At 45.5% G+C, this 72,089-nt stretch overlaps 1 long non-coding RNA gene across 1 annotated transcript; it reads left to right on the top strand.

Annotated features, from left to right (window-relative positions):
• The first annotated feature begins 43,779 nt into the window (after nt 1-43,779).
• LOC138526792 (uncharacterized) lies at nt 43,780-56,523 on the top strand. Its single transcript, XR_011283734.1, has 3 exons — nt 43,780-43,834; nt 47,848-47,910; nt 55,960-56,523. It is a non-coding gene; the product is annotated as an uncharacterized lncRNA (long non-coding RNA).
• The last annotated feature ends 15,566 nt before the right edge of the window (nt 56,524-72,089 follow it).

Here is a 72,089-nt window from a genome sequence, read left to right as displayed (position 1 = left end):
AACCACCATGGCACTTTGTTGAGGTGCAATATGCATGGCACAGTGCTCATATGTTAGGACACTATATCGATTGGTATTGACAATCACATTACAACAACCTGTATAGCTGCACTGCGCAGACCCCACGGCATAGTGATACTGTTAATAGTCATAACCACTTATCAATGCAAACGGAGTTGAAATAAAGTTTCAACTTTACAATATATTAGCAAAGATATTATGGTCTACAATAAAGGTGATTTCTGACATGATATGCTAATGTGAGTTTATATTCTCGCTTCATTTTTTCTTTGTGTTGTTCGTTTGTCCTTTGATTGCTTTTCATGTACTTGTATTATGATGTACGTGTGGTTTGGAAAATGTATATATTTAGCAACAAGCCCGGGGAAAGATCAAAGCTTGAAACACGTGTTGACTGATTACTAATGTTCTTTGCTTGATTAGTTGAACATTTCACTGACTTCTTGACATATTATGAAAATGTCTAATGTCTTGTTTTACCATGACTGATTAATTGTTACCTCTTATCTTAAATGTCATCAAATATATAAGTAGACTATAGAATGCTCATATTTCTTTAGTGCATGACTTGTGATTTTTAGTGAGACGCCCTCAGCGAGAACTTATGTTATTGTAGCTTATCTCAAATATGGGGTTTGCTAGGGAAGCACACCCAGCTGCCTCAAGTGTGACTCAGAGCTCTCTTATAATTACCCATTAGCAGTGCAGCCCACTGGTTTATTCCCACCATTGCAGGTACCGTTTTGGCCAGGTACTTGAGAGAACGTGATCTACACTACGGGGTATTTGATGGTTAGGTCCATCACCCCACTCAGACTTTAACGTCGTCAGCGGTTCTTCCTTGGGTCTTGAATATACAAGGTGCTCCTTTTCCATCTTTAACAATTTGGCACTTGTCGCCTGGATGCTGATGTTGGTTATTGGGTTGCGGTCTGCTTTCACCCATTATGGGCCACCCTCAGCCGGGCTCGCCTTGCTGCTGCTTAATGTTTGAAGACGTGACTTTGGCAGTGTTTGCAGACCGCACGGTCTATCCTCTTCCTTGGGTCCCGCCACTGTGTCTTCTTTGCTTTTGCGCCTTTCGGTCAGTCCTCGCCTGGACCTCCCTTCAGTGGCTCGCCTGCTCACCGGGTTCACAGGTATCCCTGCTTTCTGGTTCAGAAGGCCAGCAGGGGTCGATAGGAGATTCTGGCGACCAGTGTGAAACCACAAACTTGGCAAGTCGATCTGGAACTTGTTATTCTTTCTCCTCTAGAACCTTTGTCATTACCAGTGCAGGTCCATGCTAGCGAATCGCGTCCATTTTTGCTTTCAGGTTTAAATAGGAAGTTCGGTCCTTGCATAGCGTGAGCCATCTGACTACCAAGTATATTGGTGTTGTAGTGCCTTAATTGTTGGCTTCGTCATTTATTCCTCAACTTGCCGGTTGACAAAGTAAGGTTATTAGAGGTTTAAAAAACCATATAGTATCTACCACATTGCCTATTGAGGAGGAATAGGGGAAGGGTTTTATGTCACAGGTGTTGATGTTACAGGACCCCTTGTGTAGGACTACACCATTTCCCCCATGAGATCCTCCCACCATGCACCGCCCCCATGGGAATTGTTGAGTAGCGGCCGCACCACCCTGGCCTCATGGGGAGAGGGGTCTCTACGTGGAGAAGTAACGCTATCTGTATGATCGTCATATTTGGCATATAGCTGATGGGTGCATAGCCATGTTAGCACTGAGGTTACATTTTGTATATGCTGAGACAGGGAAAGGAGTAAATCAAAATGTCATCCAAGGAGACAACTACATACTCGTCTGGAATGTCCTAGACTACTTCATTTATGAAATTCTGAAAATGTGGCAGGAGTGTTGCACAGTCCAAAGGGCATCACAGATATTCATATAGGCTGTAACAGGTTCTGAAGGTGGTTGCCCACTTATCGCTACCTCGTATCCGTACCAGGTGATATGCCCCTCTGAGATCGAGTATGGTGAATATTGAGGCTGAGTTTATCTCATCCAGTAGAACCATCAGGGACAATGGGTAGCGGTTCTTTATTGTAATAGCATATAACGTTCTGTAGTCTATGCACTTTTGTAACTTGCCCCCCTTTTTGGGCACAAAAAGGGTGGAGAGGCTACTAGCAACTTCAAATGTGTGATAAACCAGTGTGAAGGCTTTCTTATAGATACTTTCTTAAATGTTTGCCCTCGGGGTTCAGACAAAAGGTACATTCAACCACATGGCATGGTGGCCCCAGTTACCAAATCAACCGGGCAATCATAGGCATGATGGGGTGGCAGTTGCTCTGCCTTGATTTGGGCAAACACGACTACATAACTGTCACAGCATTCAGGTACGCTATGTTATAGAGAATAGATACCAATGTAGTACTGGGATTCCAGTGGGAAAGGTGCTGTGGCTGTTTGCATAGGCAAGAAGAAGCACAATAGACAGAAGGAAACACTATGGTTCTCAGAGACCTATAGATCAATGGGTTGTGCAGTTTGAGTCAACTCATCCTTAAGATGATCCCATAATAAGGGGTGTCCATTAGGTCCAGGTGGATATTTTCTGTGTGCATATCTTCGCACACTACTCATAGTTCTGAGATATTCGGGACGATGTGGCCAGATGACAGCTCATGTGCATCCACCACCCATGCTGGTTGGGGTCTCTCTTTTCAGGTGGAAAATAGACTGACGTTCTGTGCTAGGGTTTGATCCATGTACACCCCTGATGCACCAGAATCAATGTATGCAGGTTCCTCCAAAATCAGAATCCTGCTGTGGAAGAGCCATACATTTACCTGCAACACAGGACTCAGTGGTTGGGTTTTATTTTTGTATTTTATTTATTTATAAAGCGCTCCCGGCCCTGGGGCAGCTGGGCGCGTGTCTTATAGCTATTAAAGCTCTTAATGTAGTACAGTTATTCAGGAGTATTCAGTTACATATTACAGGAGGTTGCAACAAGAGTAAACAGTACAAGTATTGAATTCAGATAGAACAAGAGGGTGGACCGCAGCCGCGGTCAAGTTAGTGGAACTATAAGGGATCTAGCAGTCTAGTTCGTGTAACCAACGTGTGGATTTTCTTTTGAAGATATGGAAAGATAGCTCAGATCTAATAGTAGTAGGAAGCGTATTCCAAAGCTTCGCCGCCTGGACAGGAAAGCTGAAGCCCCCGAGTTCTGCAGCTTGTATCTAGGGATGGCCATAGTGTGGGTTTGGGCCGATCTAAGGGGCCTAGAAGAGGTGTGTGGCAGGAGTCTATTAGAGAGGTATGCTGGGGCAAGGTTAGCTCTAGCTTTATGGGTTAAGGCTAGTGTTTTGAGGGCAATTCTGTGTTTGACAGATAGCCAGTTCAGGTTATGTCTGGTGTCAATTATGTGTGACTTCTTAGGTATGTTGAGGGTCGCACTGATAGCGTTCTTCTGTGTTACTTGTAGTTTGTTCATGTTTCCAAGGCTACTCCCTAGAAAGAGTGAGTTACAATAGTCAATTTTGGACATAACTAATGTTCTGGCCAGGGTGGTGCAGTTAGGCGACGTTAGGAAGGGCCTGCAGGCAGTGATTAGCTTACATGTGTAGGCAGATGCTACAACCACTGCGTTGGTTTGTCTGTTGAAGGATAAGGTATCGTCTAGGTATATAACAAGAGTTTTAGTGTTACTAGAGGCCGTAATGGTGTTACCATCAATAATGAAGTATTTGAATGAAGGGTCAAGTTTGTTCATTCTCGAGCAGGAGCCAAGTATTCGTTTCTCAGTTTTCTCATCATTTAGACAGAGTCCATGGTGTGCCATCCAGGCTTGGATTACTGAATAGATGTTATTAAGGACTTTGTTGTCTGCAGAGTGGTTACCAGAAATTGGGATTAGTATCTGGGTGTCATAGGCATAGTTAGTATACGATACACCCATTTGGTCAAGAATATCGAATAAAGGCTTTGTGAAAACTTTATAAAGAGTGGGGGAGATGCAGGATCCTTGAGGGACCCCACAGAGTACAGGAGAGGGTTGAGCAGAGGCTGAAGATGAGAAGACTCTCATAGTTCTATTATCAAGGAAAGACCTAATCCACGAAGTAGCAGAGTCAGTGAAATGTGCGGCTGATTTAAGGTGTTGGCACAGTAGATGATGGTTCACAAGATCAAAGGCAGCAGATAGGTCGAGAAGTAGTAGGAGTGCTAATTTGCCCTTGTCTTTCACAACCTGTATTTGAGTTACTAAGTTGATCAAGGCTGTTTCCGTGCCATGTCTGGGATGGAAACCGGATTGTCTAAGGCACAGGATATTATTGGTTTCTAGATATGCTTGAATTTGTAAGTAGGCGGCGCGATCCAGTATTTTTAACAGGAAAGGCACCGTCATAATAGCTCTGTACTTCGAAGGGTTACTAGGGTCAAGAGAAGGTTTTTTAAGGAGTGCAATGACCCAGGCATCTTTTAGGTTATCGGGTACCGTGCCTGTTTTGAAAGAGGTATTAATAAGGGCTGTCCGGCTTCCTCTTCCCAGTCCCTCCTTAGCTGGAGCACCTCTTTACCTACCCTGGGCATGAGTAGTTCATAAATCCAGGAAACCTCATGGCCCCCGTCTGACACATCATAAATTGTTTCTACGGTCGTGCCAGCTGGTCTCCCAACACTGTATCTGCCCATGTATCTTCCACTATCCACACCAGCCTGGTATAAGTAATATATTGTCCCCGATGCAGCCGTGTATCCTCCACCAGAGTATCAAATTCTACCACCTTCCCATCTTGCCACATATCCCCCAGTGTTGCTATGCCATTTGGTTTCCAGAGTCTCGGGATCACTGTACGTAATTGCACGTCTACTCCCTTAAGGGCCACCAACAGTATTTGCGTGGAACACGTTGCAGGGCACCCTATAGCCAGGCACTCTCCTGTCATATCTGAACTCCAACCTCCAACATCCCCTTGCTCCCTTTTTGCTGAGATCCTGGAAACCAAATCCATTGTTTCAGATAGAACAGAGAGCATTCCGCATTTAATAGCCTGGATTCTGGAGTCGGGTCATCCGACAGCCATCTGGCCAGATATTGTAATTGACTAGCTAAAAAGTATATCTCAAAGTTCGGCAACCTAATGCCCCCTCTATCGTATGTGTTTTGCAGTTTCCAAAGTGCAACCCTATTTCTGGTATTGTGCCATATAAACCCCCCACACAAGCTTTGGAGTTTGACAAAGAACCGCTTGGGTATTATGTAGGATATATTCCTGAAGAAGTGCAACAGCCTAGGCAACACCACCATTTTCAACAAAGCCACTCTCCCCATCATGGTCACGGGGAGCTTGGCCAAGAACCTCATGCATTGTTCAATATTAGTTACCCCCTTCTCTGTGTTGCTCTTATATTCAACCTCGGCCGTGTGGCATACATCAATCCCCAAATATCTAAAGGTCACTGACTCCCACTGTATCTGGAGGACTGGCAGCTCCTCACGTGGTATCCCACTGTACCTGCCCAGGGGAAATATACATGATTTCCTGGGATTCACCGTTATACCAGAAAATGCTGCATACCTATCCATCACTTCCAGAACGAATTGTAGATTCTCCTCAGGCTATTTCAGATACAAAAGCATATCATCCGCATAAATGGATATCAAGTGTGGGCCCCCCCTTCGTAGGGATACCCACTTCCCCATACTGTTGCCTCAGGTATATCGCCAGAGGCTCCAGCGCCAAGATAAACAACATTGGGGACCATGGGCATCTCTGTCTGGTACCCCTACCGAGTTGCCTCCGATCAGAGATGACGGCCCCTGTCTTGACTCATGCCAATGGTGCGCTGTGCAGCAGTTGCACCCACTGCAAATACACTGGCCCCATCCCATACCCTCTTAAGGCTGTCATCAGCCAAGGCCACTTGACAGAATCAAAGGCCTCCACTACATCAAGTGATATTGTTGCGACCTCATGTGGGTCCTCCACCATCTGTTCAATTACATGGTGGAGTCTCCTTAGGTTATCCGATATGCGCCTGTGCGGGACATACCCTGTCTGGTCGGGGTGCATGAGTCCACCAATAACCGAGCGCAGCTTATTCGTGAGCACTGCAGTGAGAATTGTACTATCTTGATTAAGCATGGATACAGATCTATATGACCCACAATCCATGCTTGGCTTGTTGGGTTTAAGGAGCGGAATAATGATTGCTTCCCTTAGGGACTCTGGCAATACTCCTTTCTCCAAGGCTTAATTTAGCATTGCCAGCATCGGGGGGAGAAATTCCGCTCTGTATGTTTTATAAAACTCACTAGGGAGCCCATCTGCCCCGGGGACTTACTGGTTGGTAAAAGTTTGATTACTGCCTCCAACTCCTCTAAGGTAATCAGGGCCTCCAAATTCTCCCTGTCTGATGCTCCTGGTATGGGAAGGCCGATGTCTTCCAATGTTTCAATTATGTCCATCTCCGCCTCACTTCCCGTATCCTCATATAGTCGCTGGTAAAACTCTGCGAAACCCTGGTTCACTTCCAATTGAGTGTCAAGTGTTTGCTCCTGTGCGCCACATATGGCCCTAATCGTCTGCCTGGGAGTCTTGCTTTTGCATAACGAGGCTAACAGCCTGCCTGGCTTATCCCCCCCATCGTGCTGTCTTTCAATGTATTTTTTGTAGTTCAATTTAAACAATCCCTCCCAGTAATCCTCACAATCCCATTGCAGCCGCCTAATAGACTCGGACTCCCCCGGGGTGTGCCCATCTTTCTGCAAACGCTCTTCCATTTTCTTCTCTGCTTCGTCTAACCCCCTAGTGATCTCGCCCTGCAGCACACTGGATTTAGATATTGCCGCCCCTCGCACTACCACCTTAAATGCCTCCCATAATATACCAGCTAACTCTACACTCCCGGTATTTAAGTCAAAATATTCTACTATCTCTTTCTTCAGGTCTTCATTGTATCTTTCAGCGTCTCAGATCTGAGCCTCCATGTCAGAATCCGTGCTCTGGGTGGCCAGTACTGCCGCTCTACGATCAATAGCGAGTGGTCCGAGAGGACTCTGGCTATATATTCTGAGTGCACTAGTTCTCCCACTAGCTCCGACGTGGCAAACACGTAATCCAGCCGTGTATATAGGTCCTGCGGGGACGCGTAGTGCGAGTATTGCCTGTCTCGTGGGTGCTGCGTTCTCCATATAACCGTCAAATGAAATCCCCCCAACAGGGTTTGCAAGTCCCTAGCCGCCGGGGACAAATTCAGATTCTTATTATCTGATCTATCTACTGTGGGATCCAACATGCAATTAAAGTCACCCCCCATGTAACAGCCCCTCCCATGCATGGGCTAATCTTGCTATATAAATTCCTGAAGTCGCCTACCGTGTATATGTTTATAATACTGAGCTCTCTGTTTTCCACAAAGCCCTTTATCAGTATCGCTCTTCCATCTGCCTCTACGGTGGACTGTAACAACTTGAATGGGACATGTGGTGCTATCCATGTGATAACCCCCTGGCATACGCTGAATATGTTGCTCCCATAGTGGTGCCTTTCCATTTCCTGGCCATGGTATCCTGCTTCTCCTTCGTTAGGTGGGTTTCCTGTAACAGAGCGATATCAATTCTCTGTCATTTAAGGTACAGCATGACCTTGTTCCTCTTCAGATAACTATTGAGTCCTCTGACATTCCAGGTAACTATTTTCAGATTCCCCATCTTATCCATATCCTGTCTCGCTCTCCGCCTCCCTTATCCTCACTACGCACGGTAGTACGCATGACTATTAATACTACAACAAACCTCCCAAATCCCCTCCCCTGCGCCCCACTTTGCCCAAACTGTCCAAACCCCACAACTCCCATCCCACCCCCTCTCCCCCAACCCCAATTGGTGCCCAGCTCTATCCCTGGATCTCAGGCTATCCCGCATCTAGCCTTTTCTTGGCACTGCCAGTACACGGGACACAGCGGGGGGATATCACCTCCTCGCTGCAGTAGGCCGCATGTTGATTGTAAGAATATTACTACTACATTAAGCTTCAGACTAAGTAATCAGTATTGCAATGCAGGTTCACTTATCCTGTTCACTTCGCTCCGGCCCTTCTGTGCCAGCTGGGCAGCCCTGAGCATACAGCCAATACGCTGCCTCCTACGGTGTCTCGAAAAAGATTGCCCTTCCCTTGTGTAGGACCTTGAGTTTCGCCGGGTACAACAGCATGTATTTTAAGCCAGCTGCTCTCAGAAGTCGTTTCACTGCCACATAGTTGAAGTGTTGCCTCTGTACCAGCATGGTATAGTCTGGATATGCAGTAACCGTTGCTGATACTCTGCATATGTTCCCGCCCTTACGAAAGAATTCCAGGATCTTTTCCCTGTCTCTGTAGTTCAGTATTTTGCCAATAATTGCTCGTAGAGGGGTGCCCGGGTGGGGCGTCCTGACCTGCGCCCTAAGGGCCCTTTCAACTGGGAAATAATCTTGGAAGGAAGGCCATGAAGACGAAAAATATGTTCCAGGAAAATTCCAGCAAGTTCTGAGGAAGATGGTAGTTTATACAATGGTGTAAAATGAGCTAGATGAGTAAACAAGTGTCAGGATTAGTCAGGCGAGTACAAAGGCAGCGAATATGGCAAGGGAAATGTGCACTAAATCACACAGTGAATAGCTTCGAATTAAACTACGTGCACACAGGAACAACGACTAATGTATACTAGAACCCAGGAGTGCAAATAGAGTGTGACAACAAAACCAATATATGAAAAGGGATGTGGGGTAAGCACCTGACCGCGAGGAAAGTCGGCAAGCGCCTTACCCCCAATTGCTGTTACAGGTACTGACAGCGCTAAACCCACGTGGAGGGCAAGCAATGACAGGATCTGTGAACTAACACTCTTGATGGTATTAAATAAGGGAACTAAAGAACTGTACTCACGAGGACGAGATAAACCTCTTGAATGTCAGCTAGCCCACGAATCCTGTTGATGAAACTGGGACCCAGAAAGGCTAGAACAGCAATGGGAGGAAAACTAAATACCTAAGTTGGAATAGTGATTATAAATTAGTGAGGAAAACATAAGCATTCACACAGGAGCTAGCTACAACCGCACACCACACCTAATAATCAAATGGGAAATAAATGCAGAAGTGCAATGGAAAACATGGAATGGATCCCAATAGAAAGTAAGGATCAGGAGCAGGGAAAAACGAAATAACCAATGCAAACTTCTCCCTACCCCTCCAAGGAAAAGACAGGAAGCTAATCTTAGAGGAAGGCTAAGGCATACGGGTTTACAGCAGCAAAGGACAGAGTCAAAGAAATATAGAACACAGACAAACTGGGCTGCATCTAAAAGGGGAAAGCACTGAGAAATGCTGCCTGCAAACAGAGGAAGACAAAAAGGGAATCAAGGGAGCAGAAATCAATTAGCGCATGAATCCGAGATTCAGGGCGGAGGAACAAGAAAACAGGAACTAGGAACTAGGTACAAAGGCAAGGAACAAGGGACTAGTCACAACAGGAACACTGCAAACGATGACCAGCGCTGGACTGAAGTAAGACTGAGGCTTTTAAAGCTGCTTAACGAGCACACGCCTCAGGTGTGCTGATTGCTGCACCTGCAGCCACAGGTGTTGCCTATCCTCCACCCAACCTTGTCCTGCAAGGGTGGAGGTGGAGCAGTGGGCCAGGCATTCTGGGAAGCATAGTCATTTGGTTAAAGAAGCATGCTGGCTGCCAAAAACCTGGAATGGATCCGGAAGGGAAGTAGCTTGGAAAATAGGGATTTAGCGCTCCCAATTCATCACAGCACTGTAGCATAAGGTTCGGAGGAAAGGTCCAGTAGGGAATAAACCCCAAATCATGCCCCCAAGTGGTGGGAACGGGAGCGAAGGGAGCGAGTCGTGACAACAAGTCAATGGTTACCATGATGGTTGTATATCCTCGGGAAGGTGGTAATTCAACAATGAAGTCAGTGGCAATAACTTCCCAGGGTCTGGTTGGCAACGTAGGTTGTAGAAGCAGACCCGCCGGCCTCTGATTATCGTATTTGTTCTGACTACAAATAGCACAGGTCTTGATGTATTGAACTACACTGGACTTCATCCCTGGCCACCAGAACTGTCTTTGTATAAGACGGAAGGTGTTGGTTACTCCTCGATGGCCGGAGTGAAGAGTGTCATGGCATAGATTCATTACCTTCTGTTGAAGTTCTTTTGTCGGAATGACCACTGAATTGTTCTTGAATAAATATCCTTCCTTGATTGTTAGACGCCAGGGATTTTTCTTCGATATGTCCTTCCAGAGTTCAGATAATTGAGTCTCTACTCTGATTTCTTCCAGGAGATTGATCGCTTGAGCTACAAAGATTGTGGGTGGAAACATTTTAGGATAGATCTTATCCTCCAAGGGAACGTAGTCGGGACGCTGAGAAAGGGCATCGGCAATCAAGTTTTGCAATCCAGGAACATGTGAAATTTGAAATTGATATTGTGCAAAGAAGTAGGCCCATCGAGCTTGTCTACTGTTCCTGCACTCCATGGATTGTAGGACCTGAAGATTTCGATGATCAGTACAGACTTGAACTGGATATTTAGCACCCAGGAGTAGATGTCTCCATTCAGTGAAGGCATGACGAATAGCCAATAACTCCTTCTCCAGAACTGAGTAGTGAGTCTCGCTGGTGGTCAGGGTCCATGAGAGATAAGCAATGGGATGTTCCAACTTATCACCGGATTCTTGTTTTAAAACTGCTCCTATGGCGTAATTGGAGGCATCAGTTTCCACTAGAAAAGGACGATTTATGTCAGGTTGGGCCAGGATGGGGGCCTGAGTGAATTCTTCTTTCAAGCGTTGGAATGCCTTGTCTTGTGGTATAGACCAGTTAAATGGAACATCTTTCTTCAGGAGATTAACAATGGGTTGAACAATCTCGGAAAAGGTGGGAATGAATTTCCGGTAGAAGTTGCCAAGCCCCAGGAAGGATTGTATTTGCTTAACAGACGTTGGGGCGGGCCTAGCCAGTATGGCCTTCACCTTTGAAGGGTCCATAATAATTCCTTCTGAACTAAGGACAAATCCCAGATAGTGAACTGATGTAACATGAAACAAACATTTTTCTGGTTTGGCTAAGAGTTGATTTTCACGGAGACGTTGAAGTACTGCTTTTACATGTTCTTCATGTTTCAAGGAGTCCTTGGAGAAGATCAATATGTCATCCAAGTAGACGATAACATTGAGAAATAACATGTCAGAGAACACCCTATCCATAAAACGCTGGAAGACTGCGGGAGCATTAGTCAGACCAAAGGGCATGACTAGGTATTCAAAGTGACCAAAGGGTGTTCTAAAGGCTGTTTTCCATTCGTCTCCTTCCCGGATAAGGATCAAATGGTAAGCACCTCGGAGATCCAGTTTCGTGAATATCACTGCACCTCTCACAGCTTCAAGGATATCCGAGATCAGGGGTAGTGGGTATCTGTCTTTCAGTGTGTATTGATTTAGGCCCCGATAGTCCAGGCAAGGTCTAAGCTCTTTGGTATCCTTTTTTGGAACGAAGAACAATGAAGCACCAGCTGGTGATTTTGAAGGTCTTATGGTGCCGTTGTCAAGATTAGTGTCTAGGTATTCCCGGAGGGCTCTCTTTTTGGGTTCTGAAAGGATAAACATTCTGCCAAAGGGAATCACTGCTGAGGGTTCAGTATCTATGGCACAGTCTTCGGGTCTATGTGGAGGTAAGGCTTGAACAATGGCAGTAGAGAATACATCAGAATACCCTTGATAGATCACTGGAACTTTTACAATATTGGAAACCATAAGTGGTGTCTCTGGACACCTTGGTAGACTTATAGGAGCTGTGACTGAGGTATCCAGGTTTAAACAATGGTTCATGCAGAACTCCGAGCCCAGGAATAAGGATCCGGCCGTCCAGTTAATATATGGATTGTGCCTTTGTAACCAGGGCATGCCCAGAACCAAGGGGTAATGGGCTGATTTTATAATGTCAAACACAATTCTTTCTTGATGATGATTTATGGAAAGATGCATCTCCCTTGTTTGCAGACTTATGGGTCCTGAGGAAAGAGGTCTTCCGTCAATTGCTTCCACTGGCTGTGAAAAACTTCTTGCTTCATATGGAATGTTATGACTTCTGACCCAATCTTGATCAATGAAGACTCCCATTGCTCCGCAATCCACCAAGGCCAGTATGGGGTAGACCTTGTCCTTGGATGGCGATAAAAAGGCCTGTAATATCACCAATTTGTTTTGTCCAGGAGAGTTCAAGGATGGAATTGATGTGGAGCAAACATCGCTCTCCCGAAACCTTGCTCCATTTAGGACCGGGAGCTGGCGTTTCCCGAGCGTCGGGGAGGAGCCAGAGGACACTCTTTAACTAGATGTTTATCTGAGGCACAATACATGCATAAGCCTGTGTGTATCCTTCTTAACCTTTCCTGCGGGGAAATTGGTCCACGAAAGGCTCCAAGTTGCATGGGTCAGAATCAGTGCTCGGATTCTTGGCAGATTCTGTCCTTGTAGTATTCTCTGGGGAGTTTCTTTGAATTGAGACTTTATTCTTTTTCTTTTCGGCCTTTCTTTCTTGGATTCTGAAGTCTATTTGCATAGACAAGTCCAGGAGGGCTTGGAATGAACTAGGATGTGCCACCCTGGCTAACTCGTCCTTAATCTCTTCATTTAGACCTCTGCGAAACAAGGTAAAACTGGCTTCCAGGGGCCAGTCCGCCTCTTTGGCTAGCTGTTTGAATCTCGTAACATAGGTCAACATGTCTTGGGATCCTTGTTGGAAGTCAAGTAACTTCTCTTGAGCACCGTGGACCAGCTCTGGTTGTTCGAACATGGTCTTGAGTTCCGCGATGAACCCTTCATAATCATCCAGGAGAGCATCCCCTGAATTGAGTAAAGGAGTGGCCCATGTAAGGGCATTACCGGAAAGATGCGATATTATGAAGCCCACCTTAGCCCTAGGGGTTGAGAAATAGTAGGGCTTGAAGGTAAAATGTACCAAACAAGAATCCAGGAATCCACGTAAGGTCTTTGTTGAACCGTCGTATTTATCAACCACTCCTCCCAATAATACGCTGTCCTTGTTCGCGGAGACACGTGACAAGACAAGCTGTCTTAGTGTCGCATTCTCGGCTTTTAAATTCTGCATCTCTGTGGAAAGTTCTTGCATTCCGCGCATCAGGTCCTGAATAGCATTCTCCATGGTAGAATCCGTATTGATCGTTTGGCGTCTCAAACTGTCATAAATCTCCCCCCGTCTCACCTGTGATCGGGATCTCCCTTGTTCGGCCGCAGGATTCTTCCTGTGGATGGTTCGGGTTTTGAATAGGCTTTCCCGAGCCTCGTCAGGTTGCAGGACGTGTTCAGAGTTCCGGGAAGTTTGTGGTTCCAGGGTATCCAGGATAGCGATGAACGAGTAAGTAGGGGGGAAATACAGGAACAGGATGAAAGGCAAGGAAGTAAGAGGATCAAAGGAAACCAATGTAGAGAGTAAACACACGTCGGGTCACTACCGAAGATAGCGTTGAGATACGCGGACCCGCAGGGGCGTGACCAATTTATAGTACGTGCCACGACGTGAAAGCTAGTGCGTAGCATGGAGCTTGGTACGGCCATGTTGGGAGGGACAAGGAGTACAAGCCCTTCGTGACAATGACCATGTGGTCCAGAAGGGGCAATTTCGCCGGGTCATGACACCGGTGTGATTGATCAGAGCACGCTCATGGTGCTGCTCTAAGGCCTCACCACCCCATCTATCCATTTTTGGTGGAAGAATCGGGACTCATGAGGGGGGCAACTACCCATTTGTAAACAAAACAAAACCTGTCATATGCTGACGGGTAGTCCCTATCGGCACTTCATTGGGTTAATAGACCCCTACGATATTTAATGTTGATAGGTAAATCAATATAAATTACAACCTCAATTGTTTTTTATCATCATATATCTTTTATAAAAGTTCATAACATCTTCAACCTGAAAATTTCAATCATACAATTATAACCAGCAGGTTTTATAACAAGATTTTCACCAACACTATTTCGAAAAGATAACCAGTGTTCACATACATTTCTTAATACATTTATCAACCTCACAACACAAATTAATGTAGAATAGAGTCTGTTATTAGAATAAACTAAAGACATGCACTTCATATGGGATATTGTAACATTCATCCATGGCCTGCAGTGTGGTAATTCACCAATAATTCCTATACAGAATGTTCATTGCAGCTGATTACATATCCTATATTTATGTCCCAATCGGATCCAAGTCTGTGGGCAGTGTCCATGTTGTAATGTAGCATAGTGCCAACGCGTTTCAGAAAAAATCCTTCTTCAGGGCGATTACTGCTGTGCTTATATTTCCATTCTAACTCTTGCTGTGTAACTGTAAACAAGGAAATGTAAAAGTAAGTCGAACTATACTGTCACTACTCTCAAAAGAAAAAGCACATCCCACTAACTGGGGAACATAAGTAAGAAGAACTAACCTTCTGTCAATCTCGGAGTAAGGGCCACCTCGGTCAGACCCGGGCTATAATGGGATGTAAAAAACGTCCACTCTAGGCTGTAGACAGGACCTCGCCTAGTCACCACTGCCAACACCAGCAAATATGGTTACCATGTAGCCAACTGTAAAAGAGGAGTTGAAGGAGGTTTCTAAGTGTCATCATAACACTAAGCATATACGTCCAAATAGAGTACTGCTAGCTTCAATTACTCGCGTTAAGTGCTCCATAACGTGTGATGCACATCATTCCCCAAAGACATATTATAAAGGTAGCACCTCTATGTAAATCTCCCCACTAATGGCACCATCCTTCAGTTAATTCACCAGACAATGAGTTCTAACTCGCTAATTAACAGCTACAGCCCTCAATATACAGGCTATCATACCAAATACAGTGCGGCTTAGTAGTCAAAAATTAATTCACTGTGAATCTCCTGCATGCCATCTGCTACGGTGATTAAGCAGGTAAATGCAGACTCATGATTGAAGGGCACCAGCGTTGTAAGTATATTGTCAGCATGACCGGCGTGCAGCATGCGTGTTGCATCGCCAGAGCGCCATGTTGGCAGGGGCTAGTATGAGTGTAGTCATGACGACGTAAACACTCCAGCATATATGGCTCTAAACTACCGTCTCCCGTCTGTAAGTGTGTGTAGCCAGCAATTTGCCACTAACCTATCCCCTCAAAAGAAGGTCATAGTATGTATATATTCCTAGCTAATACTACCCTCTGGCAGACCGCCAAAGTATACACAGATCGGGCGGGGGAGGGACCAGACGCCAACAATGTGTAGATGCCTGTGTCCCTCCACACCGTCCGAAATTCACTGTCGCTTCAACGTGCAGATGGATGCAACAGCTCCACTGCTCAACGATAGCGAATATATATGTAGTGATACTCCTCAAACCCGATGTGGCGGTGTCGCTCATGAGAGGTCTGTCTAAAGCCTCTCCAAAACTAATGTAGAGTGTCCCTCTCGATCCTGAGGGGTGACATCAAAATCAAAAACAACATGCTCTAATTACCACTATGTACAGAGTAAAGGGGTGCACCAGTATCCAGATATCTTTAACCCAAACACTTGGAAATTGTCATTCAAGTACAGTCATGTTTTACACATAAGCCAATACATGCATATCCATTGTGACATAAAGATGATTCAAACTGTAGGTAACTGTATGTATAGTATCACACAAAGCACATAAAGTCTGTTTCACAGTTCATTCCCCTTGAGTGCATAGAATCCAGATAATGAATCCACCACACTTCTCTTTGTTGTCATTTTCTGGTGATGTCCCCTCCTCTATTTCCAAGGGTGACCTGTTCTAAAATCACACACTTAAGCTGTGCTATGGTGTGTCTTGCTTCAAGGAAATGTGATGTCACTGGGGATTTGAGGTTATGTGTCCGTATATTGGACTTGTGCTCTGTCCTGCAGAGCTTTGCTTTTCTTGTTGCGATTCCTATGTAATAGAGTCCACATGGACATTTCAGTGCGTAAACTACATTCTTGGAGTCACATGTGCACAAGTGTTTTAAGTCAATAGTTTTACCTGTGTGCGGGTGTGTAATTGTGTTCCCTTTGATAATATTGCCACAATGTTGACAATTGTGGCATGGGACAGTACCTTTGTATTGTTTATTCATAGACCCACTCGTGGGAATCTCGGCTTTGATCAGACTCTTGCGTAGTGATTTACTATTGCGGTAAGCAAACATAGGGAGTTCACTGAATAGATGTTGTAGAGTGGGGTCCATTTGTAACATGGGGCAGTTCTTTTTGATTATGCCTTTGATCTTGCCACTTCGAAGTGAGAGGGTAGTTACATAGACTAATGATTGTCCAACTTTAGGAGGTTTCAGAAGCCTCCACTTTCCCTGCAATTTCAGAAATCAAGGTTTGATTGTAACCACGTTCTTGGAACTTCTTGCACAATGTCTGTGATTGTTGTCTATACTCTTCTGGTTCTGAGATGTTGCGTCTGTATCATAAAAATTGGCTAAGTAATACACTTTCTATTGTCCTTTTCGGATGGAAGCTGGTTGCCATCAACAGGCTATTACGATCAGTAGTTTTTGTGTAGATCTTGTTGGCCAGTTTGTTGTTTTTCACATAGATTTTTACATCCAGAAAGTTTATTCTGGACCTGCTTGTGGTGTTTGTAAACTTGATTCTTGGGTGCATACCATTCATTGTCTCAAACAATTCTTGTAGATCGTCCTGAGGCCCTGACCAGATTCTAAACACATCATCAATGTATCGCACAAATACCGGTAAATGTTGTGTCCATCTTGGCGAGGATAAAATATGCTCATGCTCTAGATAGAACATGTAAATATTGGCATAGGTGGAGGCCATTGCCGCGCCCATACTGGTACCTGATAAGTGTAGATAGTACTTATCGCCAAATTGGAAAAGGTTATTCATTAGAACCAGTTTCAGAATGGTGAGTATGAACAGTCTGTCCCCCTGGCAAACTAATTTACAATAGTTGTGCTGTGCCATAAGGTTATAATTAAGCAATTACCCGTTGGAAAAATCTTGCTGATAAATATCCACCACTAATTATACGTAATATATCATTTGAATGAAGTCAATGCCCTGTATTGTAAAGAGGGGGGAAAATAAAATAAAAAAACCTAGTCAAAACTCATATTCAGTGAGTATTAATATTACTATAGTGTCTCCAAACTCATAGTAGGGTGCAACCACAAATGTTACCTGCACTTAATAATTAATGAGACCATTCCGGTGTATCTGGTCATTCTGTTGTGCAGCCTGCCATTAGTTGGCTTTGCCTAATAAAGAGAACCATTCAATATGTATGAGAAGTGGAATACACCTGCCCATGAATACGCATGTATCATAAAATAAAAAAAAGTTAACTTACATATTCGTCCTTTCATCATCATCCGTCCATATTCATAGATAGTTAAGACGCAGTCAACCCGCGTTCCGTGTTAAATGGAACACGGAGATAATAGAGAAACGCACCTTGCGAGTGGTACTTAATCACGTGACACAGATTAGTCATGTGACAACTGGATAAAAGTAAATAAAAGCACGTCGGCATTAACCGAGTGTTTTATAACGATTTGCGTATAATATAGAGCACGTGCTTGCAACCAAATTGACGAAGATGATAATTAATTGAAAACACAAGAACATTAGAGAAGCGCACCTTGCGTGTTATATTCAGTCACGTGACACAAATTAGTCACATGACAACTACTAAATGTAAACAAATACACGTCAGCTTGAAACGAGTATTTCAAAACTGTTTGCGTGCAAATAAGGTGCACGCGCTTGCAACCAAAATGACGCAAATAGTAGTTAACCATACCGACAATCACGTCCTAAATGGGTATAATATGTCAAACCATTAACTTTAGAGCAGTGAGTAAAATACCATGTATCTCTAATGTTCTACATCAGTTCACTTAATAACATATATACTTGGATTATAATAAGATTCTCTCCAATTATTACAAATTCATACGGGCAGGTATTTTGACCAGTGCATTGGATTGTCAAATCCAATTATATATTAGAGTGACTATTGACATTGTCCAAGTCATACCACATGTGCTAAATAGGAGTACATGAAGGCGACAACAAAGGTAAAATGTTTTGGTTTATGAAAACTATTGTGTTTGTCTCACGGTACAGCATCAGTGCCCCACCGGTCCACTAGGCTCCAGCTATGATACACATGAGTATCAATACATAAGGCTAAGGTTCACACATTCGCCCGCCCATCTACAAGAAAACATGTAATTCCGTGTGACTATTAAGTCCTAAAGTAGTACAGCGCAACCTACAAATAGTACGGGCCTCCAATTGTCGTAATAATACCAGACGGTCCCCACCTCTAGGGTGGCTTCTTGCTTGTATTAGACCAATGAATCTGATGTCACTAACATTGTCCATTTGGTGATGTTCTTGCCAATGTATTGAAAGCGGTAATTTTGAATCGAATTTGGTTAAACTAGCAAAATGTTCTCTAATACGTATTTGTAATTCCCTTATGGTAGAACCAAAATACACTTTACCACAGATGCAAAGAATCGCATACACTATGAATTTGGTTTTACAGTTCATAAAATCACGTATTTGAATTGATAAACCATTATGACATGAGAAAGTGTCAGATTGTATGACAAACTTGCAGAAGTTACATGTACCACATTTGAAGAAACCATTTGGCTTAGGGGGTAACCATGATACGAAGTTTACAGCATTAGTTTGAGAGGTTAAATAAGAGGGACACAAATGTTCTTTAAGTGTACGATGACGCTTGAAAATGACCTTAGGTTTGTCCGCTATATATGGCAATATATCAGAATCAAGTTGGAGTAAATGCCAATGTTAAGCTAACAGCCGATATAACATATTAGAATTTTGCACATACTTAGTAATGATTCTTACATCTAAAAACCCAGTAGAATGAATATTCTCATGTGGTGACAACATGATGCCATTTTGAATGCTACAATTCGAATAACTTCTTTTTTTTAACCTTTCCTGAATTAGTCCTACCTCATTATCAAAGTCAGACATATCACTACAATTGCGACGAGCCCGATAGAACTCTCCAAAAGGAATATTTTCTATGACTGACCTTTTGTGACAACTAGTAGCATGCAAAGTTGAATTCACTGCCGTAGGTTTTCTAAATGTTTGTGTGTGTATTTGACTATTTGAAATACTGATAGCAAGATCCAAAAATTCTATTCTGTCTGTACTCACATGCCCCACAAATTCAACGCCAAAATTATTATTGTTAAGATATTCTGTGAATTGGTGAAACCGGTCTATAGAGCCATTCCAAATAAGTAATACATCGTCAATATATCTCTTCCATATAACAATGTGATCACTAAACTGATGTGAGTTATAAATGTAATGACACTCAAAGTTCCCCATGAAAAGGTTTGCTAATGAGGGGGCATACTTAGCTCCCATGGCTACCCCTCTAGTTTGCACATAGACACTGTTTCATGACGATGTTAATGAGCTGACAGTCCATCCGATTGTGGAACAATTACTGTTTTTTCTTGTAATTTATATTGATTTACCTATCAACATTAAATATCGTAGGGGTCTATTACCCCACTGGAGTGCCTATAGGGACTACCCGTCAGCATATGACAGGTTCTGTTTTTTTTGGTATTTTGTTTTGTCTCTGGTGGTCTTGAGACATATTCAGTCACTGTGCACCTGAAGCATACCTACCTGTCACTGTTTTGAATACCCGAATTATTATTTTTTAGTTACTTGAAAGTGTATTAGACTTATCGCTTGGAACTTAGTAGTGCCCCTCCCCTCTCCCTTAGTCAACTACCCATTTGTATTCACACCCTCTTCCACCTCATCTTCCACCCCCTCTAAAATGTCTGCGTTGGTAACCTCACCATGGCCACTCCTCCAATTATCATGTTCATTGCTCTTCATTGAGAAGTACATTGTCATTTTGCTTAAATCCTGCTTTGGTGTAGCTATAGGATTTGGTCCGACTGCTTGGGCAACAGAAGGCGGTGGACTTAATTGTCTTAGTTCATTAGCTTTTTTTTAAAAAGATGTTTTTATTGGCATTTATGAGTTTTGAACATTACCAATCCCCTTCCCAACATGCCCCTCCCTCCCGCGGTCCTGCCTCCCTCCCCTCCCCTCCCCTCCCAGAGATCACTGCAATGCACAGCCTTCAAAGTTTCATGATCAGGGTATGTTGAGTCGTAGTTTTTAATACGTCCAAGTCCAATGATTGGATGAAATCATCCGTAAGTGTAAACACTCAAACCGCTGGCCAACTTACTGATGGTCTAGTAGAAGATCTTAGCAGCTCCGCTGTCCCTCACTACACAGAAATTATATCTGATGTGACTCAGGGTCGTTAGTATTGGAAACCGACATAGGTAATGCAATGAGTGTTGAAAGAAGAAGTGAACAACCTGTGAACTGTCAAAATCCAATTCCGCCCAAACCACTATATTCAATGTTTGCAGTGGCTAGTTCACAAACAGAGATGGCTAAGACTGGAAAAAAAGTAACCTTTGCTTTGGAGAAAAAATCCAAAAATATTAAAAATACAAAATTTAATACTGTATCACAGACTAAAAGATTTGTGAAATCGTTATCATGCCCAGTAGCTAAGAAAATGTCACAAGCAATCACTAAGAAATATCAAGCCCAAGCCCATCTAGCCCACCAAAAGAAACTCATCACATTGACATCTGGGGCAAATCAATCCCTTCTTACAAACCACTTGATGATTTAATTGAAGCAGTCTCAACTCCCAATTCATGCGATGACTCATTCCAAATGGATAAAGTCACACCAAAGGATGTGTCCAAACTTCAAGCTTCTCAAAAGCTGGAAGCTAAAACAAATTCTGATAGCTATCGAAGGGATATTCGTTGTGCAGTCGATGAATACATGGCACTGCAACCAACACAAGCTTTACCTTTAAAATATGTGTCTGAGCATAAAGCACAAATTACTAAAGATAGTACTCCATCATGGAGAGTGAAATCATGAGTTCCTGTAACAGAATAGTCTCCACAGCAGTTTGCATGGATAATAAGTTAGTAAACTCCAACAACTTACAAAAACCAGGAAATTTGTCGACATATGCAGTCCCTGGTTTATCACACTCTGAAATTAAACATTTAATAACTACCACTATTTCAGAAGTATTACAAATTATACCAGTGGAAGCATGAAAATTAACTAAATTACCGACTATACCTGATAGGGGAGCTAGTAAAAGCATCTTGAAAATGAAACGACCGGCCCTTTTTTGTTTAATAATAAAATGCTGTCCTCGACATGCCACTCAATATATTTTGAATTGAAAATCGGTGCTGGAGATTCTTTCAGAAATCCCTGCTTTGGATGATATAAAATCAATTTGCATTGAGCAAGTGGAGTTTCTTTCAGAAGGGAACAGAACTGAGGTAAGGCTATGGATATATTCCAGAGTAATCCAGAACATGATTTGGGCAGAGAAATCTCAATTGTTTGATTTAGGTTTCATGCTCTTGGAAGATTTGCATGACCCACAGCAGCTAAAGGAACACCTGGCTTTTCCATTTTTCAATAACACTGATCTGAGTGTGGGCAAAAATCAAATAAAAAGCACAGCCTGTGTCTGCACTCAGCTAAGTAATTCTCACTAGAGGTTACTTCAGAAAGAACAGCATTAATCAGCTGGAACTCGCAAGGTTTTAGGCATCTTTTGAACAAACCAACAGAGCTATGTGTGCATGATATAATCATGCTGCAAGAAACATGGCTCATAGATACGCCTGTGTGGAATGGCTATGACCTCCAGGTAGTTCCTGCAAATAAGGCAGCCCAGGGTAGGCCCATGTCAGGGTTGTTGATTGCCGTTAAACAGAGATCTTCCTTAAAAATTGAGTTTTGGGCCTCCCCAAATCCGTATATACAAGGCACAACATAACTTAAAATCTTTTGCTTTGATCAACTTGTATTGGAATCCTGAGGCCATGTCTGATGATCAATTTCTGGAAGATCTTACTGGTTTAATGGACATGATTTTACTCGATCTTTGTATTTGTTATACCATTATACCAGGTGATTTTAATCTACATCGTTTTCCTCAAAAACAAACTCATTGCAGCAGTCGATTGATGAAATGGTTAAGCTTGGTTAAATCAAGAAATCTTTTGGTCGTCAATGGTTCTTTTCCCTCTGATACCCACCGAGACCGACCTGGAAGAGAGGGAACAGTGCCGGTACAATAGACTATATCTATGTGGACGGTAAAATTATGTTACAATTTACGTCTTTCCAAGTGTATCATACAAATTTGAGTGATCACAATATGTTGTGTATGGAATGGTCAGTCCCTTAATTGGCAGACAAAGCTCGATTTGACTACATACGAGGTAATATAACTGTAAACACGGCCTGCAATAGACTATTCTGGAATGATATCTCGCTCAAGGCGTTTAGCGATTACTATGCGTTGCAACTTGGTCAAGCTAACGTAAATCATGATAAGGAAGAAGTAATTTATTCCGATGCTATGCAGTTGTTTCAACCTGCCTCAAGAACACCAAAGCAAATTCAAAAGCCCCAATTCAAGCGTGGAGAGTGGGTACCCTTGTCTGCCTCCGGGCTTCTATAGTGTGCAGGTTGTCCTGTAAGGCTTTGGTTGTCTGCCCCTAGGGAGGATCGCGGGCCGGGGGCACTATGTCGTGGCCTTGGCTTGATCAGGGCTTCAGTGTTTTACGGAGCTGGTGCTTCCTTTGGTTTCCTTTTCTTTGTTGTTATTAGGCTCTTACTCTTCAGGGCTGCCCCGCTGTGCTTAGTATAGTTAGCCTCACCAGCTTAGCTGTGATGGCCGGTTCTCGTTGGTCCCTGGCTCAGGGCGTCTGCTCCCGGGGGGTTGCTTTCTTTGTTCGCACTGCAGTGATCCGCTCCTGTCCCCTGTGAGGAGGGTAGAACGGTGGCGTGCATCGGCGCGCCTCAGGGATGGCTGTCGATAAGTTCGGCAGCCCATCCTCGGGCCCCGGCGCCTTCCAGGGTTTTTCGACCGAGGATGTTGGGGGGGCTTTGCTGTAGCCGTTTGTCACTGGCGGCCTTGTTTTTTAATTTTGACTGTGGGCTTGCCCCCTTCCCAAGGCCGGGTGTGCTTTGCCTCCCTTGGGGTTGCAGAACCCCTCCTCACATTTGTCCCTGGTGCGTTGGAGCCAGGGGTTGCCTCATGGCCAGTGTGTGGGGGTTACGCTATTTTGTGTCCAGAGTACAGCCGAGTGGGCCTTCATCGTGGGCCCTAGCACCGTTGACTGTGCGCCGGTTCCCTTTTTTGGTAGTGCCCGTGGCGCTTTCTCACAGGTCTGCCGGTTTATATGGATCTCCGCTCTCCAAAATGCTATCTCCAAATGCTTCTATGTGGAGGGGCAGGGGCGGCGGTGTGCCAGAGTCAGAGTTGCCAGCTACCCTCCTTACTTGGAATTCCTAGAGCAGTTTGTGCTGGCGGGCAAAGCCGACCATCTGCGCAGGTGTTATGTGTCGTGGGGGCTGTGCGTTATCAGACCGTTTCTTCTCCTCTTGGGTCCGGGAAGCGCGGCCGTCGGCGGGGGCCCTTGCCCTATCTCCCGCACCGTTGGAATATCCACAAGTGGCTGGGCCCCGCCTGGGTCTTGCTGTTTTACGTGTGGAGGGTCAGATCCCCCCTTTTTCAACCTGAGCCCAGGGCTGGGCCGCCCCAGCCCTCACTTTGGCGCATCTTGTCGCGTTCTTCACTCCGCGCGCTCCGCCATTCCAGGCTTCAATTTGCTCCATTAGGGTTCGTCTGAGGAAGTGGACCCCTTTCAATTAGTTCTCCCAGCTCTTGCCGCTTTTCACCCAAGGGTTTCACGCTGCTTATTGCACCTTATTGGGATCACCGGGAAGGAGCGCGCTCCCTACGGTGATGTGGTCACTGTGGCCATCTTGGAATCCCAGTTAATTCGCTTTCAAGGGTTGCAGGGGTAGCAATGGAGAAAGTAAGGACAGAGAGGCCTCCTGTTTGACTTCAGCTGGTTGCTCCAACACCACCAGCATTTGCCAGAGCAAGGTCTGCGATGGTTCCCAGTGTACTACCCATCGGTGAGTCTGTCATTTGTAAGCATGCTTGCGTAATTGCACTATTTACCACTTGAGCATCGTGGACCAGTGCCTTTGTTTTCATTATCTTATTCTTTACAGATGGCCCACCTTGCCAGCAACATACAGTGTTATTTTTAGATGCCATTACTTCACAGGTAGCACTCACTGTGGTTGCCATCACGGTCATGGTCACAGGTTGGATCTGGGCTAGCAGCGTTGGGTCATCAGTCGCGGATTCCAGCACTTTGGTGGTGGACTTCAGGGATCGACTACTACTCAGGCTGTAGCCTTCATCCATAATGGCTCCTGCTCATGCACCCTCCTGCAGGCTGACTGCAGAGTGACCGTGCTCACTGTCATACTCTGCGCTGGCGCTTTGTGCCTGGCTCAGCAGTTATACAGTTTTTCCTGCTTCATGTTAAAGGGTCAGTAATCAAAAGAGGCAAAAAGCAGGGAGCACCAACCACAAACGCTAAGACGCAGCAGAGTGACTGTACTCACTGTCGTAATATTATTAGTTATGGATAGTAGTGCGCCCAAATAATCCAGTGAAGGCAAGTTGCAAAGTATTTCTTTTTTCCTTTTCCCTCGTTTTAGGCTCTCATCCTGACAGGGAGGCAGTGTTGTGGAGGAAACAAGCCCCCAACAATTCTTCTTTAGAGCACATTTCTCTGAAGCCGAAACAGCTGACAGGAACACCGGCTTCTTAAGTCACAGGGCCCCTACGAGCCTCACTGACCCTGGAGGTAGACCTCGGAAACAGCTCCCAGCCATACCAAATAGTCTTTGTCGAGGTAAGTGGAATTTTGCTGCTTACATCAAAACAGAAAGATGTATAATATATATAAAAGGCGCTCAGAGCGAGAGCGCAGAATTAGCCTGCCATCCCGTGCCAAGCCACGCCCCCCTCTCCCACTGAGGTATATCTCTCACCAGTGTCTGTTTTTACCTTTATGATTGTAATTCCGCATTCAACTGATTGATCATCCTAGCAACGTCATCCATGGTACCCCTACATCTGGTGGGCAAATGACGCGTGGGCTCTGCATTCTGTAACGCCTTACTTGATATCTTGAGGGGTCAGCACGGGTCTCCCAGGAGATGCAGAGGCATGATGGATGGTAGTTCCTGAGCTCCCTAGTGGGACTAGGTGACAGCGCTGGAGCATAACGCTGCTCCCACACAGCCTCCCAAAAGAGTAGAATTCTGTGTGTTGCAACCTTCTTGTGACGTAGTCAGAGCCCATCCCCAGAAGTAGCCTGCCTTGCCTGCATGAATGGGAGAGAGATGAGAACCGTGAGCATGTCATCTAGACCCTCCCCTTTTTCCCATGGACTGCTAGCGGGCGTGACCTTCATAGGTTTTGTTCCAAAATGCTGGTCAGCTGGTGATCATGGGCAATTTAGTTTCTTCCCCTTGCTCGAATTGCAGCGTCCATGCCATAACAAGCGTGGAACCCCATTGACCCCTATTTAGGTGTGAGCTCCTAATGTGGATACTGTAAGGCTTTCTGTTACCGCCACCCTGAAGTGTGTGCCTGTTACTTATGTAAGTAGTGTACTGCACACCACTTCCCCTGTGCCAGATGTGACTTTGTTTTTGCGTCTGGTGAGATCTAACTCTCCTTTTGTATCCAACATTGACACAACCTTAGCTAGGGCACAATGCAGAGCTTGTTCGAAGTGCAAGCAAGTTCGGATTGGAGGAGGGGTGCAAAATCCATCACCGACAACTTCCCTCTTGTCGAAGGTGCGGTTAACACAGAGTGACTGGTTTGGTGCAGCAGAACCAGGAGCTGGTCTGGTCCTCCAGCGCCTGTGAGGAACAATAAGAGGAGCTAAAGGAGTGGATGGTTCCATTCAGGGTATGCTCTCCCAGCTTTAGGACATTCCAGTGCATGGTGGCAGGTCCTGATCCACAGCAAAGGTTCACCCCAATGTGCCCTGGGAGTGGATAGGGAGCATATTGTAGAGGAGGAGCCAAGTGCCTCTACCGGAAGTTCCGCCCCCATTCTTCCAATATGTTGGAACCTGGAAATTGCAACATGCACAATGCCAATAATTGGCCCTATATCGCAAAGAATCCTCAAAACAAGGTATCCAGTGAGAAGGTCCTATATGATGTACCCGCTGAGAAATTACAGTCTTTTAAACGAGGTTCCGGAAGAAGCCTACGGGTTCAATATCTTTCTTCTGCCTTGGATGGTTCTTTTTTCACCACATGCTGAGAACTTTTGAATGTGCAAATTTCCCAAAGGAGGTTCAGTGAGTTCTTCTTGGTTACTTCAGAGTGAATGTTTGTTGTCTTGAAAGGATCTGAAGAAGGGGTGGGAGACCTCTTTTTTAAAGGGAAATGTCCCCAGGTGATTGGGCTAAGATGAGCCTGCCTATGTGAACCAACACCTGCTCTTGAATCGAGGAAGTGGGAAGGACAGGAAGAAGTGAGAGTGACAAATAGCAACCAAATAGTGGAAGTCTCCTTCCTGTGACCAGAGCACTCCTGCCTATCATAATCCTGCCCATTTTCCTTCTCACTAAGAACACAGGCCTTTAGAGATGCAGCACCCTGGTGTGAAGCTACTCTGTTTGAATGGGTGTGCTCCTTTGATGCGCAGGCCCAAAACAGCTGTCTGCTGTGCGTCTGTCTCTGGCAGAGGGTGTTGCCTGCCCTCAAAGAGATCAAAGAGGAGGCCTGGCCTTCCAGGTTCCAGTCCTACCATGTGTCTGTGTGCACCCGGCCGACCAGACTACACATCACCTTCCAAAGCAGAGCAGATTCACAGGAGCAGATGCATGTGCAATATCAATTGGGATGTGGCAGCCAGGATCCTAAAAAGTGCCATTCACTATGCCTAAACTCAGGCATAGCTTTACTTGAGTGAGCACCCAGTCACCATCATGGGTTATCCTGTGACCTTTGAACCTGCTCTGTGCCATGAGTAGAGCAGATGCCGTGGATCAGGTTACTGATGAGGCAGGGCACAAGCACACTATGCTGGTTATCTGGTTAGTAAATGAACCTTTTGGAGATCTATTACCTTCATCATTCTATTGATAAAGGTAATACCTGCTCCCTTCTTCTTCCCTTCACTTTGGCCTTCCTCCATGGGCTCTCCCCCTGCTCCTTCTTCTGATGCCAGAAGCCTTGGACGCATCTTCGACTCCTCTCTCTCCTTCCTCCCTCACACTCAGGGCCTTGCCTATAAGTGCCACTTTCAGCTTTTCCTTCTCAAAGGAATTATTCCTTTTCTTACTTCCCCCCAGAAGCTCAATTTTACCCGAACCCTGGTTCTCTCTAGGCTTGACTATTGCAATAGCTTCATCCTGAATGTGCCTTGTTCCACTCTGCTACCCATCCAGCTAATTCAGAATTGGACAGCAAGACTTATCCTTGGTTGCTGCACAGATTAAATTCAAATCCCTCTGCTTCACCCACAAGGCTGTCTGGGGAGTGGAACCACAATATCTTTAACTCTCTCTTACTAAATACTCTCCCTCTAGACCTCTACGTTTCTCTGCTACCAGCTCTTTGTGTGTAAAGCGTTTTGCTAAACATAGATCAGGAGGTCGATCACTTTCATCAGCTGGCTTCCTTCTATGAAACAGCCTCCTCCTCCCTCTGTTTCTTGAGCAGGACTTTCTTAAATTCCAGAAGCTCCTCATAACAGTTGCTGTGATTGGTGTCCTGGTACCTTATGCATTCTTGGGACCTCTGACCTCCCACACCCAAGCACACCAGCTTCTGTCTACACTCAGCACTTGCCTCGGCACACCCTCCTCCCTGGAGGCTTGCCCTTTCACCCAACACAGCTCCAGGCCATGTAGCACTTACCATACCTTGCACTTCATCTGCGGCTCACCCACAAGCACAGACACTCCATCACCTATCCCCACTGCCCTCTTCCTTGCTACACTTGCATGTTCTGAATACTCATAAGGCATAGTATGTTCGTCCTTTTCTTTTTTCCTCCACTTTATTTAATATTTTTGTGTTGTTTAATGTGTTTCATTCCCATATTGCCTCCCTTTTCCCTGTGGGTGTTTTGAAACATAATTTACTTGCTGTATAATCGCCTAACAAGTGAACAATAAATAAATACATTGAAAAATCCAGGACTTTGCACCCTTTCCAGATGGCAATTCCTCAGAATGGAGAAGGTAGGGGATAATCAAAGAGTGGACTGATACAGCTGATACAGTAAGAGAGCAAAAACTGACTTCAATCAGAGATTCGGACATTCCAACATTAGAGACTTGTGACGTTATGCAGGTTGAGATTTTTATTCTGGTTCAAATAGGACATTGCTGTGCAAGGAAAATGAGGCAAAAGTCAACATCTATAGTGGCATTTATGTGGCCACCTTATGCTTCTGCAACGTCTTTGACTCCTTCTCCCTCACTATCCTTCCCTCAGGTCCGACCAGCACAGCTGTGCACACCTTGGATGCACTAATCTCAGCTGATCGCTCTCTCGCTCTAACCCTCTCACTACCCCTCCCTCTTGGTCTGATCATTCTCTCCTCTAATCTGGAGCTCCAGGGCTCCCAGGCTAAGCCTCTGCCAGCACTGCCAGTCTCCTTCTCCATCATTCAACTGCAGAAGGTGTGTCAGTAACTGCCTTTGCCGCCTCTTTAGTCCCTCCCACCCCTGCTGTTGACTCTGACTCTGCCCTTGTTAACCTTCACCTCTCCGTCTCCAGCACATGACATACTTGCCCCTGCCATGATGATCCATATGAAGCCTGCCTCCAAGTGCAACAGTTGGTATGATTCCGACCTCGTCTTGCTGAAAAGCAAGTGCAGAGTTGCAGAATGGAAGTGGCTGGCCTCTCGCACATCCTCTGACAAACTGGTCTGCCGCCTGCTCCAAAGGCATTAAAGACTCTCCATTCGGTCCAAGAAGTGGCCCCAAATCCAAGTGTGCATCCCTGGCACCACCAACAACATGGCTGAACTTTTCAAAATCTGTAAGGAACTCGCCAATCCTATGGCAGTTTCTACTTCTCCTATTCTTTCCTGGCCCTCTGCATGGCCTTGGTCTCCTACTTCACAACCAAAATTCAGGACATCCTGTCCTCACTCTCCTCTCCCCCCTCTCCTCCACTTGCACTCAGGCCTCCCTTGGCTCATCTCTCTCCATCCCTCCTACTTTCCTCCTTCTCACCCATAGCACTGGATGAAGTCACGAAGACTCTCTGCTCTATAAATGTCTCCTCCAAACAGGTGCTTCCTTGCTCCTCTAGAACTATCAAGGACAATATGTATACCCTTGCTCCCTCTTTGGTTGAGATCTGCAACCACTATTTCACCACTGGCTCCTTCCCACAACCTCTCAAGCACTCCCTTATGCACGCCCTCTTAAAAAAGTAATCTGTGGACCCTTCCTGTCTGGCTAACTATCACCCTATTTCCACTACCCCATTCTTGGACAAGCTACTGGAGGAGTTGGCCATCTCCCAACTTACCCACCACACTGAAGCTGTTGGCTGTCTCCATGACCACCAGTCTGACTTCAGAGCAGCTAGAGGCACAGAAACTGCTCTCCTGAACACCTGTGATGACTTGCTCTCTAATCTCCACTCCTGCTCTCCTTCTGTTCTCATCCTCCTTGATCTGTCCTCTGCCTTCGACACTGCCAATCATGCCACCCTCTTAAATTGTCTCTGCGATACTCTGGGCATCGCGAACTGGGCACTGGCTTGGTTGACCTCTTTCCTTTCAAATCGGCCCTACCAGTTACAAATGGGCCCTTTTCTCTCCTCTACCTCACTCTCTACCTGCAGCATCCCTCAGGGCTCTATCCTCTCGCTGTGGCTTTTCACCATTTACCTTGCCCCTCTTGCCCACTTGATCTCCACGTACTCTCCTCATTTCCAATGTTATGCAGATGACACACAGCTTTCTTTTAAACTGCCCTCTTCTATCTCCTCTACTTCCTCTCTCATTCCCGATTATCTGACTGCTATCCAGGCATGGTGTGCTGCTAATTATATCGGCCTTAATGCCAGTAAACCCGAGATCTTTCTCATTGGAACTCCTGCCTTCCCCCCTAATCTCTGGCCACACTCCTTGTGCCCCCACCCTCTTGTGAGGCAAAAAACCTGGGAGTCATCTTTGACTCCTTTCTCTCCTTCTCACCTCATATCGCGGACCTTGACAAGAAGGCCCACTTTCAGGTCTACCTCCTGAGAGGCATTCTCCCTTTCCACATCTTGCCGCTGAAACTCAATGTCTCCAGAGATCTGGTTCTCTATAGGTGTCATGATGCCTACCTCCAAGGAGCCAGGTCCGACCCAGCAACCCCAGAGGCAGGCATCATTTCCCCCAGGGGAGTGCCAGCGGGCCCAAGCTGGGGCCCTTTGGACGCAGGCCTGGCGCCTTAGGCGCCAGGCTCATGTTGGACCTCTGTCCTGGCGCCTTAGGCGCCAGGCTCATAAAGCTAGACATGTGTTCAAGTGTTTTAATGCGCACTTACCTGATGCAGACCATGCTGCCACATCCAGGCCCTCTTGAGGCCTGAATGGAACTACTTTACCTGTGGGACTACTTTCCACCCGGGTGTGGTCGGGGAAGGATACATACCTGATCGGAGGAAGGATACACACTTGGAACTTCTTCCAAAGCTATTTAAACCACACCCGATCAGCAACTCACGCTTCGCGTTGTTCTGCTCCTCGTAGCTGGACGCTCACCGTGTCAGCTCCTGCATCTGGACTTCAGCCACGCCTGTCAGCATCCTGGGTCACCTGCAAAGGGAGACAAGAGACCTTACCAGCTAAATCTGCACCACGGAGACATCACACCGACGATCCTGAAAAGGAAGACATCATTTTTAAAAGCATTTTGTTACGATCGCTGCATCGCTGCAGCGCTGCATTTCACTCACCTTTCCTGGGTGCCTCCATCTTCAGCAGCGATCATCCGGATACACAGCCACTTCCCAGAGCCTAGAGAAAAAGACAAGAATAAGAGGTGAGAGAAGGAAGGGAATAAGACTTACCTGTTGGGTCATTCCCATTTCATTTCAGGTCTTGCCGCTTCCAGGCATTTTCCGGACCCCAGCCCCTATGGGGAAAAAAGACAAAGACATTGAATGAGCGTATGCAAAGACAGTTCCCGAGCGCTCATCCAGAACTAACCTGCCATTTACTGGAACTGCACGTTTCACTTCGGGTCGGCGCCATATCTCCGGCATTCCGAACCCCGGCCCCTAAGGGGAAAAAAGACATAAGCATTAGCGCTTGCTGCAAAAAGACAATGAACATTATTATTAAGCTTGGACTTTTGAACTTGCAACAGAACTTTTACAGAGCCTTACCTGAATAGTCAAGCTTACCTGAACTCCCATCAATCCTCAATCCAGTGAAGTAACTGGGTTTCAACGCACCCCTGCATCAGAAGCAGGATGGAGAGCTCATCCTTCCTGACCCTAAGGTGAGACTTCACGGGGAATCGTGGAAGGGTATCGTGGAGGGTTGGAAGAGAGTGGGAGGCTTGAGCATAACTCAGTCAGTAGGTAATACTCCCTTTTCACGGACAGGGGAATATTCCTGCGAGCTGGAGAAGCCAGAGTAGAGGGCCCTTCCTGTCCATCTTCAGAGTCCTGCGCTTCACCATTGAAGAAGCATCAGCACTCGAAGCCAGACCTGCGCCTCCGTGGGAATCAGGTGAGCGTTACAGAACACGAAGCCTACCCACAATTTCCCACCCGGGCGCTATGGAGACTTCCGAGACTGACCAGCTGGCCCAGCTTTTTGGGGAATTATGGGCAGAGGTGCACTCAGCCCGCCAGGAGACTAACGCTCTCAAAAGAGAACTGATCTTATCCAAGGAAAGAACAGATGACCTAGCCAAAAGGTTATTACAGGCCCAGGCAGGGCACACTCCTTTACCTAATTCCGGAGACATTTCCACATCAATGGGTTTGAGTAACCCGGTACAAGTTAATCTACCTGGAGACATGCCTTTGGCCCCGCCTGAACGTTTTGCAGGGGATCCCAAGAAATATGCCGTCTTTATGAACCAATGTCGTTTACACTTTCTATGCAGACCCGGAGCCTTCCCTAACGACCAGACCAAGGTAGCCTTTATACTATTTTACCTCAGTGGCAGTGCTGCCGATAGGTCTATTCCATTGGTAAATCAGGATGATCCCATTCTCCAGAATTTTCAGGGCTTCCAGGCCAGCATGGAAAGATTGTTCGCTCGACACTCTCAAGGACAGGCCCTTGATAACGAACTGCTATCCTTACGACAAGGTAATCAGGATCTTCTGTCCTACATAGCCACCTTTAACAGACTGGTTGTGGAAACTGGATGGCCAGAAAGCAAAAGGATCACATTGTTTCATCGAGGCCTGCGCGGAGAGCTTAAGGATGTTCTAGCTCAGATAGTAAACCCACCCCAGGTCTGCGCAGACTACATTGACTTGGTGGTTCAACTTGATCACAGACTTCAAAATAGAAAAGCAGATCGGTTCAAGTATGAAAACCGAGCACCGATCAAAACCCATGCTAACTCCAAGAGTCCCGACGTATCTGAACCTATGCAAATCGGTGGTGTTAAAGGACCATTAACGCAGAAAGAATGAGAGAGAAGGCGGCAAATGCAACTTTGTCTGTATTGCGGGACTTCCGGTCACTTTCTTCGAAATTGTCCAGTTAAACCACTTAAGAAGGTGGTTGGAGCTACTGATAACGAATTAGTGACACCTGATTCGGGAAACGACCTAGCCCGGCAAGCGTAGGGGTCCGCTTGCCGAGCTTGAAAACTAACTCTTTGACCTCACATTTTGTCATGCCAATGGTGCTCGTGGACCCAAAACAGCCTCAGCAGCTGCATGCTATAAAAGCATACATCGACAGTGGAGCTATTGGAAATTACATAGACCGTGAATTGGCTTCCAGGATTAAGCTTCCTCTCCGCCCGAAAGTAACCCAAGATGTCATTACTACAGTAGATGGAACCGAAATAACCTCAGGGCCTGTAACGCATTCCACTGTTGAAGTGACACTGGTGGGTCAGGATGGACATCGGGAAGCAATCGTGTTTGATGTGATCAAGGCCCCACAATTTCAAGTAATTCTTGGAATTCCTTGGTTAGAAACACATAATCCCAGAATTGACTGGCGAGCAAAGAAGATAAGTTTTCCTGATTGTGAACCAACTTGTTATCCAAGAAATCCAGCTATGGGTCTAGCCTCAGCAACTTCCACCCCTGTACAGCTACCGTCAGAATACCAAGAATTCCAAGACATTTTTCAGAAAGAACAGGCTAACACGTTACCTCCCCATCGGTCTTATGATTGCCAAATCGATCTGGTACCCAATGCTCAACTACCTTGTAGTAGGATTTATGCTCTTACGGAACCTGAGAACCTGCATTTGCGTCAGTATTTAGATCAGTACCTAGCCAATGGTTTTATTCACCCGTCCAAGTCTCCTATCTCTTCAGCTCTGTTCTTCGTGCCGAAAAAAGAAGGCAACCTTAGAACGTGTATAGACTATCGCGCCCTAAATCAAATAACGATTAAGAATCGTTATCCTCTGCCCTTGATCCCTGAGCTTATCGACCAGGTGAAAGACGCTTGTGTGTACACCAAGTTAGATCTCCGAGGAGCTTATCACCTGGTGCGCATAAAAGAAGGCGACGAATGGAAGACTGCATTCCGCACCAAATTAGGGCTCTTCGAATATCAGGTGATGCCCTTCGGTTTGTGCAATGCACCTGCCGCCTTTCAGTACTTTATGAATGATGTTCTTCGGGAACTTATCGATGTCTGTGTCATTGTTTACATTGACGACATCCTGGTGTACTCTTCTTCAGAATCTGATCACAGAAAACATGTTAGGGCAGTTCTTGAGAAACTGCGCCAGCACAGACTATTTGCAAAACTCGAAAAATGCGTTTTTCATACCACAGAAGTTGAGTTTCTCGGATTCATCCTGACACCTCAAGGAGTCCGAATGGACTCGCGAAAGGTGGACGCCATCCTCAAATGGCCATCTCCAAACTCGGTGAAGGGAGTTCAGAGCATGCTCGGCTTTGCCAATTTCTATCGAAGATTCATCCCAGAATTTTCCCGAACAGTCCAACCCATCACCGCTCTCCTAAAGAAAAACAAACGCTTCGAATGGACTCTTGAGGCCGAACAAGCCTTCCAGGACCTGAAAACCAAATTCACCTCTGCACCTGTATTGAAGCACCCGCACCCAGATCTCCCGTACATAGTGGAAACCGATGCATCCAGTTCGGCCATGGGAGCTGTCCTGTCGCAAAGAGACCCAAAAACTAACCAACTACACCCAGTGGCCTTTTGGTCCAGAAAATTTTCTCCTTCTGAAATCAACTACGCAATTACCGATAAAGAGTTACTGGCCATCAAATCTGCTTTCAAGGCTTGGCGTCACTACCTTCTCAGGGCAAGACACACCATCACCGTAATTACGGACCACAGAAACTTACAGTATTTAAAGACAGCCAAAGCTCAATCTTCACGACAACTCCGATGGGCTCTATTATTTGCGGAATTTGATTTTGTAATTACCTATCGCACTGGCTGCAAGAATGGAAAAGCGGACGCCTTATCCCGGATTGGCATGGAAGAACCTAATTCGAGCTTAGAACCTGTGCCCATCATAGCTGAGCAAAGAATCTTAGGCTTAACTTCATTGCAAACTATTGAGGATATCCAAACGCAAGTAAAACAACTTCAAGACTCTTCAACCTTACTGGAATGGAGTCAAAAGGGTCCTCATTACACGGTTAAGGATGACTTACCCTACTTCCAGAAGCGGTTGTTTCTGCCAAGTAAAGAATTGCAAGAACTTGTTATTGCCCATCATCATGAATCTTTAATGGAAGGACACCCTGGTATCGCTAAAACGGAGGAAAAAATCAAACGCCACTTCTGGTGGCCTTCTTGGAGAAAAGACATAAAGTCTTTTGTACTGTCTTGTGGAATTTGCGCCCAAAACAAGGCTCAAAAGAAAAGGCCAGCCGGCCTACTTCAACCCTTGGAGATTCCACCGGCACCATGGCACACCCTGTCAATGGACTTTATAACAGATCTGCCTCCTTGTGCTGGTTACAACACAATCCTTGTAATTGTGGACCTATTCTCCAAAATGGCCCACTTTATCCCTTTAAAGGGTTTGCCTTCAGCTTCCACCTTGGCCAAGGAATTCCTGGAGAATATAGTTCGCATACATGGTTTCCCTTCCATATTAGTCTCGGATCGTGGAAGTCAATTTATCTCACATTTTTGGAAGAAGTGTTGCCAACTAGCACAAATAGATGTGCGGTTATCCACCAGCCACCACCCCCAGACCGACGGACAAACTGAGAGAACCAATCATACTCTCGAGCAATATCTTCAGTGCATGTTACACCAATCCGAGTTAAATTGGAAAGACATCCTTTGGATCGCAGAATATGCATACAACAATTCAGTGCATTCTGGAACCGGACAGACCCCCTTTTATACTTTGTATGGTCACCATCCTTGGACCTCTGACCTAGATCCACCTCTGACCCTGGAAATGCCCGCAGTAAATCATCTGCATTCCACAATAACCAGAGCCTTCAAAGAAGCTGCAACTCATTTACAGCAAGCCAAGAAAAAGTATAAAGAAAACGCTGATTTGCACCGAAGTAAAACTCCTCCTTACCAAGTAGGAGACCAGGTATGGCTAGCAACTAAACATTTACCCCTCAAGGGCCCGCGAACCTTCAATCCCAGATTCATAGGACCTTATCCCATCAAAGCTATAATCAACCCAGTGGCCTTTAAACTGGATCTACCGTCCAACATGCGTATTCATCCAGTTTTTCATGCATCACTTTTGAAGCCAGTACAACCAGGAACCCGATTGTCCAAGCCTCCAGATCCAGTTAAAATTGAAGGGGAATTAGAATTCGAAGTTAAAGACATTTTAGACTCCAAGGTGGTAAAGTCGAAACTCTTCTATCTTGTTGACTGGAAGGGATATGGACCTCAGGAGAGATCGTGGGAGCCTAGTAACCATGTCCACGCACCTCGATTAGTACAAAGGTTACACCGGAGATTTCCGAACAAGCCCAAACCCCCGGAGGGAAGAACCTTGGGAGGGACCTTGAGGGGGGGTACTGTCATGATGCCTACCTCCAAGGAGCCAGGTCCGACCCAGCAACCCCAGAGGCAGGCATCATTTCCCCCAGGGGAGTGCCAGCGGGCCCAAGCGGGGGCCCTTTGGACGCAGTCCTGGCGCCTTAGGCGCCAGGTTCATGTTGGACCTCTGTCCTGGTGCCTTAGGCGCCAGGCTCATAAAGCTAGACATGTGTTCAAGTGTTTTAATGTGCACTTACCTGATGCAGACCATGCTGCCACATCCAGGCCCTCTTGAGGCCTGAATGGAACTACTTTACCTGTGGGACTACTTTCCACCCGGGTGTGGTCGGGGAAGGATACATACCTGATCGGAGGAAGGATACACACTTGGAACTTCTTCCAAAGCTATTTAAACCACACCCGATCAGCAACTCACGCTTCGCGTTGTTCTGCTCCTCGCAGCTGGACGCTCACCGTGTCAGCTCCTGCATCTGGACTTCAGGCACGCCTGTCAGCATCCTGGGTCACCTGCAAAGGGAGACAAGAGACCTTACCAGCTAAATCTGCACCACGGAAACATCACACCGACGATCCTGAAAAGGAAGACATCATTTTTAAAAGCATTTTGTTACGATCGCTGCAGCGCTGCATTTCACTCACCTTTCCTGGGTGCCTCCATCTTCAGCAGCGATCATCCGGATACCCAGCCACTTCCCAGAGCCTAGAGAAAAAGACAAGAATAAGAGGTGTGAGAAGGAAGGGAATAAGACTTACCTGTTGGGTCATTCCCATTTCATTTCGGGTCTTGCCGCTTCCAGGCATTTTCCGGACCCCGGCCCCTATGGGGAAAAAAGACAAAGACATTGAATGAGCGTATGCAAAGACAGTTCCCGAGCGCTCATCCAGAACTAACCTGCCATTTACTGGAACTGGAACTGCACGTTTCACTTCGGGTCGGCGCCATATCTCCGGCATTCCGAACCCCGGCCCCTAAGGGGAAAAAAGACATAAGCATTAGCGCTTGCTGCAAAAAGACAATGAACATTATTATTAAGCTTGGACTTTTGAACTTGCAACAGAACTTTTACAGAGCCTTACCTGAATAGTCAAGCTTACCTGAACTCCCATCAATCCTCAATCCAGTGAAGTAACTGGGTTTCAACGCACCCCTGCATCCGAAGCAGGATGGAGAGCTCATCCTTCCTGACCCTAAGGTGAGACTTCACGGGGAATCGTGGAAGGGTATCGTGGAGGGTTGGAAGAGAGTGGGAGGCTTGAGCATAACTCAGTCAGTAGGTAATACTCCCTTTTCACGCACAGGGGAATATTCCTGCGAGCCGGAGAAGCCAGAGTAGAGGGCCCTTCCTGTCCATCTTCAGAGTCCTGGGCTTCACCATTGAAGAAGCATCAGCACTCGAAGCCAGACCTGCGCCTCCGTGGGAATCAGGTGAGCGTTACAATAGGATGGAGAATTGCAACAGCCTCTTCCTCAATCTGCTGCTTTCCTCCCTCCGCCCTTTTCAACTAATCAAGAATAGGACTGCAAGACTTATCGTTGGCCTCAAGCCCAGAGACTGCATCTCTCCACCCCAAAAACCTCTCCACTAGCTCCCGATAGCTGCAAGGATCAAATCCAAGACCCTCTCTATCACCCACAAGGCTTTCTGGGGCCTGGTTCCGTGCTATATCCAACTTCCCTTCCCTAAATACCTTTGAGCTAGAGTCCTTCGGTCCTCTAGCTCTGATTCTCTGCAGGTCAAACGGTTCCCCAAGCAGAGAGTGCTGGGTAGATCTCTTTCCTCGGCAAGAGCCTCCCTCTGAAATAGCCTCCCTGGCCCCTCTCAGACTTGAGCTGGATCTCTTTAAGTTCCTGAAACTCCTTAAGACTTTCATCTTCTTCGCCTCCTTCCCTCTCCCCCTCCCCTGCAAATGCCCCCTGCTGCTAGAACTGGCTGACTGGTGCCTTCTGAGTCTTACAGGGCCCAGGTCCTCCTTCTACCAGTCTTTGCTATTCCATCAGCATCACTTCCCATGGGAAAATGTCCCTGACTAGCCTACCGAGTCTGGTCCACCCCCATTCCTCGCATGGTTACCTTTACCCCTGTCTCCATGCGCAGTTGCCTTCCATGGGCTCCCCTAGCACTTACCCTGCCTCAGCCCTGGGCCCCCCTCTGCACTCTTTTTACTGTACTTTCATGATTTGAATGTCACAACGTCTAGTAGGACTGCTTTTTGCTGTTTATCCTCACCTTTTCCCCCTCCCCTTTTGTCTTGTGGTTCCTGACTCCACTGTAATATTCAAGTAGCCCATAATCTCCTGTCTGCATGACAGATTAAAAATAGCATAACAGACCACACCAACATGCATCTTTGACCGTTTGAAAATGGAACCATTCTCAATAGCAGATATATAGTATTGCATGATCCTGACTGGATTCCATTCGACTGGGGTCTCCTTTGGAACAGCCTCCCTGCATCCTTGAAACTTGAGGAGAACCATCTCCGGTTCCGGAAGCACCTCAAGACCTTCCTCTTCGGCTCTGCCTTTGCCCCTCTTCTCCCCTGCTGATCTGTTCTTTCTCTGGCACTGTGCACCTGGCCACCCTCTGCCTTTCGTGCCGAGGTACCTGCTCACCCTGACACCCCCCTGCACTGCCTCCAGACCACCACTTGCACTGGGCTCTGTATCTGTACCCATACAGTCCCCCACCCACTTTTCTTCTGCACTCTCAGAAATACCCTATCTGGCTAACATAGTACTTGCCACTTGCTGGCTGCACTACCACTAAATAGCTTTTATTTAATTTACTTGTTAATATTTATTCTCTTCTCTCATCTGTTCCGCAATTTCCACATCTACCCCCTTCCATGCACTTTCCCCCTTTTCCCTTTCCCATGCACTTGCGTGTTTTTATTGTCGCTCGGCCTAGTAAGATCGTCGTTTTTGTTCTCCTCTGTTCCCTTCCCTTTGCTTGTCCGCGCTCCGAAACACTTGTGTATGAGCGCGATATAAATGAAATATAATTTCATTTCATTTCACATGTCAGAGGAAGTGGACCTTTTAACTGTATAGATCATGGATCTGAAATCTTCGGCTTTCCAGATGTTTTGGACTACAATTTCCATCAGTCATTTGTCAGCATTGTCAGTGGTTATACCCCTTGTGCAGTACAGGGAGTCAGCGCAACATGCATTTGAGCACACAAAAACCTCCAGCACAGAATGAAATTAGCATTTAGAAGCAACACAGTAATGTTCAACACTCTTCAACCTACCTTCTGTAGGACACTCGGGCTATCTGCTGCTACCATGGTTGTTAACACTGGTGAGGAACCCTGGTAAACCACAGGAGACAGCCTACAATGGGACACACCACATAAGGAGCAGGACATGCATAGAACGCACATTTGGCCTACTCAAGGGAAAGTTCAGGTGCCTCCACCAGACAAGTGGGGCACTAGTATACAGTCCTGAAAAAGTGGGTACAATTGTTGTCATTTGCGCTATGCTGCACAACATGTGCAGATGCTGGAATATATATTCGTAGCTCCAGATAAGGACATTGAATGCCCTGACTCAGATGATGAAGAGGATGTAGATGACAACAGGGCACCTAACAACAGACGTGAGGAATTAAGGGATGATCCTATTGTCATGCAGGACATCATTAACAACTATTTCTGAAAGCACATATAGACACCTATCACTGTACATGTAACTGCCACATGTACCACTGCGATTAAATGAGCACTAGATCTAATGGCTGTAGTACAACGTGGTGTATTGTACAACTGTATGCCTCATCCCCCAACACCATGACCCTCCCCACACCCTTATCCTCAACACAATGAACCTCCCCACACCCTCATACCCAACACCATGACCATATCCACACCCTCCTCCCCAACACCATGACCCTCCACACACCCATGTAATCGCCAGTCTGTTCCATTAATGTGTCCACTACTTTCTCCTTTTGTCACTCCTTGTAGGTGTGGTTGCATGAATTTTGCGGCATTGTGAGCGCTTTGGTGGTGTGCTTGCCACTGATCCCTCAGTTTGGGTGCCGGCACAGAACTGGCAGGTTCATTGCCCCTGAGGTGCTGCATTGTGAGGGTCATGACCCTGGATATTGTCTTATGTGTAGCAGACATGTGCTCAGCCAACTCCTGTACCCTTTGGCTCATTAGGGTGTTGCTTACAGTGGTGTCTGCTGTATGCCAACACATAGAGTTCAGGTCAGTGACCACTCACAAGGAGGCATCCGACACTGCATCCCACATTGACTGGGAGTGTCCCTGTTGCCCTTGGGCTATCTGCTGTATTGCCTCTTGGTGCTGCTTCAGCTGGGTGAGCCTCTCCCAGATAACATTGAGGGTGTGTTCCTGCACTGGCCTGGGAGATGAATAGAAGCACCTACACTTGATGCCAGATGCCTAGCCTGCTTGCTCCTCATCATTCTGAGTTTGAGAATCTGTGTTCTCGGAGGGTGCCAATGGAGGGCATGGTGAGTTGACAAGCGGGAGGGTGTGGCAGCATGGGTGATATGCTGGGAAGGGGGGATGAATCCAGGACATTTGCCTCACAGGGGAAGCTACAGAGGTTGAGGCAGTGGTGGCAGATGCAGGTGCTGTTGTGCCAGTGGGTGCAGTGGCCTGGTCCCTTGTCTGTTGTCGGCACTTGGGTGTTGATGGCACATCTGTGGCATTTGTGCCTGTGCCCCCAGAGGTGGCAACGGCAGTGACCTTGGACAGGGGTGTTTTGGGGTCTTGTGGGCACTTCCCTTCCTGGGTGTCACATGTGCTGTTCCCTTTTTGTCACTTCGTGGGACAGGTGTGCCATAGGTGCTGTTGCCTTCAATGGGGTCCTGGCTGTTTTTTGTGTCTGGTGGGAGCATGACATAGTGCATCAATATCCTTGATGGAATTGTGTAGGGTGTGTTCTCATGTAGTGTTCTATCTACTATGGAGTCACATGGTGCTGCGGCTCCATGTGGGCCTTCTTCACATGGCAGATAAAAATGATGGTTTATTGGCTTAGGGGTTGTATGTGCATATGAACAGTCTGGAATGTGTGCCGTGCTTGGACTGTGGTGTCATGTGCTTCACACTTGTGCAAGGTAGCATGTGCCCATGTAGGGCTGTCCCAATGTTGCTTGTGTATCCTGGTGTACTGTCAGCTGAGGGGTGCCCTGCTAGCTTTGAGGGTGTGAGCGTGAATATTAAGTGGGACACAATCTTCATGGAGGCCTTGCAGCTACTGGTCAGTTGCACTTGTTGTCAGTTTGAGCCACCCATCTAAAGATGTTGATTTAGTGCCAGACATTACGTATGTGTCAGCGGGTTGGCTGATGCGCCTGTACATGGATGCTTGGAATGCTGATTAGGGATTGTCCATGATACCTGATGTTCCATGGTAGTTGTAAATGTCCTACATCATGGCCTTCTCCTACTATATCGTGAATATTTAAGGGTGCTCACAGCTTCCATGCCTCCCGATGTACTGTCATGAGGTGTCACATTGCTTGCTTGTGCATTGTCTGGGTTACTCTCAGCTGGGTGCATGGAAGTATGTGTATGTCAACATGCTATTAGCGTTGTTGTGCAATGGGCCCATTATTCACTCAGGTATTCACCAGGGTCTTCCTTGCTGCTGGCCCCCACCTCTTTCGTTCCCACACCCTCCAGGCCTGCCATGTGGTGGGTGCTGGTCACTGCCTCCTCCCAGCATGTCAGCTGCAGCGGGGCAACAGTTCCTCCACCACTGGCTGCTGTCTCCTGCCGGTGGTTGGAAATGAGGGTGCAGACTCTTTGATGATATTTCATCTCTTGCGCATGTCCTCACTGTCCCGTGTGACATGTCCTACGGCCACCACCTTGTGCCGGATTTTCAGCCCAGATGACGTCCTCCTGCTACTGTGATGTTTTGTGATTTTGGGACCCATGCAGCTCCTCTGCATGGACCACCTCAGGCTCTGCAAGCACATTGAACTCTTGCTCAGTGAATTTTTGCTTGCATAGCCACATTTCAGGCACCTTTCCCTTGCCTTGATTTTTGTGTCTTGTCTGGTTGGATGGCACTTACTTAATGGTGATTTAGAGTGGATTGGCCTTTTAAAGAAGGCGGCTGAAGAATTTCACTTTCGTGTCATGGCGACTTCCTATTTGGCGGTAATTCTGTCAATTTATGGCAGTAACACTAATTCTGCCGAAAATGGGCGCATGGATGTACTGTTTGTCAGCAAAGGGTGGTGCATGCACCACCATCCCTCCCTGCCACCCGCCATTCCCTCCTTCCCTCCCTCCCTCCCTCCCTCCCTCCCTCCCTCCCTCCCTCCCTTCCTTCCTTCCTTCCTTCCTTCCTTCCTTCCTTCCTTCCTTCCTTCCTTCCTTCCTTCCTTCCTTCCTTCCTTCCTTCCTTCCTTCCTTCCTTCCTTCCTTCCTTCCTTCCTTCCTTCCTTCCTTCCTTCCTTCCTTCCTTCCTTCCTTCCTTCCTTCTTTTCTTTTTTCTCTTCTTCTATGCTTTTTTCTTTCTTCAATGCAGAATAGAATATAAAAAGGTCGATTGAAGGGAAGTGAATGTCGCCAGGTACTTTGGGCCATGTGCTAGGTCTGCACCTCTTCCATCTTTCTTCTAGTGGTGGTGTGATCGCAGGTGTTTGAGTAGCTTAAATACCCTCTGCCAAAATGAATCTTGCAACAAAGAGCAATAAAACATACATGTTCCTGATCTGATGCAAAATGTGCACGATTTACTGCCAACAAAAACAAACCACCACCAGAAATAATGTATGATATTTGGCTCCAAATCTTCGGTTTTGTCTCTGCAAAACTATATTGATGTCAAGAAATACAGTGTGATTAACTGCTTAATAAAAAAGTATCTCTTTTTAGGATATTGACTTCATTTTTTATGTACGATCTTAAAAAAGTGTGCTTTTAATATGATCGCTTGTCTCGTTTTAAGTAAAGTTTACGGGAACATTTCTGGTAATTCTGAGGCTGTTTCTTTAATGCAATCCTCTGAATTGATGGCTATTGCTGAAGTGCCAATTAGCTTTCAGGCTGTTTTCTCCATATCCATTGAATTGGCATATAACCTTCAACTTACTTTCAAATCAATGATTCACATGCACTTAAAGGACCTCCAGGACAAACAAGCCAAAGCTGCGAACCCAAGAATAGCAAAACGTACTTTAAAAAACCCACTTAAGGCACAGATGTAACTGATTTCCCACCTTCTGAATGTCAAGAGTAATATTTGCATTCCGGGTAGAAAAGGCAAACCTTTGTCACACAGAAGGTCACCTTCAATGGTGTTCACTGGGGAGATTCCTTGGCAAACATTAGTGGTGGTCAAACATTTAACACGTTTCCCCTTAATGGTTTATACAGTGAAAGAGCATTGACTGATTACAAATGGAGGGACTGGGCGGACATATAGATTAGAGAGCTTTCTGCTCCTTGCGCTGCTGTTTACAGAGGTCAAATATATTGCTTTAAGGACATGTTTTCCATTCGCCTGAAAAGCTCCTTTCTTATCTGTGAGGGAAAACTTCCCTATAAAAGAGCCACTACTTTGGGCACTTTTGCAGAGATCCTCCAGCCTCCTGAAAGGTAAGTAGCCTTTCTAAGAGCTGCCCTCTGTATGCATGCATTTTGCATGTATTCTGCTCACCACTTTTGCATCGTGTTTTAGTATTGATCTAAGCAAGACTTCAACTCAGAACAAGTTCAATTGTTTGCATTTTAGAGATTTTAAAGGTGAATTGGTGGGTATTTCGGCTTGCATTGCGAATACTGTTATTTGTGTATGAATCTGCACTAATCAATACTTCCTGTAGGAGGAGCAGAAAGATCAGATGCTATTGGTTGAACAGTACTCGTCATAGATTTGCAGAAGCAACATGCTGTCCACTGGTATTGGCAGCAGCCCCTAAATAATGTGAAGAGAACACGGGGCATGTCTTTTTCTGGGTCTTTCTTTTGATGAATTTAATTTGGCTGATGTCAAACATCACTCAGTGTTGGCCTGCATTTTACTCTGTGGGCAATAGATGTGCTCACTTGTAACGACTGTGGCAATAGCACGCCTGGCAGCTACCAATCTCCTCCTCCTGAACCCAGATGAAGATGGGGTTGCAATTTGGATCTCTTTCTGATGCTAGCCTTCAGTTTGTACTCTCTAATGGGAGAACTGGAAATCTACAGGCTACGTCCTAATGAGGAGTAATCAGCTGGGTCTCCTCTCCTTGTCATTTCTATCTCGGCTCCTTTGCCAAATCTTCCAATTTCTGTCTCTGTCAGCTAATATTTCTACAGCTTCTGCCCTTACTCAGTCACATCAGGACTACCGCATCTCTTTTATTTATAGTATTTATTTATTTCATTTATTAAGCGCCCTGACCCAGAGTTATCACAGCGCTTGTACAGGCAGTGAAACACAGTGAAAAGCAGTACATAACAGTATAAATCATAGAGGTAAAAGCCAGTTTGGCATATTTGTTATATAGCCAGGTTTTTAGAGGTTTTAAACGTTTTTTGAATAACAGGAGTAAATGTGTGTTTCTGGTGTGATCTGGGAGAGTGTTCCAGTGGGTGGAATTCTGGGGGTGAGTAGTGAGCGACTTGATGAAGAATGGAGACATTGAGCCACTGGTTTTGCAGCAATGCAGGGGTGAGGTAAGAGCGGGCGTTCAGGTGGAGACATCAATGGGCAAGGACAAGTGTTTTAAAGTTCAATTTGTGCTTTTATTGGAAGCCAGCGTACTTCCTAATCTTGCTGCTGAGATGTGATCAGTGGGTTTGAGGTCTAGGGCTGCCCTTGGTGCCTTGTTTTGTAGGAGTTCTTGGAAGAGGTGCCGGTGAACGGCACATTGCAATAATCAAGCTTATTCCCAATGATAGCCTGTGCAAGGGTGAGGCAGTTTGTGGGTGAGATGAATTCTCTACTCAGGGATATGAGCTTGGCGGTGTAAGCTGTGGCGGAGGCCAGTGCATTGATGTGGCGGGACATGCTAAGTCCTAGTTCTTTTTCCTAGTTCTTTTAAGCATCTGCAAATTCTTCAGAATTCTGCTGCTCTCATGTTGTTTGCTACTCGTCTTGCTGTTCTCCATTTTCAGCCAGCCTTCATTGGCTTCCAGTTCTGTCATTGTCCATTAGTCTCTCTGCTCTGATGTGGTCTCAGGTGCTTCACAATCAATCCTTTATAGCATTGCACTCTTTGTCAACTGATTTTCCACAAATGTTTGATGTGACAATCCGGAAGGCAAAGCCGTAAACTGCATACATTTTGAACAAAAACGGTCCTGTGACAAATGATGGATTTACTTTATTTATAAGCTGGAAACAGGTATATTCTATGTTTTAAAAAACCTAATTGAAATTAACTGTCGTGTAAATTATCATTTAAGTACAGAGTGGTTCACTTAAACCTACCCTGCATCGCTCAAACCTAGCTGTCTCATTTTAGCCCATCTTCTAGAACAAGGCAGAGAGACTTTGGTAACCTCCTAAATCTCCTAAATCTAAACTAACCACTACCCAACAGCAATGTCCTTTCATGCCTGATCACTTTCCCCCACTATCTAACAAGTTACTAGTATCCGGCGGGGCGTGGCTTTGTCCTCCAAACCAATGGGGAGGCTCGGAACAGGGGTTTTTCCATACAGTAATCCCGCCGCCCTGAGCCTCCTTGTGGCTGGAGGCCTACATCTCCCCTGCCGGTGAACAAAGTAAGTGCTGTGCCTCCCTTCCATCGGCCACCCTCTTCCTCCTCAGATTTCCCTCCCTCCCCCTCCCGCCCCACACACCTTCTTCATTCTAGTCCTGATCGGAATCGCATGCGCCGGGTAAACTTCTGTCCCTGGCACATCTGCTCCCGATCTGCGACATGCTGCCATGGAAAGGGAGAAGGGACTACATGTAGTCCCTTCTCCTGTTGCATGGCGAATTCTTTTTTATTTACTTGTTTTTCAATGTTTCTAATGCCCGCCATGGAACGGGAGAATGGACTACATTTAGTTCTTTCTCCCGTTCCTTTGCAGCCATCCTCTTTGGTCACTTTTTTTAAATTAATTTTTTTGGTTGCAAAACACTGGAGCGTCCTGCAAGCGAAAAAAAAATAATATATAGGTACCACGGTCTAACGGGCACAGGTACTAAGAGCAAAATAGCAATAAGCCCCTCGATGGGTGTGGGGGGTGGCCCATTACCGCATCAGTTAATTCCCAAGGGTGCGAAGCCAGGGGCTGTAACTATGCTTCCCAGGGCTTATTGCTTAATTAAAGGTCAACGTTTTGTGTCCAATAATTTGAAAATTAACGATGTTTGGCCTGAATAACAAAGAGAAATCCCATTGAAAAAAACAATATGAATCAGCACCTGTGTGTTATCTGGATTTTTCATTCAACATTTTGAGAATTAACCCACAAGCCTGCAAAACTGCAGGTTTGGCGCTTTTATCAGAATTATTCGTGAAGTTCAATTCGTTTTTTATTCGTCAGAAACCATTTGTTATCCATGTTTTAGAAGTGCTGTTGTGCTGGTGTGGCTGCATCTCTTCTGTTCACTGGTCATCTCTAGTGCTTCACCAGAAACGCGCAAGCATTCATGTAGTGAAGAACTATTTTGCTCTAGGATTCCATTTTCTCAACCTATTCAAACACAAACAGCACTGCCCAGACATGAGCACTCCAGAGCTGTTTGGGGGCATCTCACTGTCTGAGGATTTAGAGACAGTTATGACACCAAGTCTGCTTTGCAACGTTTTCTTTTCTCAAATGTATTGTAGCAACGTAACAACTATCTCTCTCTCGTTTTATTGTAGTTAATTTGGGACATTGTACCTCAATGTGAGAGTAGCAGGTGCCTTGTAGTACTGAGAGGTCATTACATTATAAGAAAAAAAAGTAACTTCTTATTTGTTACTGTCATAGTTGGTCAAATCAGGGCCAGAAGTGGATTAGCACCCTAAAAAAACAATAATTTAAAGTGACAATTAATTAAAGTGTTAGGCAAAGACTATAGCTCAATAAAACTGCTAACTACCAAGTTGCCCAAACGAACCAACGTGGGAATGACAAAATATCAGTGTGAAAAGTTCAGGCCTGTAACTATGGACCTTGGGACATTATCTGGCACAGTAATGCCCTCCTCCCCCAAGTGTCACATTACTTAAATATGTGTCTTCCCTTAACACTGTTAGGACATCAATGATTTTGCCCACACATCACGAGTGCAGTCAAAGGTTTGCTAGAACCCATCAAAGCTTCTGATTCCAGATACTTCTATATAGTGACCTCCACTAGTTCATGGCCCGCTCACCTGTGGACATCCCTCTCCTTTTGCTTGAGGAGGGTTAGGAACAGGAGGCAGAGCTGTCTAAGCACAGGGACTTAGTGCCCCATGGTGATGTCAGATTCTGGAAGCTGCAGTTGTAGTTTGCATTCCTTGTTGTGCCATCTTTCCTTACTGCCATGTAATCAGTTGATTAGAAATTATGATGACAAAATAAATATTTGACGTGCCTTGCATGTGGAGTGGAAGTAGGCCTTTGCATGTTGTCCTGCTATAAACACATAATTTTCATTTGCCTGAAAATCCTCTTTTTTTTAACCTTTGAATGAAGACAGCTTTGTTTGTGCGAACCCACTGGAGAAAATCTGCAGACATCTCTTCACCACCTGGAACAGTAAGTTACATTTCAAACTGTCTCATTGTGATCAAAATGTGTTTAGACAAAAAGACATTCAATGTGCAATAAGTGTAAGACATACAATATTAGGTCAGGAATGCAAGGAGATGGAGATAATAAAGCAAGCCCTCCCCCTTAGATGGATGTATATTGGCTATCATTAATTTTAAATGGTCTTTTTTTAATAACCTGATAAGCTAACTCATTTTTATATCAAATGATAGGATGTTACTTACATTTTTGGATTAGTTATTGCTAATTGTTAACAGGTTAATTGTAAGAAAGCAATACACAATAACAAAACACGGATCTGTAGCGACCTTTAGAGAGAACATAGGTAGAAAGTAACACGCCTGAATATGAGGCATGCAGTGCCCAATAAAGCAACTCGAGTACTATGGGGAGAAGTCAGGAGTTGTGTCTGATATCAGAGAAAACAGACAATAATAGCCAGCCAAGCAAACAATATTATCCGTAAATCATACGTGTTGTTTTTGTAGGGAATGTACGCTAGCATGTATTCAGCAAAGGCTATATGCAATTTAATTATACTTGATTTCTACCTATTGAATGGCAAGAAGGCCACCACCTTTGGCCAATGAAAGAACCAAAGGCACATTTTTCAATGTACTTGTTCTTAAAATGTCTCTGTAAGAAACATGAAAGAGGTAATTCTGTGAATTGATATGCACTCTGGGGTTCTATGTTCTCACCAAATTGCCACATCAGTGACAAACTCCACCAACAGGAATTCTAGCAACATAATAGTTGAACATGGATGACTGGTGATGGGAACAGGACTCACTTTGTGGAATCCTGATGGCAGCAAAGAGTTTGTGCTTTTCAAAGTGGTTGATGTTTTGGGGCAACAAAGCAACCAATACATGTGTGACTTCGGAAAGGCTTATTGCACTCGCAAAAGGTGTGTTTCTAGGTAGTTTCTCTCAATGCAAACACTGATGTGTCAACCATCGGCCAAATGTTTGAGCCACTCTACTGAGGAAGATCAATCCCAAATAACCAGTTTTATTGGAAGGTGCACATGCAGAAGTGTCTGCAATCGCTTTTTAGCTGACAGTGCTAGAGGAGAAATATCCATTTGCATATCAGTCTGGCACCGCATATACAAGGGAAGTCCAGCAGGGAAAGGCTACACAATTCTCCTCTGAAGAAGAGTACCAACAGTAACCCCAGACATGTGTTTCTACTGTTTCGGGAGTCAGCCCATAATAAGGGAATGATGGCAGAAACTTTGGGTAGGTTTGGCCAGGAATATGAGATAACCTTAATGAAACATAAGATCCTAGGAGAGAAACAATCAGGCTTTAGGTGTGCACACAGCACAGAATCCACCCTATTGGGCCTGAAAAAGAACATCCTTAAATCATTTGAGGCAGGCGATCCGGCTCTGCTGGTATCACTAGATTTATCTGCAGCGTTCGACCTGGTGGTTCGCAATACTCACAAACCGTCTATAGCTGGCCACATCTTACTCTGCTCCAACAACCTCATGGATAAAATCATTCTTGCCGGGTTTTAAGGCCAAAGTCTTTTATTTTGTATGCAAATTATGCTGACGATGCGCAATGCCTGATCCCAATTACTTACAATGCCTCCTATGACCGGTTTCAATCCTGTATGCGCACAAACGGACTAGCTCTCAATGACTCCAAGACCGAACTGATGGTCATGAGCGGCACCGGGCAGCTCCAGAAGCGGGGCACAGAATATCAGAGCTTAACATTGCAGATTGTATCATTCCTAATAAACGTAAAATCAAAACACTAGCGGCACGATTCATAGAATTCTTTGCACGGTTCAAAGTGACTTTGCACTGCCGAAAAGTTTCTTTGCACTGCCGACACAAACCCTGATTCATGAAACTGTGCAAAATGTATTTCTGCAGGGCAAAGTCAGTGAAAAGTTCATTTTCTACTCTAAAAATGACTTTGCACTGCAAAAATACACTTTGCACAGTTCCATGAATCAGGGTTTGTGTCGGCAATGCAAAGTAAATTTGAACCGTGCAAATAATTCCATGAATCGGGCCTTCAGAGTCACCTTCGACTAGATTTATCTGCAGCGTTCGACCTGGTGTTTCATGCCATACTCACACACCATCTACAGCAGGCCACGTCTTACTCTGCTCCAGCAACCACATGGATACAATCATTCTTGTCAGGACTTAAGGGCAAAGACTTTTATAAAGACGTAAAGGCAGATGAATTCCTAGAAACGTGTGGAGTACCACAGCGCTCATGTACATCACCCACATTATTCAACATATTCATGTTACCGTTGTTTGAACAACTGGATCGGGAAGGCATTTTGTACGCAAATTATGATGACGATGCGCAATGCCTGATCCCACTTACTTACAATGCCTCCTATGCCCGGTTTCAATCCTGGATGCGTACACATGGACTAGCTCTCAATGACTCCAAGACCGAACTGATGGTCATGAGCAGCACCGGGCAGCTCCAGAAGCTGGGCCCAGAATATCAGAGCTTTAACATTGCAGGCTGTATCATTCCTAATAAACCTAAAATCAAAACACTAGGGGCGTGATTCGTGGATTTCTTTGCACAGTTCAAAGTGACTTTGCACGGCTGAAAAGTGACTTTGCACTGCCAAAACAAACCCAGATTCATGAAACTGTGCAAAGTGTATTTTTGCTGGGCAAAGTCAGTGCGAAGCTCATTTTGTACTTCAAAAATGACTTTGCAATGCAAAAATACACTTTGCACCATTCCATGAATCAGGTTTTGTGTCGGCAATGCAAAGTCACTTTTCAGCAGTGCAAAGTCACTTTGGACCGTGCAAAATATTCCATGAATGGGACCCTCCGAGTCACCTTTGGCAACGAACTTAACATGCTTGCCCAGTTTAGCTTTTATGAGTACCACCAATTGTGCCACCATTGCGAGAGACATGATTGGAGCCAAACATGATTATTGCGCCAGTCTTCTGATGAGCAGAACAACGCTGTTGGCATTGTAGAAGGTCTTTGCAGATCGGATTGTGTGTCTGTGGCACGTGTGACTTTGCATTGGCTTCCTATCAGCAGCAGACCTTGTTTAGAGTGCTTTGTATCCTACACAAATGCAAATATGGTGTTTGCCCCAAGTACCTGTCTAACTGTATGAATTGGTTCCCCGGCCGCAGAGTGAGATCCAATAACACCTGTCTCTTGGACAAATGTATCACAAGGGTCCATTTCTTTTGGTGCCTCCAAAATGTGGAATGCTTTACCGCCTGATTTAAGAGCTTGCACCTCTTTCCCGGCTTTCAAACAAGGATTAAAAACGGTTCTGTCTGCATGCGTCTTACAGTTCCATGGGCTGTCCCCTTGATACTTGATGTTCTGCGTCTTACAGTTCCATTGGCTGTCCCCTTGATACTTGATGTTCTGCGTCTTACAGTTCCATGGGCTGTCTCCTTGATACTTGATGTTCTGCGTCTTACAGTTCCATGGGCTGTCCCCTTGATACTGGATGTTCTTCTCGCTATTTTTATTTGTTGATGTATGTTCTGTTCGGAGGATTCAAGCTTACGGGCTCCTTTTGTCTTTGCGCTTTATACATAAATAAATAAATAAACAAATAAATAAATAAACCACTAATATAACGATTGGCAGAGCCTTAGTCCCAGCAGCACTTCCTAAGCACCTCCACTGGCTTTGATGCTTCATGGGAACTGTGGCCGTGCTTCAGTAGCTAGATGCCCTCTTCCCTGCCTCTGATCCAGGAACTTAAAGATCCAGCGGCCTCTACTGCAGCGCCTGAGCGTTCAGTATCTCCCCCTAAGCATCTCAGTGGCACTGCAGGCTCCGGGGTTCATGGTTGAGAAAAGCTCCTTGAAATCCTGGGGTACACCAGCTTCTGCCGAATGGTGCAAGTAGAGACCACGACCTTGTGGGTCTATTCCCTCGCATCTGCCAGAATGCTTTTCTGTCACTGGCTCCTTGTGCGACATGATTTTGCCCCGCGTGCACTAAAGGGTAGGCGTTTTCTTATGACATACATTGTGTTAAGTGAGGGGTGTCCGTGTATACAAATATATGGCCGCAAGTGCCGTGGAACAGTCTATTTAGGAATGTTAACAGTCTTTTCCCATGTGTTTGCATTCTCTGCTTCACTCAGGGCCAATGATTCAGGTCCCAGCAGTTAGTCATTTGCCGCCTCTGAATTCAAAGCATAGTTACAACCCACTCTGTTCCACCAGTTAGAATTAAAAAGTAAATAGCACTCACTCGCCCTTCATTCCATGTGAAGTTCAATTTTCAGTTGATGTAGTCTGTCTCCCCTGGAGCTTACGCTATAGGCCAAACAATGCCTATTTCCCCCGAAATAATCCATAAGGAAACAAATCAATGCAGCGTAAAATAATGTAGCATTGTAGACAGAGGGAGTGGTCATTATCGTAGGATAATGACACTCCCCAAGTGATGGTCCAAGGCGAAGTCAAGGGCCATAAGTTGGTGGAGGAGCCATTATCCCAAGTGATAAGGACGCTTACCGAGTTCTATATGGCTATTAGCAAATACTGGTAATAGTATTGTCGGTTACTGAGTTGTGCTTGTAAAATACGAAACGTTTAATAGTGAGTAAAAGAAAAACTCAAAGTTAAGTATTTAATTGCGCTTTTGACATGTTCGACCTTTCCCTTTGTCTGTGGTAAATTGGGAGTGACAATGGAAAAAAGATCCTCATAGAGAGGGAGTGTTTTAATAAACTAAATGTTACCTAGAAGTTGCATTGTTGTTTCCCTGTCTGTTTTTGATGTCAGAATAATCAGAATTCAGTCAATACCAGTAGTTACTGACTGCACTCCGAACATTCTGATTGGCGGAGAGAAGGTCAACAAGCGCTTGCATGTATTTAAATATGTTTCAAATAATGGAAGCAAACATTTTAAACACTGCTGTTAAGAAGACCTGGCTTGAGTGCCTCTACAGCGCAAGAATGAATGGGATAGCCTGGTTAGTCTGGATTTTAGGGGACACAGCATACAGGTATAATTGCATTGAGTGAACCTTGACCCACCAGAAAACTGGAGCTTATCCACCAAAGGACAAGTGCTTTGTAATTGATGCAGCAAAGCTTAAACTGGTGCAGTCGTTTTGCTATGCAAGTCTCTGCTGCCAAGTCCCAAGGTATGTGTGGTGTACTACCAATACTATAGCCTTACAGACTAAGTGAGGGGGTCATTATTACAGGATAATGACATCCACCAAGTTATGGCCTGAAGCAAAGCAGAGTGGCATTCGTTGGGGAAGGGTCGATGTCTCAAGCGATAATGATCCCTTCCAAGGTCTATAAGGCTATTTATATAAGGTGTTAGAAGCAATACATGTTTTAGAGGTTGAAAGTGAATCAAAAAATATTACTTTAAGTATGAGTAAATAGAAAAACCGAGTAAAATAAATTCAGTGTTATTTTGTTGTATTTAAATAACATTCTTGTCTTCAATATGTTAAGCATTTTAATTGCAACTTCTTCGAACTGGAACGCGTTTAACATGAGCATGCACTGGGTGTCAGGTATAAGTATGCAGTTTCTCTGTAACAAAGTGAAAACATTTTCCAATGTTTTAGCTTTCTCTTTCGTGTGTTAAATATCATGTGACAGCAACAACAAAAAGCAGGTCCTCTCAGAAAGGAAGTTCCATGTCTGAAAATATTTTGCCTGAAAATAGCATTTTTGTTTCCCCTCTCTGCTTCTGAAGACACAATATTCACAATGCAGTTGATACCAGTAGTTATTGACTGCATTGTAAACATTCTGATTGGCTGAGAGCAGATCAATAATGATCTCTGTGTGCTAATAAGTATATAATATACACATAGCCTAGTGTTTCTGCATTGGTCGTAAGTAAACGTAGGTCTCATACAATTATATGAACATTTGAGACCAGCCTTGCACAATAGTGTGGCTGTTACTCTTGCAGTGCAACAAGCCAAGGGGCTAACACATGGTCAGAGTATTCCTTGTACCGTTACAAAGAGTCCTCTGGATTAATTAGAGTAGATCATGATCTTTGGGGTGCACGAGCAACCTATCTATGGGGACAGAGACCCTCACATGAACCCCTTACAAGGCTCCTTCATTCGTACTCATCCCTTTGTCAAATTTAGGAATCCTTCTGGAACTGCACTTTCAGCCACCTCACATCACGCTGTCAGTCATTAGACTACGACCCTTAATCATTTTGCAAACATTGTAACTATCTCACTTCTGTTCAGCTCCTCAGATTTTCTGTGGCACATAATCATTCTGTCACCAATGGTCATTCCTTTCACAGTGATCCCACAAATTCTGGCTCGAAGCAAGGGAGGGGTCATTATCGTAGGATAATGACCTGTCCACAAGATGACGCCTGAGGCAAAGCCGAGGACTGTAAGTTGTGTTTTTGTGTCATTACCGCAAGCGATAGTGACCACTTCCGAGGTCTAGAAGGTTATTGGCATATATTAGTAATAGCAATATTGCTTGAAGAGATGCGGTTGAAAAGTAGAAAACATTTAATAGTGAGAAAAACTAAATACCTAAACCGTGTTAGCAAATTCAATGTGCTTTTATGTTGTAATATTTAAAAAAATGGGTGTCTTTATAAGAGAAGCATTTTAATTGCAAACTTGGTTGAAAAGGAAATGTTTTCAATGCAGCGTACATTAAAAGAAACAAGTTCTCCATAAGAAAGTGGATGTTTTTTTTTTTACATGTTTTAGCTTTCTCTTAGGTGTGGTAATCTGAGTGTTGCAGTGAGAAAAAAGATCAACCTTGAGAGGGAGTATTTTATTAAACAAAATCCTACCTAAAAGTTGCTTTTCTGTTTCCCTGCCTGCTTTTGAATTCAGAATAGTTAGAACAGAGTCAATACCAGCAATTATAGACTGCGCTCTGAACATTCTGATTGGCTAAAATGAGGTCAATAACAATTTCCATGTGCTAATAAGTACCTCTTAGAGCAAGATACACTGTCAGCTGGTTACCAGCAAAACACCCTATACTAACTAGCGGTAGGTGAACATGCCTCCCATGGGAATGCAGAAGGGGATGTCACAGTGGGGGACAATCCATCATCCAATTTCATGCTACAAAATGTTCGAAGCATGGAAGCCTCCCCCTCATTTTTGAGTGGGCAGAAGCTGCCCAGCCTTAGAAACATTTAATGCAATCAGGAGGCCATAATATTCAGTATGTGCCAATGGTTTGTAATTCTGAGCCTCCTGCTCGGGTAGAGTGACGTATTTCCACCAAGTGGTGGAGCAAGTGACAGTGGCAAAATCCACCTCTTCTACATTTTGACCATCCCTACTCCTGACCCCCTCGTATTAGAGGTAGTAACCCAGTCATACATCTGCCTTGCCCAGGTTACACACCTAAAATATCCCTACAAGCAGCTTTCCAGAGGATTTTGCTCAATATAACGTTTAAGCCACAAGCAATGAAAAGTAAAACATTCAATTGTGAGTTTGCTCAATGCATGGCGGTGTCACCTGCTGAATTGTAATTTTGATTTTGCGGGGTGCTGCCACAGAAGGACATTCAACCAAAAGCCAGCAGTGTTGTTTTTTCTTCTTCTAAATGGTAATTTATTTGCAGGTGCACAATATGTTGGCCCAATAATGGCTCCTCCTTGATCATTTTCGGTCATAGAAAGTTTGATAACATTTAGTGGTAACCTCTACACGGGAAACGCATAGACTACTGACTTATATTGTATTTTGCGTCATATAGAAAGAATGTCCCAATTCAAGGCAAAAACACTAATCAGAACTGGAAGTTGACACAATAGCAGACAGCGGCTTACACAAATTGTCAGTGGCCATAGAGATCTCATTTGCTGTAGTTAAGAGCCACACATGGTCAAAATTCACAGAAACACACATCCATGATGCCTTTTTGGTAGCATGTGTACATGCATGGTGCAGCTGGTTTCTCTTGGTCCTGAAGCCACATCATGTCCATACATTTGACCACAAGGTCACATGACATGCTATCAACATTACTGAAGGTTTTTTTGTCTTGTGTCTTCTTTTAGGTACATTCAGATCTGTTTGACGTTGAAGACCCTCGCTGGAGAATGAAGATATTGTATTTGGCGTGCCTCCTGGCTCTGTGCGCAGTGTCCGCCTATGGCCAGTGCACCAACTACACCTATCAGAAGGTCCCCTGTATTTCGGAATGTCGACCGGACAGTTCTGGCACAAAATACCAGTGCATGATAAGTGGTGGTGCTACCGACTACTGCTCTCCAGGCCCGGGGGTGACTATTGAAAACGTACCCTGCGTGTCACCATGCAGCAAGAATGTTAACGTGCTTAGCGAGTGGTATACATGTAAGATAGCTAGTGGACAAACACAGTATTGCAGCCTTTGCACCTCTCGCCCAGGACCCTAAGCCAGCAGTACCATACGTGTGGTTTATGATAAGTCATGATGAGTCTTCATGATGCAGATAATGCTCATTTCTTTTCCTGTGTAACTTTACATAATGTGGAACTAAATGACTCAAGTTGTCCATGTCCTGTTCATTTTTCATGAAGAATCCATGCCATTTGAAGGAAATCATGTTGAAAATAAAACTATACATTTTGATCGATAATATAGCTGTGTGGATCCGTGCTTTTCTTGAAATAGCTTTGAATGAATGACTGTGCGAGTGAACATGTAGATTTATAACTCATATCACTTTAGTTCCCCTAAAATTCACCCGCAGTACTTACATGAGTCACTATTCTTAGGGATTTGTCTTTATTCAAGATCCCCCAAGTGTTAGGTTATTAGTAAACTTGATCTACCATCAATAGGGCATGAATTCCATTGGTTTTATGTGGGTGTCGAGTCATCTTACCATGAGTCTTTTTCACAACTGTGGTCATCAAGGTTGGCACCACATTACCCTGGGAACACTCAGGCGGTGGCAGGGGCAGGAGGTTATCGATCCCTGGTGCTCAACAAGGACACTCGAAAAATAAACACATGTGAAAACAAGAGACAATTGTAAAAGAGGGGTCGGGGGATGCCTCTCATGCAGCATTAAAACACAGTATATCTAGCAACCAAAACAAGGCTCACAGAGTTGTTCCCCTTTGTAAAATGAAAGTGGATGCACACAGGGACCACACATGCCACAGGCAGGGAGCTCCGCGCACCTGGAAGTGCCAAGTTTGTTGGGGGCAGGGGTGAAGAGATGATGGTTATGGTGGTGGAAGGGGGAGTGGGGTTCAACAACATGTTCTCTTGGTTTGCCACCATGTGGGAAAGGGAGATATATGCTTAGCCAAAAGCCTGAATCTCAGAGAAGATAGACTGTAGTTTGGCGACGCATGGTAAGATGACCCCGAAGCATTGGGTGCAACGGTCTGAATCTATGCATTAGGACGTCAGAAACAGACCTGAAATATTTAGAAGGGTACAAAAGTGTTCATCCTGCAATTCAGGGAATAGTTTTCTTTCCAGGGCTTATTTCACATAAAAATGGTGTTGTATATGCGTTGTTTACACTGCGTGTTATATTTAGGCACTTTGGTCCATTGGTCCTTTGAAGGAACACATTATGAACACGGTTTTAAAGAATAAAAAAATAGTCCATAGGCACTCCTCTGCAAGAACGAACATGGCTAAATCACCTGTTCTTTGGGAAGGTACCCACTCGAGAGTCTGCAACCAGTCTTTAGCTCACTGTACCTTTCACAGAAGAGAAATATCCATTTGCATATCAGTCTTTTTTCCCACCCATATGGGCAGGCCAGCACTGAAATGCTATGGCAATTCTCTTCTGAACAAGAGTACCAACAGCAACTCCAGATACGTGTTTCAGCCTTGGTGGGCCTCATCAGTGAGGTGGAGCTGTGACTCTCTGAGCACAGTGAGCAAGGGGCCACATCTGGATGGTTCCATGTGTTAATATCCCCGCAAAAATATCGCCATACAAAAATAGCGCCATATTTTTGCAGCAATATTATGCCATGGAACCTGCAGGGGACACCTCTGCAACCCCCATATTTTTTAAAAGGGAGCCGGGGACACCCCGCAACTCGCAGTCCCATAAACCCCATAAATTATCTCCACCAATAATATTGCCTATGGCCTTACCCCAAGACCATATGGCGATATTATTGGTGGGGATAATATTACCCGATACCCGTCTAGATGACCCTAGGAAAATGAGGGTAACTAAACCCAAGTCCCTTAAACCATTTTTTTAAAATGGTTTTAAAGAGGGATAGAATAGAAAGAGGACAGGTGAATTATATATGCCCAAGAATGTATATATATATATATATATATATATATAATGTAGCTGAAGACATATTGTCAGCAATTGTAACAAGTGGCCGCAAACTGGATGACCTGTTACTGCATTGAGAAAGAGGAGCTTGGAAAGAAAGTGCAAGGACCCAGACAGGAGAGGACAGCATGTTTGCCACAGAACTTGCATTGACACCATCAATCGGTTAGCGATTTCATCCCGAAAGTTCTTTCAGGTACTATTTTCAGTGGCCATCATTGAAGACCATTCTTGATCACTCCCCTGGTAGTGTACATTTTTGGGCAGATTTTTTCGATGTGGATCACACATCAGAGAATTAAGGGGAAATTAGTTGGGTACATAAAGGAGTGCAGAGCAAGGGGCCAACATATACATTCATACATTTCAAACATGGTTGGGTCATAGATGTCAGAAGTATGCCATAGGCCAGGAGGGATCTATGTGATTACTGCGCCGCCCATAACTGCGACAGCTGAAAATGCTGACGGCAGTTATGGTGCGGGGCAGCGATCATATCGATCACTGTGCACACTTACCCTGGCCTGAAGTAGCCCTCCCAACCCCCCACCACACGTACCTTTATGGCGGCCCACTTCTGCGTGTGCCGACCAAAATCTGCAATCCCCGTGGCCTCAGCTCCTCCCACTAACGTCGGTTAGAGCTGACCCTGCAGGGTGCTTTTCTTTTTTTTTTTTTTCTTACGTGTCGCCCGATTTCCAAAATGGTAAGTGGAGGACACCCCCACAACCCCTGACTCCCATTACTAAGCCCAAGTAGAGTGCCTCCAAAGTCACAGTGACTGCGGGGTGCATAAATGAGGACAACATTTTTGTACAATACCACCAGGAGATACTTGGGTAAACAAAGTTCAGGAAGGACCTGAAACCGTAGTATGGAAATAGATGAGGCACTGTGGCCAGAACTCAGAACATAAACCAAGACAAAAAACAGGAATTCATCTATACCGTTTAAACTTTAAGTTGCAAAATGGCCAGAGTCAAGGAGGACAGTGGCAAAACTTCATTAACCTTCACAGACAAAATTGCTGTTGCCAAGTGTGACAAATGAAAAAAACTGTTGTAGACAAGTAGGCAAGCAAACAAGAGAGGTGGTCATCAGCTGAAGCCTAGTGGATCTCTGATGAGTGAAGAGGTGAGATTTGAGGTCCTATGATGCAACTTTTGCTGACTTTTGTTCAGGAATTAAAAGAAGGATTAAGGGTAGAGGGTGTACTTCGTTTTCTAATGTTGGCCTGCACTCGAAGTGAGGTTAGGGAGGTGAACATTTTGATGCTTTGTGTGATGCATCCAGGAAGTTCCCTTTCCGGCCTTCTCTAACCTTAGGTCTGACCTCAATTCACAGGATTGAGAACAGTGTCCATGAAGGATAGTCAACTATTGCTTGAGGGGCATACCTACATAAGGCCACTGCTTGTCTGTGCCTAAGGGCCATGGAGCCACCCACTCTGCCCAACCACACTGACTACTACGAGTGCATCTCCAGCACCCAACACAGTCTGCAATCTGCCCTGTAAGTACTCTTTCGCTCCCTCATGGAGCCAGATGTTTCTGACAAATGACAAGCTCCCCCTACGAATGACCGCAATCTTCTAAGACATAGCCTTATATATCACAGTAATCCAACGCACTGTAAGAGGATTCAATTCAACACTACAGCTAAGTCAATGCCTAGTCTGGGATACTGAATGGAAACCCTTATTGATATATCTTTATGTCCAGTTCATGCGTTCTGGATGACTACCCCTATATAACACCCCTCTCTTGGAATCCCCCTGACCCCACTGAGCCAAGAAGTAGTTCTGTTTTGCAAGTTAAAAGGTTTATTTGATAATTTAAACAATAGATATATATATCACACTTTATAATAATTTAATAATTGAATATGACACTTAATATGAGCAGTAATCAATAATGGATAGTCTGGCACTGGCACACTTGTGAATAGGAACAGAAGAATAAGGTGGTAGAGAATGCTTTATATAAGTTCAGATGGATGCAATGTTGAATGAAAATGCAGTACAGAAAATACTCAATATGATTTCACCAAAACAATGTAATCACTTTTCTCTGGCAATCCACTCCCCCCTTTATGCAATGCAAGGAAATGGAAGGAAAGCACACAGTTCTCAGAAATGCAATCAAATGTAATTCAGTTCACCCCAGCAAGCTTAGACTACAGAAGTTTGAAACACAGGCCCAAAATGATATGTGATAGCAATATATTGGAAAATGTGCTAAAATGATTTTAATTCCCTCTGGAGGTTCAGGGTGAGTGGTATCTAGTTAATATTAGTCCAGGCTCACTCTAGCAATGATTCAGGGATGGTTCTTAAGAGGCAAACAAATTTTAGCAAGGAAAGCAAGGAAGCTGCCGTTTTCACACGTGGAGAAATGTGCAAATCGCGGCTAATTCGCGAGTGCGTTTTTCACGATTGCGGCAAAAGTGTATGGAATAGGAATGCGGTTCTAGGTTCGTTGAAAAGCCAGGATTCCCAGCTTTCAGAGGAAAGTTACTGCAAGTTCCCAGCCCAAACGGTTACCGAGTTATGAACGATTAAATAAAGGTAGTTTTTCGGATTTGAAATGTTAAAAGTTCAAAGTGGCAAGTGACAGCTAGCAACTAGAAAATGACAGGTGACAGCTTTGCAAATGACAGGTGACAGTTAGGAGACAGTTCTGGTTAGATTAAAATAGATTGAATTATATTATTTTAACTAAGAGATTGGTTCTGCACAGTTCTGCTAGGTACTCACAATATATTTTTGAAATAAATGGGCCTCGCCACGGATCTGGTCAGGTTTTCTTCACTCGCCACGGACGGTCTCTGCGCACAGCGTCGGGGTCAGCTCTACTCTGCTGGTCTGGTCTGGGTCTCTGGTTCTGATCAGGTCTGTGGGTCCGGATACAGCGGTCTCCGGTTCAGCTGGTATCTCTCTGGATATAACACTGCTCTCTGGCAAATGGCAAGAGTTCTTGCAAAGAATTCAAACAGCTCGCCTGGCTGTGATAATGATAATGATTTGAGGCCTGCTAAAGAGGGATTTAGCTTGTAGTTGACCTCTCTGCTACAAATTCTGAAGTAAAGTCTTGGTCTCTGAAGGTGGATAGATTGAAGTCTCTATGTTGGCTCTCTGGAGGTTGATGGAGGTAAAGTATGGATTTTCCCGGCAGAGCGTCCTGCAGCAGATGGAATTGAATGTCCCTATCTGTCCTGACTGTCTGCTTTTATGTGTTTTGAAAATGGGTGGAAAGGCTCGCTTCCTAGGCCCTACCCCTCTCCACTTGTCATTGGCCACTTCACCCTCTTCCCCTTGATTGGGGGAATGAAATGAAGTGTCATCATGATGAGGTCTGTTTATGGTACAGAGAACCCACCCCTGTCAAATTACACACAATCTATATTTTGACCCAAAAGACATATTTGCACAGGTACACATTTGTTTAAAATTACATGCACCCATCACATATCACAGGAGGTATACCCTGTCCAAATCTGCTCTTCCTGGGAGCTTGCATTCAGAAATGGCAACATTTGCACTTTTTAACTGGTTTCGTAATATCGGACATTACCCCAAATGTATACACATGTGCGCAAGGAGTATGGACATTACTTGATGAAGTGTCAGATTTTTAACATGCATACAGTTTAAGTAATACCCTCTTAACTGCTAGCTTGCCCCCAGATCATGCCACCGGTTCTAAAAACCTCTTAAAATGTGGGCAGAAAAATCACAAGAATTATGGTATCATTTAAATAATTATGACAAGTCCGTACTATGAGTTATTCATCTTTTTCTAAAACCATATTCTGGCTACAGGAGTGTGTCTTTTCAGGGCACATGGTACAGAAACCAGTCTTTCCACTTTCTTCAAGCTCAGCCTCTGTCTCCAGTTTCTCCCCCTCCCAGTTTCTGCCAAGAGGAAGCCATTTTTATTACCCCTGCAATAAACCATCTGCCTGGGCCCTGGAAGGCCCATTGTTCAAGAGGAAGCCATTTATGGCCACTTCAATAAACCCTCTGCCTGGGTCCTATGTTTAGTCTCTAGCAGTCCCTTGGTAATTCAATCAGAGAAGTGTCATATCCCTTTTGGGTGGGAACAGCAAAAGGCAGCTCGGCCTGGGAACACAGCTGTTGTGCAAGTCTCAACTCCTGTCGGGGGTAGCTGGTGGGCAGAATTCAGTTCCTTAAGCCAGGCCCCAGCTAATGTCACTTTTAGTTACCCAGTTTTCTGCATTCAAATAAAACTAACCATATTACATATGCGGCTAGAATGCTGATTCTAAGTTTAAAACTATGACATTTAAACAATTGCAACCTATGTGACACTCAAAAGTAGGTCACTCATTTCTTTTAAACATTTAGATTTTTAGTGTCTTTCAGTCCAAATTTACTTAAACTGCTGAAATCCACAGCTCAGCCAGTCTTGTTATAAACCTTCAAGTCACTTCAGAATATAACTTTACATTGGATCCACCTCTCAGTAAGTCTTTCTTTGGCCTGCTTTGGGTTCATTTATTCAGTTTTACACAAAAAAAAGTCTGGTGTTGTTTTAAAACGCCGGCTTTCTGATAGTGGTGAGTACTGGTAATGCAACCATTTTTGGGATTTTTCTTGGATTAAATGCATTCCAAACAGGAATGGTTCTTACATGGTAGTAAATCCTTGCTTAACATTGTTTTGATGGGGCTCCTTACAGTAAAATGGTTATGTGGAACCCCACAAAAGGGTTGAATCTTTGAAGTGGTCCAATGAGTCACGATTTCAGCAACTTTTTGACATCAGTAACAGTGGATTTTGTTAACAAAGATCTTTCTTTACACTGGTGGGTGGCAAGTTAGGTAACCATTTTGGTGTGCGCACAAACTGCGTGGTTCTCCCGGATTCTGGCGCACTTGTGGGCTTTTTGGCCATCTTGGATTTTGTAAGCCCACAGCACCAAATGTTGCAGCATGATAGCTCAAACGTGGGTCAGGACACCCAACAGATCCCCCCACGTGACTGCCCTTTGAATTTGAGTCGATGGGGAGTCGGGTGCACAAGGGTTTTGACCCACGCACTGGTCTGTCCGCATAATCTTCTTCCAATTCTGCAAATGGCACAGTTCAGCATCTTTTCCTCCATCCGGAACTGATCGATCGGTTCTCCTTCTTCTTTTGACCCCCAGTATCTCCCACATCTTTGTCATCACTTCACTGGTGAAGTGGCTACCTCTGTCTGACTCAATCCTTTGAGGTAGACCAAAACGGGAAAAGATGTGGTTAATCATCAGGGCAGCTGCAGTTTCTGCCTTGCAATTTGGGGCTGGGAGACATTTCACCCACTTGGTAAACAAGCATGTCACAGTCAACATGTACTTATTCCCCCTAGCCGAGCGAATCACGGGGCCTACAAAGTCGATTTGTAAATCTGACCATGGCAGTGTCATCCCCCGCTTTTGGAGAGGCGCACGGTGCGTGAGGGATGATGGCTGAAATTGTGCACACACAAGACACCCCTTCAAGTATTGGTCGAGGTCCTGCCCCATGTGTGGCCAGTATGCAACCTCTCTTAAGATTTCCAATGTTGTGTGAAACCCCCTATGACCGGCGGTGGCCGCATCATGGGCGTGACTTAACATCAGGCTTCGGAATGAGGTAGGAACCACCCACTGATCGTGGCCTGCTTTGGATTTCCTTACCAGGAAACCGTCTTGGATTCGGAACATTTTTGGACATTTCATCAACACTCTTAGGTCCTCTTTCCCAATGTAATCGGTATCCGTCAGGGGAAAATTCTCAGGGTCCTCAATGTGCTGGTAAAATTTACCAATTATTGGATCCCCCTTCTGAGCTGTAATCAAATCAGCATCAGGGGTCTCCTTGCTCCATTGGGCAGTTGAAAGATCGTTGTGAGCATTTGTCTGGGACCTAGTGATAGCAGTGACCTGGATTTCCCCCAACAGGGACTCAATCTCAATTAGATCCCCTTGGATGGCCCCGGTTTTGGCCAGCTGATCAGCTAAGTCATTTCCAGTTTTGTCTGGTCCCTCTACTTTGGAATGACCCTTGATCTTTTTCCAATAGATGGTCATCTCATTCGAGGTGACCAGATCATCAATGTTTTGGATCAACCTCCCATGTTTCAAGGGTTTGTTGTTAGCACATAACATGCCTCTGGTTTTCCAATTAACCAGGTGCTCCACGAACCCGTTCCGTACATAATCCGAATCTGTGATTATGACCAGTTCGCGGAGTTGATGCTGGACAGCAGTGAGGATGGCCTGATGCACAGCCATCAATTCTGCCACCTGACTACTTCGGGGACCAATTTTGTACCCAGCGGAGGGTTCTGGGAACTCCTTCACCCATGCATTCCCTACGCCAGCCACCAGTTCTTTCTCCCCGTCGTTGTCAACATGGTACGAACATCCATCCACATAGACAGTGGGCATTCCCTCACACTTGTCCTCTTCAAAGACTTTGTGTGGGGAATTAAGGTATGCCTCCATGTTGTCCTTTATTTTTAGACTTTCGTCCTCGAGACAGTTTTCTCTGGCACAATCATGCAAGTCAGCCAGACCTTGCGCGAGGGGACTCTTCTTGTTTTGCCCATATCTGACCTCCACAGGAAAGCCTTGCATTGACAGAATCCAGGAAGTAATTCGGGAATTACTCACATTTCCGGCCCGGATTCTATCACTTTGGAGATATTGCAGAGGCTGGTGTGGAGTCTCCACTATGATGTGTTCCCCCTGGATAAACGGGCGGTAATTCTTCAATGCCCACACCGTTGCCAGGAGTGCCTTCGCACAATCGTTGAATTTTTCCTCCACAGAGGATAAAGTTTTGCTCGCATAGGAGATTACTTTATTGACCTTGTCATGCTTTTGGTATAATACCGCCGTCAAGCACGTATTAGAGAACCCCGTCTCCAGGAAGAACTCCTTGTTTCTGACAGGGTAAGCCAGGCAAGGCGCTTGTGAGAGGCTTCTTTTGAGTTGTTTTACCGCCTCGGCTTGTTCTGGAACCCATTCCTACTTGACCCCCCCCCTTCAGGAGATGAATCAGGGGTCTGGTGATCTCTGCGTAGCCCTCAATGAACTTTCTGCTGTAATTAGTCAGTCCAAGGAGGCTCCTTAGTTCCCGCAGATTTGTGGGGTCTTTCAGTTTCTGAAGTGCTTCCACTTTCTTTTCCTGGGTACAGAGACCCTGAGGAGTAATCTCATGCCCCAAGAAATTAACACGGGTTCTACACCACTGTGCTTTCTGAAAGGAAAGTTTTGCTCCGGCGGCCCTCAACTGTGTCAGAACATAACGGATCTCCGCTATGTGTTCCTCAACAGTTGAGCTTTTTATGAGGACATCGTCTACATAAGCCAGGTTACACCTCGCACCCAGGTCGGGCATGGCCTTATGTAGGAAAATATTGAACTCATTACCGGAGTTAAGGTATCCGAAGGGAGTCCGGGTCCATGTGTACTGCTGGCCCCCAAAGGTAAAAGCCAGCTTGTATTGGTCCTCCCTACTGACAGGCACAGTCCAGTATCCATTGGTCAGGTCTATTGCAGTGAATACCTGTGACCCCTGGATCTCGGCCAGCCCTTGGTCAATGTAGGGAAGAGGCCATCGGGAAGTATGGACCCGTTTGTTGAGCTCCCTGAGGTCGGCGCAGAGTCTCCACTGGCCGTTTGGCTTTAATATTCCCAGCACCGGATTATTGAAGGTGCTGTGGATGGGACGGATTATTCCCCTGGACTCAAGGTTCTTAATTATTTCAGTAAGGGACTCCATTGATGCGAGAGGAAGGCGATATTGCTTCACAAACACTGGAGTCATGCCAGGGTCCGTGGGGATTGTTGTTGTGTGGATGTCAGTGCGGCCACAGTCATATGAGTCTACCACAAAGAGATCTTGGAAATCCAAGAAAACTTGTTTCAACTTTTGCTTTTGTTCCAGAGTCACACAGGCATCAGCTAGGTTGACTCTCTCTTCCACCATCTGCCTGAAGCCTGGAAAGACTTCTGGTTTGGCTATCTCCGCGGCCTCCTCCAGCTGGGTGGAGAAGTCCCTGGTCAGAGTGCTGATTTGGACTGGAGGCTTCAGGTGGGAAAGGCAGCCCTCATGGACCTGGAAAATCACCTCATCCCTCCTGAAGTCACAAGTCACATCTTCCTTACCATAAGGGCAAGAAGTGTACACCAGGAAGTTCCCCCCATGCTGGGTAAAAATCCTGTCTGGTGTTGTATTGTCCTCACTGTCACTGTCAAAGCAGTCCTTGGGGATTGGCCCTAACAGTTCATTACCTAAATCGATGGAAAAATGACGGTCATCAACCGCCATTCCAATAATGGTGCCTGCGGCTAGAGTAATACTCTTTAAGTCGCTGTTATCCACCTCTATTAGAATGGTGTCATGTTCTATGTTGACTAATGGAGTTGGGTTTACCCCCAACCCTTGCTGTTGGAGAGAAGCGTTTAGATGTATGTAAGCATCAGGGTTTTTCAAATGTTGTCCTCTTTTAACTTTCACTTCCAGGGAGAATTGTCGGGTCCTTTCTGGGATGGTGACTTCCTCTTTAATCTGAATTTCAACTGCATAAGGTAGCAATTGAGCTGACCTAAATGCTTTTTCCGGATCATCAAAGCCCATGGGATTATCCGCTAATCGGGACCAAGCTTTGAAGTTTATTAGGTCCAAACTAATGGCAAAGCGATTGAGAATGTCACTGCCTAAGTAAAAGGCAGCAGTGACGTCTCGCACGACCCAACAATTATGGACTATGTTCTTGTTGCCAATGGAGATTTTGAGCATACACCTGCTTGGCATGAGATGTTTGGAATTAGGTGCTTCCAGGTCCATTTCCCGTTTGTCTATCAGTTTGAATGTGGGAATGGCTGGATCTTTTGGGAGTTGGCGGAACATGGCTTCGCTGATGAAGCTCTTACCGTTGTTCACACACACTCGAGCGAGAACAGAGTCCTTCCCATCACTTAACTGAACAGGGATGAACAACTGCTCTCCAATTTGCTGAATATCAGCCAGGCTCTGAGCTGATTTCACATCTTTCTGGACTATAGGAATGGGAGTTTCTGGTTGTGGATTAGTAAAGAATTTCAGAGTGTTTCCTTCCAGCGTGGAGTACCACTTTAGACTGGAAGGAAGGTTGATTTTCAGAAATAGAGAGGACCCTCCATCACCAGTCTGTTGTCCTACTGCTATTACTGTCACGTCTGGAATCTGGTTATTCTGGAAGTGGAATTCTACTTGGTCAGATTTTTGTTCAACCATGTGGCATGTGCCGTTTAAATTAACATGGTTGACACTCTGTTTTAATTTTATTGGTCGGCTAGTCTGGGTCCAGAGGACCTTGTTTACGCAATTTATTAAGGGTGACAACCTCCTCAGGAGGTTATTCCCCAGTAAACAAGGGGTGCCCTCTGGAGTCACTACTATGACCGGGTGTTTCACCTTGTGTCGCCCGATCTTAATGTCCAAGTCTGCAGTCCCCTCAACGGGAATTTCCTTCCTGTGAAAGTTCTGCAGTTGTCCAGGAAGAGAGGTGAGAGGAGTTTGGTAATTCTCTCCTCTTCCTGCATTCAGTTTGTCAAAGGCCCTTCTGGACAGAAGGGTAGCTTGAGATCCAGTGTCCACCAGCGCTGAAATCGTACCCTGCCCCTGTACTTGTACCGGGGCATAATATTTTCCCTCCTTCTCCTCAAGGGGGCACAGATAATGCGCATTTTTGGACAACTGGTGGGCTAACTTTCTGGTTTTGGACATCGCTAGCGAAGAGATTTGGGCAGAATTCTGTGGAGAGCCTTGGGAATCTGAAAGAAAAAATTGGCAACTGGAGATCAGAGCCATTGGGGGTTCCCCTGGCTCCGGTTCCGGGCCGCCCCCCCCCTTTTTGGAGGCAGTCACCAGGATGGGTTTGAACCAGGGGATTTTCTTGCTGTTGGTTCTGGGATGAGATGGTGGGTGGCGGTAGCTCAGTCTCCACATCTCCCCAGTCTGGATTTGCATCCCTAGGGACCCATTTTTCTTTGGGAGGAGTTCCCCCCTCTCTGAAGGAGAAGATCCTTTTCCCAGGATCCTCTGAGGATCCCTCTCCCTCAAATTGGAAGATCTGTACCTCCTCCTCAAACTGAGTCTGTTTGGGTCTTTTGTTTCTCCTACCCCCCCCTCTGCTCCTTAGGAGGCAGACTTTCAGGGGCAAGAGATTTTGTTTCCGGTTCCTGGGTTTCCAGGGGCTGTTTACAAGTGAGGAAGGAAGCTTCCTCCAAGGCTTTACACCCCCCTTCCCCTTGTGCCTCCTCCCTGGGAACCGGTGTGTTATCGGGGTGCCGCCCCCGTCATTGCTCTGGAGCACCAAGTCCAGAGTTGGGTGCGTTCTGCGCCGGCATGCCGATCTGAGGGTTCTGCTGAGCCCTCAGTATGTGACCCAGATCCCGCGCCATGTTTTGAACCTGGCGCTCTAACTGGTAAACCCGCTCAGGCTGATACGGGGCCCTGTTTTCTCCCCTGGGCTGATCCCGGGAAGGGTAGCTATCCCTTCTCTGGTAATACCCCTGGTTGGGAAGATTTTGGTACCCCTCCACCCTTGGCCTCCCCTCCCCCGGATTAGGTTGTCTGGGCTCAGGGAATTGGGGAAAGAAGGATGGATGATTTTGGGGCTGGAAGTTGGGTGGATACCTGGGGAAAAAGTTCTGCCCAGGATTTGGAGAACTTCTGCCCTCCGGTGGGAAGTTAGGAGGGAAGTTCCCTGGGTTAGGTGCTTGGCTGGATCCCCCCCCTTGGGCTGGAGGAGTCCACACATAACCCAGGATGGGTTGATTTCCCTTGTAACGGGGACTTACATAATCAGGAGAGCGAGGGACCCCATTTGTGGGGCTGCCTCCTTGGCTCCCTGTCTGTGACTGGCCCGAGGACCTTCTGGGCCTAGCATTATTAGGTGCAGGTAGGTTTTTAGGCCCCCCCATCTCCAAATCCAAAACGGGGGCAACCTTTACCTCTGCCACCTTGGCAGCAGCAGGGGTGCTATTGGTTTTGGGGTTTTTAGGCTGGTTTTTGTTTTCCACCGGTTTCTGCACCTCGTAGATGCGGGTGGTTTGTTCAATGACCCAGTCTAAAGATCTTTTCTCGTGAAAATCCCTCACGAGCTGGGTCATTATGTATTTGGGCAAGGCATGGAAAAACGTATTAATAAATTCTCTGCTATCCGTGCGCACCCTTCTTGTGGTCTGTGCAAAAGCACGCTTTAACTCCTGCACAAATTCTTGTGGGGCCTGATCCTCCCCACATTGTAAATTGTAGGCTGCCTTGCGAGCCTCTTGAGGATTTCTGTGAACAGAAAAATGTTTCAAGATGGCCGCCTTATAGGTGGACCACCTTAAATGATTTTGGTCCTCCAGCCCCGCAAAGAAACTGGAGTATTCTGGGGAGAATGTCCACTTTACATATTGGATACAGCTTTGGCTGTCCTTCAAATGAAAAGTCTCCATCATTTGCTCATAGAGCTCCAAGTGTTCCCAAACAGAGTACTTGGCATTCTTATGATAAGGCGTGATGACACTCCTGATTGCCTTAATATGTTTCAATGGGTCCTTAAGCAAGGCCCTTTTTGCCTTATTGGCCTTTTTGGTTCGGGTAACCCTTGTCCATTCGTCCTCTGACTCAGAGGCACTGCTCCCATAGGTTCCTGTCTGATCTTCCAGGTTTTCCCGGATTCTGCGAGCCTGGGAATGGCTGGCAGAATGTGGGGACCTGGTCTCCTGTGTCCTGTACCGTTCAGAGGAGTCTTCAGATTCCTCTTTGCTGCCAGGATTTGATGGGTACCCCCCCCACTGACCTAACTGGGCAGAGGTTTTCAGGATGCCCTTAATGGGCCTACTCTCCTGGGGTTCCCCACTAAATTGCACTGTGCTTGGGTGCCCATACCCGGATGCCCGCCCATCCATTCCTGGGAGGTACTGGCGTATGAGCCTCATGCTTCTGGCTGGATAGTAATCTGCCATCCCTGTGGCCGGGTGCTCATGTGCGCCAGGGGACATGGGGGTGGCAGAGTCCAGGGACTGAGAGATATAAAGGCCTCTGGTACTAGGGCTCCAGAGGTTATGCTCAGGAGTTTCCCTTTCCCAGCGAACCTGGTCTCTATCCGCCCCTGCTCCCTGTTGCAATGCAAGAGCCTGTGCCTTCAGTTCCTCAGTTAAGGCCTTACTAGACTCTATCTGTCTCCCTTGCATCGCTACCTGTTGTTGGAGCCTATCATTGTGCTGGCAGAGAGCCTCATTCTCTCTCTGAGTTTCCTGATTGGTCCTGGAGCACTGGGCCAGTCTTTGCTGCAGGAGGGTTACCTCCTGAGCTGTGTCCCTATTGGCCTGCTCCTTTCTTGCCAGAGCATCTTCCACCTTCCTGGTGTGCTCTAACAAGTTATGGTGTTCTTTTTGGAGGTCACCCAGTCCCTGGAGGGCCAGGTGATTTTCTTCCATTTTCCTTTTTAAGTGGCAGACTTCCTGGCCTAAGGTATCCCTTTCCTGACTAAGAGCCTGCATCTGTGCCGCCAGGTCATCCCTTTGCCTTTGGAAGGCACCAGCTTTCTGGCGCTCCTGATCAAACTCTGCCTGGGTATCCAGGTCTTTCAGAATCAGTTTATTGCTCTCTGCCTTCTCCCTATCTAGGTGGCTTTGCAGGGTGACTACCTGCTCAGCACATACCCTATTGAAGTCTAACTGTTGCTCCAGCTTTTTCTGGCTCTGCAGTAGGGAGTCCAAACCTTCTTGGTACTCCTTCTGCAAGGCCAGAAATCTGGTATCCTGGTCAGCCTTTTCCTGTTGCAGGATGTCCATATCCTTCTTTATTTTAATGATGTGCTGTCTACTCTCATTTTCTGACTCCTGGCTCCCCTGCAGCCTCTGCTCAGAAGAGACCAGGTCAGATTGGACCTTCTCTAACGCCATCTGTCGCTTATTCGCCAGATCTTGGCTTTCAGTACATTTATCCTGCATGCCTCCCATATATAGGTACAGGTATGCCGCTATCCTAACCATCTTGTCTTGTTCATCCTTAGCTTTAGGAGCCATGTATAGTTCACTCAGGGCCACATGTAAGGGACCCTGATCTCTCCATATATCTGACCCTGTTTCCGTGACCTGTTGCGTGATGGCCTGCAACCAGACCATGCGGTCCTGGTGAGTCCACTCACCTCTCACAAATAACTTATGTAAGAAGTGCTCTCTGGCTATTTTCATGTCTACTAAGGTCGTCATTCTAGAGATTGGTCTCTGTCCTGACTTACAGAAGTTTATATTATATTTTTGCAAAACAGACCTTTTCCTTAGAGCGTTCCTTTGAGGAGTGCTTTACAGCGTAACACAGCGTGTGCTCCGACCGGATATGTGTATCTGGTCAGCTGGCACGCTGTATTAATCTGCACAAGTGATAGATCTAATCCAAACGTCCGGCACGAGCCCCCAATTTGTAAGAGGATTCAATTCAACACTACAGCTAAGTCAATGCCTAGTCTGGGATACTGAAAGGAAACCCTTATTGATATATCTTTATGTCCAGTTCATGCGTTCTGGATGACTACCCCTATATAACACCCCTCTCTTGGAATCCCCCTGACCCCACTGAGCCAAGAAGTAGTTCTGTTTTGCAAGTTAAAAGGTTTATTTGATAATTTAAACAATAGATATATATATCACACTTTATAATAATTTAATAATTGAATATGACACTTAATATGAGCAGTAATCAATAATGGATAGTCTGGCACTGGCACACTTGTGAATAGGAACAGAAGAATAAGGTGGTAGAGAATGCTTTATATAAGTTTAGATGGATGCAATGTTGAATGAAAATGCAGTACAGAAAATACTCAATATGATTTCACCAAA

Source organism: Ambystoma mexicanum, chromosome 14 (genome assembly GCF_040938575.1).
Source record: "Ambystoma mexicanum isolate Mex_15411 chromosome 14, UKY_AmexF1_1, whole genome shotgun sequence".
Classification (NCBI taxonomy): Eukaryota; Metazoa; Chordata; class Amphibia; order Caudata; family Ambystomatidae; genus Ambystoma; species Ambystoma mexicanum.
The sequence above is the reverse complement of the archived record's forward strand: the minus strand, read 5'-3'. Positions and strand labels throughout refer to the sequence as shown.